The following is a 72,089-nucleotide window of genomic DNA, read 5'->3' on the forward strand; positions in this document are numbered from 1 at the left end:
TATGAAATTTCGATTTATGGTGTTGCTTTTAATGTTTTATGCTTCATTAAATTTGTGTTGATATTTCTAGAGCATGTGAATGATTATCAGATTGACACGATCAAACTAATAATTTATTTCAATTATTACTTCATTTAATATTCCTCTGGTATACATTATTTAAAGTCTTAAGTAGATATTTTTGAATGATTTGTTGCAAGTCAGGATCATGTTAATAATGAATGAACTATCTAATGGCATAACACTAAGATCAAAGGAAAAAAATTTGGATTCCAATGGCACGGTTGTAACTGAATTATATTCTTTATAAGTGGCCTAGTGGAGATGTGAGAAACTTAAGTGTCTGAAGGTAGATCAGTTGATGGCAAAGATGATGCATGGCTACACGATATTTTATGGTTTTGTTGTACTTATTATTTGGAATTATAAAATATATTGGTGATATATGTTTTTATCTTCTGGTTTATGTTTCTTTATTCTCTCTTTAGTTTATATTTTGTTAAAATCATTATGTATTATCTTTATTAGTTGTTTGAGACACTTATCATCTTGATTGTATATGTGACTTTACAATTTAAGTCATTAATGACTTTTTTTATATGAGTTTCACATGTTTTAAAGACTAATCATTTATTGTTTCCAAACCCCCTTATTATAATATGGCAAATATTTAATAGTTGTCATAGAAAATGTTTTAAATCTTACAAGGAATATGCCTTAAGGTTCAGGAAGGCTAGTCCTTCAACCTAAAGCAAGAGAATCATTCATCCTCATTGAATACCTTTCAGATTGTTTATGTCGCCTAAACATTCTAGGATAAAACATAAGTAAATCATGTATAGTACTTATCTATCAACATCCAACCATGTAACTTCACAATCTTATCAAACATAATCCATGTCACCATAACCTATAATTTCATCACCTTTTTGTTTTCTCCATTTAGAGTCAGCAACACTTGATATATCTACATACTCCAATTCATATGTGTTACTATTTCTCAATCCCTTTGGGGGGCATGTGACAACTACATACCAATCATTCTCTACAAGATCTTGTACATAGAATACTTGTTTCACTTGTGATGCTAGAATAAATGGATCATCTTGCACTCTCTTCTTACTTAAGAATCTCTTTAGATTTACCATTATGAAACCAATTTCATCAACTTTCATTCCATTATTCTTGTGTACATCTACCCAATCACATTTGAACAAGAGATACTTCACAAAATGGTAGTCAAACATGATTATTTCTTGGATCACTCCATAATATGTTGTCATTTGACATATAGGTTTTTTGTCTTTTGCACTTGATCTCATTAGTGCTTCTACATATATGCACACACCATTATTTTGCATGGCCATAATATTATCTAAGCTTTTAATGTGAAATCTACACCCATTTATTTGGTAACCCACATACTTAGTTGCATATTCCCTTGGGCCTTGTGCTAACTATTTAAAGTTATCAGAGATATTTTCTTTTCCTTCCACCTGTAAATTATGAAATGTCATTAGAAAACAATGAATTTTCAAACTATATAAAAGGAAGCTTAGTTCCATACATCATAATAATCTTTCTCAATGAATTTGAAGTAATTATAATATAATCTTTAAAAAACATATAATTACCTGCTTCCTTAACCAATCAATAAATTGTTGATTATGGAGCTTTTGTAACAAGGCTTCATCTTTTTGGGCTTGGATGTTTCCATTAGCAATTTCACTCAAGTGCATCCTAATTTCCAATAATGTCAACAAACTTATTTTTCAAGATATTTAAATAGATTTTAAAAAATGGTTTTTTAAGGACATGTTTATTACTTTCTCTATCCATGGTTGAACTTCATTTATATTATGCAAGATCCACTTGTGGGCTTGTAATAAATTGGTATTATCCATTTCAATAGAAGTCTCACTAGATAAGGCCTCCCCATAGTTACCAACATCTTCCTCTTCATCATCCCAAGCTTCACTTCTACTAGTCATGCTTCTAATATATTCCATGTTGTGGACATACCCGTCACAAAATTTGATGGATTCCTCCACAATGTAGTTTTCATCTATGCACACTTCAGGCCTATTCTTGTTGTTCACATAACTTTTGAAAACTAAATCATGTTCCTTGAAATAAACACAAAAGTTGCTTTTAAAATTAGAAGTATGAATAAATATTTGTTAGTGATATAGTAGATGCAGAAAATATGTTGGAATTTATGAACACATTAAAATTTCACTAACCATTCAAAAGGGTGCATCCATTGGTATGCGACTAGGCCACAAAAATGTAGCTCTCGTACCAAGTGTATAGTCAAATGTATCATTATATAAAAGAATTATGGGGGGGAATATTTTTCAAGTAAGCACAACGTCTCCATGACATCATTTTCTAAGTTTTCAAGATTTTTTAGATCCAGCATTTTTGCACAAATTTGCCTATAAATGAAGCAAATCCTATAAATGATGTTCCCCACAGCTTTTGGTAACACATGGGCCACCGCTACTAAAAGGAGTCTGGCATGAGAACATGGAAATTATGTGCTTTCATACTATGAAGCTTAAGCTCTTCCATATATATATGGTTTATATGATTTGAGTTGTTACCATCAAGGATGCTTAATGTGAACAAAACAACACAAAGTGTCTCCTTTTCCTTTTTTGAAACAATGTGTGGTGCAGGTGGAAGAAATATTTTTTTCCTTGAACTTGTGGCCATAGTGACCTCCTTATACCCAAATGTTGCAAGTCATCACGAGAATTTTTCCCATCCTTTGATTTTCCTTTTATATCTAAAAGGGTTCTAAAAGTACTTTCACATACATTTTTTTCCTATGTGCATTACATCTAAAATGTGACATACTAGAAGTTTTTGCATCCGACCATATGTGAATGAATTCGTCAAAATATGGAAGAAAAATTAAAGAATGGGATTCAAATAAGACATATAAAGATATTGAAATCCTTCAACCATCACATATTTGATAATTAACTAGATTTAATGTTTGTACATGCCTCATGTTGTAACCCACAAATCATTTTGTCTTTTTCCTGTTATATATAACAATTTTGGCTTGAAAACTAATAGAGGAAAGAAAAAACAAAAATCAAAACTTGAAGGTTTTGATAGCATTCTTCATAGTCTAATATGGTGGTTGGACACTTAGATATGAAAGATTCATTAACCGATTAATCAATTTCACTCATCACAACGCAGTTTAGCATTGACAGAGTTGGAAGTTCATGGAAAAATGGTCAAGTATAAATGAGGAACCAAAGGGCGCAAAGCTATTGTTTCCAAAACCAACTCAAAAATCAAAAAATAAGTCTTATTCGAGGTGAGCCTAATTCGGGTACGCGACCCCTTACAAAATTTGCAAGTCAATAATTTCCCCGAACCTTAAATTTCCATGTGTCTTTGAGCTTTAAGTGTGTTCGAGCATTCGCGCTTGATCAGACCCTCTCCCTTGTTCAGGCCTTGAACTCCCATGTAAATCAATGTATTACTTTGGATTTTGGACTTTATGTTTGGTTTGGAATGTGTGTGGCAAATATGGTGTTGTCGTTGCTCTATTAAGTCTCAGATTATATTTGAATCATATCACTTTAAGTTTCACCCTGGAATCTATAGACTTTCACCTTGATTAGATTATGAACTCTCTCTGCATCAAATCGATTTTAGAAGTAACTAACTTGCCTCGAGCATCCCATGGTATCGAATGCATTTGACTATATTACTATTTATCATTTTCTTTTTTAATAGGATTTAATGTAATGGATTTTTGTATTAATTAAGCTAAGCATTTTCATTTATTGATTACTTACGAGTTAGTTTAAAGCCAATTATTAAGACAATTTTTCTAAAAAATGTATAAAATAATGTGGAACCAACAAGAAAGGGTCCGGAAGTTTTGCTTGTCAACATTACTTTTGTATCAACAAATCTATAAATTTTGTAAGACATTTTCATTAATAAAAAAAGATTTTATTTCTTGATATATTTAGTCTATTTCTCTCTTATGTGGTTTATGTTTCTTTGCATCACTTTGTTCGCTCTTAATAGTACTGAGAACTTGAGTGAGTTTTGTGCCCAAAAAAACAAATAAAGTTGTCTTTAGATAGAGTTTCATTTGTGTTAGTTAGATTTGTGCAATCTGTTGTAGCATCCATTGTCATTTTAATTTTATTTTCATTTTTATCGAAAAAATTTAAAAATTCAAATATTATGTTATAATGGAAATAAAAGAAAATGCGGAAATCTGAAAGAAATGAGTTTTTTTATATTATTGACGGCTTTTGAACGCGAGAAACCCGCGAGAAGATATGAGTCGTCCGCTCGACAGGCAACAGATCTAACAGTAGTCGCGTGGTTAACAAGGGCGAGGTTTAATTCAGAAAATGAACACGATGGTTTATGGAATGTAATTTAACCCATTGAAGTCTGGATCAATCACAGTTGCTCATCAAGAAGGAACGAGATCCGATGGATATCGCGTCGAAAAGTGCTCGGGTTTTATTATAAATTTCGGACCCGAGAAGTCTTTTAACTGCAGTTTTGTTTCCTATCGGGTCCGTGGGGAAGGCAAAGGTCTATGGAAAAGGCGGACACGATAAGATTATGAACCAGAGTCTAAATTCTTTTCAGTTCCGTGGTAAGCCATATTCCGCGTAAATCAACCAATTCTGTTGTTTTAGCAGAATAACTAGAATTAGAGGCGGATGACCGAAACTCCAAAGGAACGGTGATTGGTCGAGGTTTCCTTATGTTTCCGCAAATCAAAGCACTTCCGATATATATGTGGGCCATAAGGGTTTCTTTGTGTTTCCGCCAATTAGATCATTTCTGATACATACGTGGGCCCATAACCCACAACCATGCACGGAATCTTGTAAAGATGCAGTTTCACTGTGTTAAAACAGTGTAGCTATTATCAGAACATTTACAGAGAAACTTCATTAGCAGTCAAGCCATAGATCTAAACATCGAGCAACCATCATCAGTTATATTCTAATTTTTGTTACTTCCTATTATTTTGTTTTCTTGAGAATGAGGTGTTTTTTACCCCCCAATGTAATTTTCTGTAATGACTTTTACTTTAGACAGTTAGGAGATAGTTAAGAAGTTCCACAGTTTTGGTGATTATCAATTGTCACATGATGTATAAAAAGAGGAAAAATTATAGAAAAAGGGTTCGAATTTTGAAGAACCTGGAGACTAGGCTACTATATTTTTGATAAATTGTTGATTAATGAAAGAATCATAAGTTTTCCACACATTTTTGGGTATGATTTTGTGACTTCTCTGTTATGTGTCATCCTATGTCTTATTTCTTTAAGTATAGTAATGAAGTTGCAGGTATTTGTTTACTTATGTGAATGAAGTTAAAATTCATTGAAAGAGCGCTCCTATACTTAAAACCCTTACTTCTACATTTATTCTAAGTTACAGATAATAGTTTCTATGTAAAGCAGCATATTGTCCCTAACTTCTCAAAGCATTCTCCACTCAGCATTAATATTCAGCAATCAAATGGCATTCTAAGACTTTCATATCACCTAAGTATTAAGGGTTAAGAACCAGGTCTTTCAGGTCCTTCACTTGAAGATACATCATACAAATAAGTGACAATAATAATAAACATTAATGTCTTAAGCACAACTTCTACACAGCCAAGAAATTGGTTTCTTAAGGGACAATACAATCAATCACACATGTTTCCTTGTACGAATAAACTCATTACATTCATGGTTTTTATCATAAGTATTATTACATCCCTTTAAGCATAATTGTTTAAAGCATTTATGCTCAAGTTCTAACTTCTTGAATTTAGAAATGCTCAAGAAGTTAGTTCTCCCTATACTTTCATCTATCACTCTCTAAGTTTTGACTCTGTAGATATTCAAGGCATAACCTACTAGTTATAGAAAATAATTCTTGACTTCAAGATTCATTAAATAAAAAGCCTACTTCCTAACAAATTCTATTAAAAGAAAACTTATATTCCCGGGCACTAATCTCCTCAACCAAGATTTTCCTTCATGAGCTATAACACCTCCCAATATGGAAAATCTAATAAAATTGACCTTTTCTTTACCACATGTTGGGCATTTTTCTTTACTTTCATATTTTCCTCAACATAAAATGCAATCATTTTGGCATGCATGTATCATTTCATAGTCCAAACCAAACAATGTAATCAACTTTTTTGCATCATATGTAGAATCTAGAAGTGTATTTTCTTTAGGAAGCATGTATTTATGCAACTTCAACAATCGGGTGAAACTTGTGTCAGACCATCCATTTTTCGCTTTAAGGTTGTACAATTTCACAGTGGCCAATAACTTAGTGAAGCTAGTGAAACTTGGGTACAATGGTGTCTTGGAATCTTAAATTAACTTCTGATATTGATTAATATCATTCATTTCTTCCATTGATGTTTCTTGGTCATTTTTATAATTCACATTTGTATTTTCATTAAAACATTGGTAAACATCATTTACCATTTCAACCATATGATCATCAAGCATGGTTGCATCATCATCATTGTCATTCTTAGGAACTTCAATGTCATTCATAAGCAATGATGTAGAGTCGTGAACATGATTATCATATTGATGTTTGACTATGTGTTCATCACCCCGTCATTTGGAAATCGAAAAATACAATGTAAAAAAAAAATGGAAACATCAATATTGTCCATATAGAACATCCTTAGAAAAAAATGGATATTTATTTATATAATTGACTCTCAGACAACATTGTATACATAAGATTTTATCTATATAGTTATTTTATGTAAATTGAAATTTATAAGTAACATTATCTACATGGAAATGATATAATATCCTATGACTGTACTTGATTAGGAACTCTCTCTCCATGGAAAAACCAAACTTTATACGAACTCATTATACCATGGATCATCAAGTGGTCTTGTACTTCCTCCAATGTTAGTACTGTAACATTGGGCCACATTTTCTACAAGGACATCTCGTGATCTTCTTATCCTCTGAATGCCTTGTAGCAAACTCTATGAATTCTTCAACCCCATCTTGATATTCCTTTTACATTATAAATACAACCAATTTGCATATCACATAAAGATAAATCACCAAAATTTACAATAATGACATATTTTATATTATATCATAATGAAGAACCTAATATAGAAATTTTTGTCCAGTGCCTTGTTTTTCCATTCTAAAATAAAATCAACCAAAATGTTTCCAGTTGATCCTCAAGACTTTGGCTCTCAACTACTTAAAAATCTATGAGTACATGTAGAAATTGAATGTTAATGTTAATTTCATTTTAATGTTACATAGGATCCAACATGAAACAAGTGATCAAGAGGGTGTGGTGGGGTTTAGAGTGGAAAAATACACGCATGTAAGATGGCATAATGTACTTTTATTAATCTATTTTTTTATGCCCCCATGACCATTTTCATACGTTTACTTGAATGTATTTTTTATGCAAGTTGGAACTCGTGATCAAATGGAAACTGAGCATCACTTTGATTAACTATCTATTCCATTGGATTTTGGTATCATAATTACAGTACAGGTTCCCTTCCTCTATTTAATCGTACACTCTCACATGTGTCTTCTTGGATGAGTTCTATAGCTAGAGTTTTGTTAAGTGGGATTAATGAAAAAGGCTCATGTTGGAGGGTCAAATTTACAAATGAATGCCTTGAACATTCAATGGAGGGTTTGGTGGAGTCTAAAATCAAAAAAATAGTTGTGTGAGGTGAAGGAATGAATTTCTATTAATTTATTATGTTTATATGTCATAGACACGTTTCAATTGGTTGTAAATTACTAAGAGGTTAGCCCTTTTAAGCATGGGAATGACACTTGGCCATATCTAATATTAGCATATATATATACATGACACCATAAGTAATATCACCCTCCATTAGGTGTGTTAATTTGTTGAATTTATGAATTTGTTATGGTTACCTTGGGTCCTAATGACATTAGCATAAATCTGTCATAAGGTGCCAAATAGGGTTCAACCTTTTACTCGAATTATTCACTGTAACTTCACATTGTCAAGTGGACTTCCCAAACTGGTTTTCCATTTCACATGTTTTTATTAATGTAGAGGGTAGCCACCATAGTAAGATGTGAGGAATCAGACCATGTATTGAGGGTGTCTTAGAATGTTATGGTTGTTGATAGTAACCTTGCAAGATCGTTACCACAGTTCTGAGATGAGTTTGGTTTAGAAAAAACTCAAAATGGCCTTTTCATCTTTGTTGTAGGTTAATGTTATCAAGAAGAATTTCCCAGCAGAATAGCTCCAAAAGGTCCTAGTACCACAACATTATTTTTTTACTAGCGTAGGTGGTCACTTAGTATGAATAAGGTTACAGGAAATGCTTCAACTCCTCCCTCAAATGCTTGGTTTATGAACTGTTATCAATCAAAAAAAATTGTGTGCCATGGCTAAAAACTCAAACCCTTAAATCATTAGGATATTCATTTAGATCCACCACACCCACTACGTAATTTTTGTTCAATAAGGAAAAACAATATCATTCATCCCCAATTTACTCAAGGTTGTTGGCATTTGGTTGAAAGCTTTCAAATTTCACAAACCCTCGTGATCTTAGCAACCATAAGGCTCAACCAAGCAAGTTTGCCTTCATCACAATTTTTTGAAGTGTCACCATTTTTTGTGACAACACGTATTGTAGATGTCTTTGGGAAGATTTGGACAATAGTCCATCTTTTGGGACTGTGTTACAATTTTTTTAAGGAAAATGTGGACATATTTGTTTTTTGAGATTATAAAGAAAGAAATGATCCCTTGGCGGCCCCTAGCACCCAAATCAAAGTCAATCTATCATGATTTAAAGGTGTTTATCTTGTAAATATCCTAACAACATTTATGTGATACTTAAGGTGCCAATGGTTATGACTATTCATGAATTATGTTTCCTTCTTATTGGAAGTAAAAGAGGAAGCCTACAAAGAGCATTGAAAATTGAGTTATGGACATCAAATAAAAGAGGTTTTTATGGCACTATTTGGCACTCCATGAAACTTTGCATGTCTTCATTATTTTGCAGCCATGAGATTGCACTTAACAAGTATTTTAAATCATTTTCAAACTAAAGGATACCTTACCCCGAGCCTTGCTATGGTAGCCTCTTGGTGAGCCACGGTTATGATTAAGGAGTGATTAATAGATAATACCTAAAGTAATCCAAAACAATCAACAATTGATAACTAGTATCTTGTTTTGTATACACACTTGAATAGTTAGACTAGTGTAGCACTCTTGAGACACATCAATTTCTTGCAAAATGAAATATTAGCACTCTATCACTTAGCTCAGCCATATAATTTGTATTTGTAATGAGGTGATTATGTTTTCTTTTCAAAAGAGAGATTTAAATGAGTTTACCAGCATATCATTATTTGTTTGGGTTCATGAATAGGTATCCCTTTAAAACTATTATCTCTGTGACAAAATACAAGATGAGAATCCTTCTCTCTTTGGCATGAGGAGAGAAAATGGAGGTATGAAATTTTCTTGTAGAAATCTAGGCTTGATTATTGATGGAAGTTCTGTTGTCTCATTTCATGAAGAAATTTAGTCTGATATGATAACATATCTAGAAAAAAATGTGGTCCCTCCACAGTGATTATTTGAGCATGGTAAATCCGCAGTGAATTCTAAGCATATGATAGCAAAATTTGAGCTAGTTTGACTTTGGTAGCCTAAACAAGTTTTTTACCAAGGAAGGCATACTTTAAAGCAATCCTTGAAAGTTTAAAAGGAAATTGGGATGATATAATTGATGGCAGATTGTAATTCATGGTAGCTCTTATTTAAAAAGGGGGAATTTGTAATAGCCCAGCTTCCAAACTAATCTTGTAACAACCCTCAAATTGGAAACAGATGAAAAATTATGGTGAAGATCTAAAACAATGACCACTAAATGGATGCGGTATCATTTCAGGATTCTTCATAAACATCAATTTCTTGCAGAATAAAAGCTTATAACTCTATCACTTGAATGAGCCATATAATTTAGCACTCTATCACGCAAATCCTTTGGCATATTTTTTTCTCCATAAACCAGGTGAAGGGGGATTGTGTCATGTTGAGAAATTATTGCTAAATCCAACTTGGAGGAATAATAGGATTGGAGAGAGTATCATCTCAAAACGTATAGATAGCTTTCTAGTGTTAGAGAAATTACTAGACTCTATGGAGAACATTAGATCTTGGTTTGAAAATGTAAGTCCTAATCACGTTCCTTTTACAAGTGGGGGGCCTCTACCCATAGACCCCCCAATTCCTTTTAAATTAAAGTCATATTGGCTAGTACATACATCAAGGTTTCAGAGTGTTGGTCTTGAATGAGTAGAGAAGAGGACTTTGTTATTTTCAATTTAGTGAACACCTAAGAGAATTAAAATGTTAACAATAACCTAGCCCATGGAGAAGTGCAAAGACTCACAAGAGAAACTTCGCATTTAGAGGATACTGCAACATTTTCAATTCCAATATGAATGAAGTGTTTAATATAGAGGACATGTAAAATTTAAAGTTGAAGGAAGCAACAAAGAAGTATATTGTTGACTGACAAGGAGCAAAATGGAGACAGAAAAAGTAAAAGTGTGTTCACCTAAGGTGAGAGATAATTAGGTATAAATCTAGTAAATTGGTTTTCGTAATTTAATTTTTTCTTTCATTGAACTATTTAGCCATTGCCCAAGTACATCAATAGCCACATGAGCTATGCTAATGATTGTCGGTGTTGGCTAGTTCTACATTTCAGTTCCATATAGAGAAGGAACTATATGGGGAATCTAATGGAAGGGAGGAACAATGGTCCATGATTGTTCGCACTACCTGGAACCATAGGTTAGAGCATGCTGATTGAAACTTGTTTCCTCAGTATGTCATGGCACTTCATCTAGGGTGGCATTCAAGAATTCAATGATGTGATACTATCATTTCATTGGATCCCTCTAAGCTTTGTATGTCAAGTTGAGATCCTTTTTAAACTTATGGAGGACATGAGAAAACCAGGTTATACAAGTGCCTCAATACTTATAATAAACAATCATTTTCTAGTTAATATTGCCTTGTTGTACATAATGGTTGATATAAATATATTTTATGTCATCATCATCGGGCTAGCATTATAACATTTTTGGAATGCAATTTTCTTAAAGGAAAAATTCACAGAAAATCCAAGGGATGTTTAAAAGGCAATTGTGATGATATAATTGATGATTCTTTGTAAGTCATTGAAACTCTTATTTAAAAAATGGAAACTTGTGGCGACTCTTTCCAAGGTATGTCAAAATGTGTACCCATATTTCAAATTGATCTCCTAATAGCCCTCAAATTGAAACCATATGAAAAATTAAGGTGAAGATCTAAAATAGTGACCACTAGATGGATGTATCATTTTAGCATTCTTGAGACACATCAATTTCTTGCATAATAAAAGCCTAGAACTCTATCACTCATCTTAGCCATATAATTCAATACTCTATCACTCAGATCCTTTGGCATAGTTTTTTCTCCATAAACTAGATGAAGGGGGATTGTGTGATGTTAAGCAATTATTGCTAAATCCAACTTGAAGGAGTAATAAGATTGGGGAGAGTGTCATCCCAAAAAGGCTAGAAGTATTTCTAGTGTTAGAGAACCTATTAGACTCAATGGATAACATTAGATCTTGGTTTGGAGAAGGAAGTCCTAATCATGTCCCTTTTGCAAGTGGGATTGTCTACCCATTAACCCCCCAATTCCCTTTAAATTAAAGTCATACTGGCTAGTAGATCAAGATTTCAGAGTATTGGTGTTGAATGAGTGGAAGTGTTATGATAAGATAGAAGAGGACCCTGCTATGTTTCAATTTAGTGAACACCAAAGAGAATTAAAAGGTTAACAATAACCTAGTCTAGGGAGAAGTGTAAAGACTCACAAGAGAAACTTTGTATTTTAGAGGATATTGCAAACATTTTCAATTCCAATATGAATGAAGTGTTTAGTGCAAAGGACATGCAAAATTCAAAGTTTAAGGAAGCAACAAATAAGGAGATTGTTGACGAGAGGAAGAAAAATGGAGACAAAAAAGTAGAACCACTCAGATTACCAATAGGGATGAAAATAGTAGAATTTTCCATCATCATACAAAAACAAGACCAAATAGAAACACCATCTATAGCATCAATAATGAAAGTGGGAATTGAGTTCACAACTTCAAGCATGTGGCAGAATTGGGTATCAAACACTTTGGGAAATTTTTTAAGGAACCAGGAAGTGGAACACTATAGAGATAGTACAAATGTATTCTTACTGCCCCGTCCTAGTAGATTAGGAGAATAATAGAAATTCAAAGAAGGAAGTGTCTTTTGTGGAGCCAGAAGTAGTTATTGATTCATTTCATAAGGATGAGTCTTGATCCTGATGGTTCATTAATTGAGTTTCATGAGCATTTTTTCAACTTATTAGAAAATGACCTATTAGAGACTATGAAGGAATCTAGGAGAGGTGGAAGGTACTAATGGCTTTAAACTCTTATTTTATTGTGTTATATGCAAATAAATATTCCCTTGAGACATTTGAAGGCTTCAGCCTCATTTATTTATGTAATGAAGTATAAAATATCATCTATAAAATCATTGCAAGGACAATAAAATTCATCATCTCTCCAACCATCAGTGGTGGACAAATTTGGACCTTAGATGACAGGCATATCCATGAGGCTATTGGCACAACCTAGGAAGTACTCCATTATATAAAAGTAAAAATGAAATCTACCTTCATTATAAAACTTGATTATCAAAGGGATATGGCAATATGAGTTGGCCACATCTCATATTAATGATGTTTCATATTGGGTTCTCTTATAAATATTGTAAAGTGGATAGGGGGATGTTACTCTTCAATATCTTTCTCAATTATAGTCAATGGTTTTGTATCTCATTTTTCTATCCTAATTTAGGTTTAAGGCATGGTTGTCCCTTGTGCTAAATACTTATTATTATTGTTGCAAAGGGTATTAGTATGTGTCTAATACATGAAAAATTAATTGGAAGACTTCAAAGGATTAGTCTAGGAATTCACATATATGTTGCTCACCTTCTATTTGATGATTATATCTAGATTTTTGTGGATGCTTCTTTGAGAGATTCTTCTACTTTGCATCATGCCCTTGATATTTACCGCACAACCATAGGTATGGAAGTTAATCAATAAAAGTCTTGCATATTGTTTCATATTTTTATGGAAGGGAAACAAAAAGAAATAAAAGAAATTATTCTCTTATGGGAAGATGCTTCTCAAGAAATTCTCTAGTATCTTGGCTTTCCTTTAAATCCTAATGAATAAGGGTACAAGGACTGGCTATGGTTATATAGTATAATTGAATCCATAATTATTTCATGGTATGCAAGGTGGCCATCCCTAGGTGGAAGAATAACTCTGGTTAAAGCAATATATGAGGTCATACCCTATCTATTGGTAGTATTTTGTGTACATATATAAAGGGATTCTTAACAAGATAAGAAAAAGGATTTTCAAATTATTATGATTAGGAAACACAAGAAAAATAAGATGGTGATGGTGGAATAGGATATTCTTACCAAGTTGAAGAAGGAAGAGGCTTCAAGCATTAAGAAATAATGCCACTTCTACAAAATATTTGTAGCCAAAATATTGTGAAACCGGAGATCAAGCTCAAGTCTTTAAGGAGATATAATAATCCAAAGGTATTTCCCCTATTAGTGTTAGAATGGATTCATTGTCCCAATAAAAAGAATACAACTTTGTTGATTGTCTCCTAATACAGTAAAAACAATAGTTAATTAAGTTTAATTAACTTAATTAGTTTAGGAATTTCGAGTTGGAAGTCTTTTTGTAGTCATGTATATGTTCTCCCTAAATTTTAGGGGTCCAGTATGAGTTTAAATTGAGTTGGAAATTAGATCACTCAGTTTACTGAGTTAAATTCAGTTAAATTAGTTCCAAACTATTTGTGGAACTAATAGAGGACTAATAGTCAGTTTGTGCACTAGTGCTACTCCGGTTAACTCAAGATTCCCTCATGACAAACTCATGCATGTCAGTTTGGAGAAAGACTTAGTTGAGACTAGAGTGCAAGGACAGTGTACTATCAGTGGTATTATTTACTGGAGTGTAAATATCATGCATGCATCAGAGATTGATCCTATGTTTGGATTGTGCAGTTTTGGAAGCATGAATTCCCTTTAAATATGGGTTATTCATCCTAGGAATTACGCAAGATATTAGGGCTTGGAGAGCTGCAGAATTGGCTAAGTGTTGGCCAAGAGCTAGCTTGTGCGCTGAGAGAGTTAAGCATACTTGTGCGGAATTGTTCTAGTGAGAACAAGCTTTGTATCTTCACTCATATTTCTTATATAAGCAATACAAATAGCGAGGTTTTGAGCAATGTCTTTCCCCATATACATCTTGTGTTATGTTCCATTGATTTATCTTCTTCTTGTTCATATCGTTTTCATCGATCTATTGGCTTTTGTTGGTTGAAAGTAGAAGTAGATTCTTGTCATGTGCTTTAGTACATTGCATAAGCTTGTGAATCTATAGGATTTTATGTATGGTACCAAAGCTAAAGACAGTATACTAGAGGGGATTTCGAATTTTTGAGTTTTGGGTTACAGGTGAAATTCGAATTTTGTTAATTTTAGGTATGTTCTATGCTAAAGCAATTTATTTAAATTTTCATAGTTAGCAATCACATTAGCATTAAGATAAACTGCAGATAGAACATAAATATAAATCGCATAAGACAAGCCAAGACAAGAGGACACAAGATGTGGCGCTAGCCAGGGACAAACCCCACAATGTGTGGGGAAACCCTTTGATCAAATCTTCTTTTATCTTCAAAGTTCAGCAAAGAAAGAGAGAGAGAGTACATTTACAACAGAAGTCAACACTTTGACTTATCTAGATCTAGCATAGATCATTTCGTATAACGATGAGATCAGTTGAAGGCATTCTGCTTCAACTGATTCTCAAGGTGACTCCTTCACCTATCATCGTGTTGCATCTGGTCCTCTTGCTGCACCACTGCATACTGCACCATGCTGCACTAATCATGATTATCATCATGCTGCCCATGTCCATGATCTTATCCATCATGCTGCCCATTCATCATGTAGCTCCTTGCTAATGTGCATCATCATCATTATGTTGCCCCTGCTAATGTGCATGATTATCATGTTGCCCTTGCCATCATCATGATTATCATGCTGCCCTTGTCATAATACACTGAGTTCTATATCTCAGGATGTTGTGTGTAACATAGTCCCTTCATCCAAGATTTTCATCTTCAAATCACTATTGTATTACATTGTCCAATATGCTTAGAAAGATTGCTTCTTTCATAGACAGCCTTGGATTTACCACGCTGTCACCTACAGCTTTGTATTACTGCGGCTTCACTTCCATGTTGTTTATGACCTGCGTATTAGGCTACAGGTCAGCGTATATATGTTTCATTTACCTGTGCATATATATGTGTATCTTGCTGCGTAAGCTATCTCAATGACCAACGTATATATATTTCATTGCTGCGTTCATTGCCTGTGTATATATAGCTATTGCCATTGCCTTCATGACTGCGTGATATTCATGACAGCGTATCTATGTTTTATTGAATACACAGGGTATCATTGTTTCATTGACCAGCGTATAGTATCTATGTCCCATTGACCTGCGTATGGGTGCTTCATGAAGATCGTAGCTAGGTCCTTAGATAACTGTTGTTGTGGTTATGACTGCGGCTAGGTCTTCAACGAGCAGCGTAGTTCCATATACTTTGACTGCGGCTAGGTCTTCAATGAGCAGTGTAGTTCCATATATTTTGACTGCGGCTAGGTCTTCAATGAGCAGCGTAGTTCCATATATTTTGACTGCGGATAGGTCTTCAACAAGTAGCGTAGTTCCATGCTATGCATATTACATCGTATGGAATCCTGTGTGAACAATTCTCCTTTTGGCTACGTTTTACATGCCTTCCCTGATCTGCGTATATGTCTCTTTCATGATTGTATTGGATAGTGTCTTTATGATAGCGTGCAAGGTGTCCATGTTGTGCGTATTACATCGTATGAAATTCTTCCCTTACTGTGGCTTGGTGTTTCCATTACAGTGTATAGTCTAGGGCATCACCTGCGTGCAAACTAGGGCATCATCTTTAGGCTAACATATTACTCTTGGTGTCTCACTCCTTCTCCAAAAACCCAAGACGTGGAGAGGAGGAGATACCTCAAGAATGTGTGATCCAAATGACATCAAATCCTCATATATTTATACCAAAAACATATAGGTTGAATAGACATGACGTTTGTGCTTCTAGAGCCTACATAAGAGCTGGTCGGCTTGATAATAATTACATAATCAAAATAAATTCATATCTCCATAAATATTTATCGGAATCGGATGATCTTTAGATCAATCCTGCACCTCTCGATGAGAGGGATCCAATAAAAATGTCAGCTGCCATAAATAAGCTGACCCGCATGGAGTTTGGACCTAGATCCCAATTTAACACTCCCTCTCAACTAGGGAGAACTCCATCTGTTGATCCATAAGTCCGACTGTACTATCTCTGCCATCAGTGCCCTGCACTGCTCTGCCCAGCTCTACTGAGCTCTGCTGGCTCTGTTCTGCTTTGCTCTACGCATATCTGCTATGTTGAACTATGAAGAAGAAGAATTGATCGAGAATGTCTCATACCATTCTCCATTAACCCAAAGTCAGTCTCAGAGTGCGTACCACTGGTCCCAGACCAGTCTCAACCGACCCAAAGTCAACATCATAGTGGGTACCACTCCTACCACTGGTCCCAGACCAGTATCGTAGTCTCAGAGAGTGTACCACTAGTCCCAGACTAGTATCGTAGTCTCAAAGAGTGTACCAATGGTCCTAGACCAATCTCAGCCGACTCGAAGTCAGCGTCATAGTATGTACCACTCTCACTGGTCCCAGACTAGTACTGCACTGAAACGAAATCAGTCTCAGAGTATGTACCACTGGTCCTAGACTAGTCTCAACCGACCCGAAGTCAGCGTCATGGTATCGTACAACTCCTACCACGGGTCCCAGACCAGTGTCGCAGTCTCAGAGTGTGTACCACTGGTCCCAGACCAGTCTCAGCCGACCCGAAGTTAGTGTCATAGTATGTACCACTCTCACTGGTCCCAGACCAGTACTGCACTAACACGAAGTTAGTCTCAGAGTATGTACCACTAGTCCTAGACCAGTCTCAACTGACCCGAAGTCAGCATCATAGTATGGTACAACTCCTACCACTGGTCACAGACCAGTATCATTGATCCCAGATCAATGGAGGTCATTCTAGCATAGGGAGTACGGTAGATACAACGATGTGTCCATTGGTACTATTATGGTCCCTAGCTTCATTTCCCTGCTCATTGATCAGATGAGAGGTACTACCCATGAGTCCCAAACTGCATGGGTAGGATGCCTCGACAGGAGAACTTAATCAATCCCATCCTCACAGGAGAATGCATCAATCCTACTACAATCGCCATGGAGAACACATCAATTCAGGTCTTACAGGAGAACACATCAATCCTGCTATGATTGCCATGGAGAACACATCAATCCAGGCCTCACAGGAGAACACACCAATCCTACTACAATCGCCATGGAGAACACATCAATCTAGGCCTCACAAGAGAACACATCAATCCTGCTACAATCGCCATGGAGAACACATCAATCTAGGCCTCACAGGAGAACTAATCATCTTGCTACACAGGAGAGCGAATCATCATGTTCCACAAGAGAGCGAATCATCTTGTCTCACAAGAGAGCGAATCATCTTGTTCCAGTGCGCACCACTAGGGGAGGGTGAGTCACCCTGTGGTCGTATGTTGCTCCAGTAAGAATCGCAAGCCCCCCAGAGCTCCCAGAGCTCAATGTATGCAATATGCAAGACCCTTTTACAAGGGTCTCTCCACGACTCCAAGTCATACGGGAAAATCACAGATTTGATCTTTCCCTGGGGCTTTGTCAAAATGTCAGCGACCTGTACATCAGTCTTAATGCGATGGAGCCTCCTTGCTCATCTTCTTACCATATCCCAGATAAGGCAGTATCTGATGTCTATCTGCTGGAGTAATCGTTGAATACAGATTCCTCAATAATCGAATCCCACCTCTGGTTGTCACAGAGAATCACAGTGGAATTCATCATGTGTACAAATAGCTCACTGAAGAGCTTCCCCAACCAGGCAGCTTCATACGAGATCATACTCGTAGATATGTATCCGATCTCAGCGGTGCTTATAACGACCGACATCTACTTCCTGCTTAGAAGCAGAATCCAAAGAGGAACAGCACTAAGAAGTGCTCCAGTGATCCTCCACATTGCCTGCCCAATCAACATTCGAGTAATCATGCAGTTTCATATTTCCGGCAGTGTATCTCACTCCATGAGAGATTGTGCCCTTAAGACATCTCAAAGATTCTTGGCACCAATCCAGTGAGGCTCAACCAAATATAAGCTCCCCGTGCTAACTGCGAAACGTATGTCCGGATGGAAGTTCACCAAGAACTTACCCAAGTTTGGTCCGACGTCACTATCGTATAACTTCCTTGAGGTAGTCATAGGCTTACAGTTTATTGTTTCACATCCGGAATCCAACTCCCTCTTACTTCTGCAAGAGAGAGGGTCTGCATAGGCCGTCCTCATAAGGTGCTGGTATGAGAGGTCTATCATCCACAACCTTCGGATGGTTTGGATCAGTTTCACTCCTTAATGAATCTTAGCTTCATCCAACAACTATCGGTCCTCTCCTACTATGCCCGAGGTGTTTTGCTTCAAGCCATAGAGGGCTTTCTTCCACCTGTATATATGAGATTCCCATTTATGAATCTCAAGCTCCATGGGTTGTTTCAAACCTGTGGACTAACTACATGAGGGGAATGGTCCCCTTTTAAGATTTTTCTTTCGGTACATCTCAGACATGTACTTTCATGCTCCTTTTGAATTCAGGCTTCCCTGTCACCATCTGACTCACAGACCTCCGGTGCTATGTGTCAATGGACATGATCTCCAGTGGACTTCCTGTAACTTAATACAACCCTGAACTCAAAAGCATCTTTGAAAATTCTATTTTCAAACATGTACCTTTCCATCGACAAATGCCACCTTAAAACCTTCGAATTCCATCCCTGGGGTTCCTTGCTTTCATGAAGGGTCGGCCGTGTCCTTGATGACCTACATCTCTGCCATTCGGACACTCCTTCGCATAAGGGCTGAATTTATAACCAAGGCATCTGCCTTTCCTTCCACCCTTAGATCCGAACTTCCCAATGAAGTGATCTTTAGGTAGGCCATCAGAAATTCCGCTACGCCATTCTGATAATATTATCTGCTTCGACTTCTCCCTTAGTGAATTAGAAGAGGGACGAGGAACCCATTGATCCTTTTGTCTTGTCCCAACTGTCTTTGGTGATTGCTCTTTCACTCTTGCTTGGGCATTGTCTTCACCTCAACTCCGATCCCATGTTAATTTTAGGTATGTTCTATTCTAAAGCAATTTATTTAAATTTTCACAATTAGCAATCGCATCATCATTAAGATAAACTGCAGATAGAACATAAATATAAATCGCAGAAGACAAGCCAAGACCCCACAAGATGTGGCACGAGCTAGGGAAAAACCCCACAATGTGTGGGGAAACCCTTTGATCAAATCTTCTTTTATCTTCAAAGTTCAGCAGAGAAATAGAGAGAGTACATTTACAACAGAAGTCAACACTTTGACTTATCTAGATCTAGCATAGATCATTTCGTATAACGATGAGATCAGTTGAAGACATTCTGCTTCAATTGATTCTCAAGGTGACTCCTTCACCTATAATCGTGTTACATCTGGTCCTCTTGTTGCACCATTGCATACTGCACCATGCTGCACTAATCATGATTATCATCATGTTGCCCATGTCCATGATCTTATCCATCATGTTGCCCATTCATCATGTAGCTCCTTGCTAATGTGCATCATCATCATTATGTTGCCCCTACTAATGTGCATGATTATCATGTTACCCTTGCCATCATCTTGATTATCATGCTGCCCTTGTCATAATACACTGAGTTCTATATCTCAGGATGTTGTGTGTAACATAGTCCCTTCGTCCAAGATTTTCATCTTCAGATCACTATTGTATTACACTATCCAATATGCTTAGAAAGACTGCTTCTTTCATAGACAGCGTTGGATTTACCACGCTGTCACCTACAGCTTTGTATTATTGCGGCTTCACTTCCATGCTATTTATGACCTGCGTATTAGGCTATAGGTCAGCGTATATATGTTTCATTTACCTGTGCATATATATGTGTATCTCGCTGCATAAGCTATCTCAATGACCAACGTATATATATTTCATTGTTGTGGTCATTGCCTATGTATATATAGCTATTGTTGTTGCCTTCATGGCTGCGTGATATTCATGACAGCGTATCTATGTTTTATTGAATACACAGGGTATCATTGTTTCATTGACCAGTGTAAGTATCTAAGTCCCATTGACCTGCGTATGGATGCTTCATGAAGATTGTAGCTAGGTCCTTAGATAATTGTTGTTGTGGTTATGACTGCGGCTAGGTCTTCAACAAGCAGCGTAGTTCCATATACTTTCACTGCAGTTAGGTCTTCAATGAGCAGTGTAGTTCCATATTTTTTGACTGCGGCTAGGTCTTCAATGAGCAGCGTAGTTCCATATATTTTGACTGCGGCTAGGTCTTCAACGAGTAGCATAGTTCCATGCTATGCATATTACATCGTATGGAATCCTGCGTGAACAATTCTCCTTTTGGTTGTGTTTTACATGCCTTCCCTGATCTGCGTATATGTCTCTTTCATGATTGCGTTGGATAGTGTCTTTATGACAGCGTGCAAGGTGTCCATGTTGTGCATATTACATCATATGGAATTCTTCCCTTACTGTGGCTTGGTGTTTCCATTACAGCGTATAGTCTAGGGCATCATCTGCGTGCAAACTAGGGCATCATCTTTAAGCTAGCGTATTACTCTTGGTGTCTCACTCCTTCTCCAAAAACCCAAGACGTGGAGAGGAGGAGATCACCTCAAGAATGTGTGATCCAAATGACATCAAATCCTCATCTATTTATACCAAAAACGTATAGGTTGAATAGACATGACGTTTGGGCTTCTAGAGCCTACATAAGAGCTGGTCGGCTTGATAATAATTACATAATCAAAATAAATTCATATCTCCATAAACACTTATCGGAATCGGATGATCTTTAGATCAATCCTGCACCTCTCGATGAGAGGGATCCAATAAAAATATCAACTGTCATAAATAAGCTGACCCACCTGGAGTTTGGCCCTAGTTTCCAATTGAACAAATTTGCAATACATACTTCAATATTGGAAGATGGCATTCTATAGTTTGCGGCTCGAGTATGCCTTGGAAGGTAGCTCAAAATTTATAGCCTAGAGGGACAAAATGGAGGTTGTGCTAGAGGATAATGGCTTGATGGAATTCGTTGATAAAAAAACTCCTAAGCCAACAGAAACAAATGCACAGAATTTGGTCGAATGGAAGAAGTGTGTGGCAAAGGAGAGACGGATAATCCTTGAAGGAGTTCGAGACCATGTTGTCTCGAGTCTCCATGGCAAGAAAACTTCGTATGCTATGTGGAAAACATTGACAGAATTGTATTAGTACAACTTCGAAAAATCAAAATGGAGAAAGGCGAGACGATTCCAAAATACTTGACCAAGTTCACTTAGTGTCGTGATGAACTTGGAAGTGTTGGAATCACAATTGTTGAGGATGATATGGTGATTCTTGCTCTTCTAGGACTCCCAAAGAGTTGGCATAGTTATCAGGACTCTATCAATGGTCGGGAGAAGCTGCTGGATTGGGAACAACTGTGGTTGGATTTGATGCAGGAGGAACACCAGGGGTGACTCTTCATCAAAGACTGATGATGAAGAGAATTGTTCCTTAGCGATTAAGGCGAAGAAGGGGAAAGGGAAATCTTCCCATTCCAAATCGGATTCTTATCATGGAGGTAATAATAAAGACATGATGAAAGTTAAGTGTTTTCATTGTCATGAGTTGGGCCATTTTGCTACAAATTTTCCACTCAAGAAGTCCTTAGGAAGAGCGGCAAGTGAGGCTTTGGCCTCTCAATTAGAATTGGACTTTTCCCTCATTGCATGCATGGTGTCATCAATGATGGGAAGTGTATGGTACTTAGACAGTGGAGCTTCATTCAACATGATTGGCAACAAAGAGTTATTTAGTGACCTGGAGGAGAAACGTCTCCAGATGCATATCGAGATGGGTGACGATGGGAAGTATAATGTCACCAGATTGGGAAAGATTACTTTTTCAGAGGGAGCATGGGGCTCCACTCACCTTGAAGAATGTTATGTATGTGCCCGGGTTGAAGAAGAACTTGGTATCTGTTACCATGCTTGAGGATAGAGGTTATGATGTGATCTTCTCAAAAGGAAAGGCGCTCATTCAACACATAGCCACGGGTCAAGTAAAGAAGATAGGGATTCTGGTGAAGAATATCTATAAGCTGGAGGTAGAGGAGTGTGCTACTTTGAGCACAAAAGCAGAAAGGGTGCAAAGTCGAGACGTTGGAGAGTTGTGGCACAGGTGATTGGGCCACTTGCATCATGGGGCTTTGAAGATATTACAGTAGATCTGTATCGGTCTTCCCAAAGGTACGCTTGAACAAGTTGATACATGTAAGGAGTGTGCTTTGGGGAAATACACCACGTCTTCCTTCCATGAGAGAGACAGTCGAGCAGAGGATATTCTAGAGCGAGTCCATTCATATGTGTGTGGAAGATTCTCGACAACATCCACGGCCAAACACAAGTATTATGTTATATTTTTTAATGACTATTCTCATAAATGTTGAAAATTTTTCATGTAGAAAAAAAGATCAAACCTTCACAAAGTTTTGTGAGTTTAAAACATTGGTGGAGAAAGATTCAGGCAAGAAGGTTAAATCTCTACGGAGTGATAATGGTGGTGAGTATGTCTCAAACAAGTTTAAGAAATTTTGTGCAGTGGAATGGATAAACGGGAGTTGACGGCACCCCATAACCCTCAGGAGAATGGGGTGGCCAAGAGGAAGAACTGAAGCATGGTAGGGGAAGCGAGGGCAATGTTGCATGATTAGGTTCTCCCACTACACTTGTGGGCTGAGGCATGCAACACAATGGTTTATGTTCATCAGAACCATAGCCCACATCAGATACTTGAGATGAAGACACTAGAGGAAGCTTATTTTGATAAGAGGTCAGATGTTGGTCACTTCAGGATTTTTTGGTCATCAATATATTTCCATGTGACCAAAGATGCACGAAAGAATCTTCAGTCGACAGCAGAGTTGGGGATATTTGTGGGGTACACTGATACACCTCACAACTATTGGGTGTACTTGTCGACCAGCAAGATGACAGTGGTTCGCAGGGATGTCAGATTTGATGAGGAGAAGGCCATGCGAGGTTCCCTTGAGAGGGAGCTTGAGCTACATTCGAATGAGGAGCTTTTATCTCCTAAGACTCAGATTGAGGTGGAGAAGCCACATGTAGAGGATCCGGGAGTGGAGATATCCACTCAAGTAGATTCTTCCAAAGAGGGAAGAAAGCACACCAGAGAGGTTGATAAATTGTTGGATGATGCACGAGGGAATGTGGGAGAACCCATTTCTCAGCGCAGGTAGAGGAGGTCACCTAAGAGGTACACTAGATACATGGCTCTTTTGGGCGAATGTGTTGTGACAGAGCCATCTTCCTTTAAGGAAGCAATGCAGCAACCAGTTTGGGTTGATGCCATGGTGGAGGAGTATGACTCCATAGTTCGTAACAGTGTTTTGGATTTGGTCCCGAGACCAAAAGACAAGTCCGTGGTGAGCTCCCATTGGCTTTACAAGGTAAAGCAAGATGCAGATGGTAGTGTAGAGAAGCATAAGGCTAGATTTGTGGCCCGTGGATTTTCACAGGTAGAGGGGATTGACTATGATGAGACCTTTGCTCATCTTGCAAGGTACTCATCAATCATAACGATATTGGAACTATCGGCACAGATGGGTTGGAAGATACATCAGATGGATGTGAAGACAACCTTCCTTAATGACATGATTGAGGAAGAGGTGTACATAGAGTAACCTGAAGGTTTTGAGACCTTTGACCATGATTTGCATATGTGTCGTCTCAAGAGAGCGTTGTTTGGGTTGAAGAAAGAACCCCGTGCTTGGTACATCAATATAGATAGATACTTCACCGGGTTGGGGCCTCACGAAGAGTGAAGCAGACGCAAACCTGTACCACATAGTGGTGGAAGGTAAATTGTTGATCATTGTACTTTATGTTGATGATCTCATACTAATATGTGATGATCAACTGATCAAGTCTTGCAAGGAGGACCTTACAAGAGAGTTTGAGATGAATGACATGGGGCTTATGCATTACTTTCTTAGCTTGGAGGTATGGCAGGGATATGGGGAGTTTTTTGTGTCTCAGGGCAAGTATGCCAACGAGATACTAAGGAGATTCTGCATGGAGAGCAGCAAACCCATGGAGACTCCTCTAGCAAGTAACTGGAGGAAGGAAGATGCTACTTCAGAAGAAGTAGTGGAAGCTATTGCTTACAGGAAGCTTGTGGGTTCACTCATGTACTTGGTGAACACACGACCAGATATGTGTTATGCAGTTAACCAACATAGTCAAGCGATGGTTAGGCCTACCAAGTTGTATTGGAAGGCGGCAAAGAATATGTTGAGATACCTCAGGAGCACTTCTCAGTATGGATTATGGTACAGACGGACAGAGGGAGTGAAGCTTCAAGACTTCACCGATGCAGAATGGGCAAGGAGTCCATCCGACAGGAAGAGCACATTAGGAGGGATCTTTAGTATCGGGTCAGCGACAGTTTCTTGGTACAGCAGGAAACAGAGATCAATCGCACTCAGTTCAGCAAACACAAGTACATCATTGCGATTCAGGCAGCATGTGAGGCCATCTAGATGAGGAAGATCCTAGTTGATTTGTTTGGTCAGCAGATGGATCCAATTGTGCTTTACTACGATAATCATATTTGTATCAATCTTTCTGAAAATCCATTTTTTCATGATCGGTCCAAGCATATTGATATATGATATCATCATCTCATATATTTTGTATTGAGGCGGATTATGTTGTTAGAGTACATTCCCCCGGAGGAGCAAGATGCTGACATTTTGACAAAGGCATTGTCAAGATGTAAATTCGAGTTTCATAGAGACAGGATCAGGGTAGTTGATAATCCCTTTCTTGTTGAGAGGGAGTGTTGAGAAATGGCAACAATAAATTCCAATATAATTTGTCCTTGAATTAAGATGTGAATTAAAATCGAATTGTATTCTCATAACAACTTGTAAATAGTTAATTAAGTATAATTAACTTAATTAGCTTAGGAATTTCGAGTTGGAAGTCTTTCTGTAGTCATGTATATGTTCTCCCTAAAGTTTAGGGGTCCAGTATGAGTTTAAATTGATTTGGAAATTAGATCACTCAGTTCACTGAGTTAAGTTCAGTGAAATTAGTTCCAAACTGTTTGTGGAACCAATAGAGGACTAAGTTGGTGCACTAGTGCATCCACTAGTGCTACTTCAGTTAACTGAAGATTCCCTCATGAGAAACTCATGCATGTCAGTTTAGAGAAAGACCCAGTTGAGACTAAAATGTAGGGACAGTGTACTACCAGTGGTATTATTTACTGGAGTGTAAATATCATGCATGCATCAAAGATTGGTCCTATTTTTGGATTGCGTAGTTTTGGAGGCATGAATTCCTTTTAAATATGAGCTATTCATCCTAGGAAATACACAAGAGATTAGGGGCTTGGAGAGCTGCAAAATTGGCTAAGTGTTGGCCAAGAGCTAGCTTGTGAGCTGAGAGAGTTGAGCATACTTGTGCGGAATTGTTCTAGTGAGATCATGTTTTGTATCTTCACTCATATTTCTAATATATGCAATATAGATAGTGGGGTTTTGAGCAGTGGTTTTCCCAAGATACATCTTGTGTTATGTGCCATTGATTTATCTTCTTCTTGTTCATATTGCTTTCATCGATGTATTGGCTTCCGTTGGTTGAAAGTAGAAGTAGATTTTTGTCCTGTGCTTTAGTACATTGCGTGAGCTTGTGAATTTACAGGATTTTCTATGCAAAATTGGCGGTTTTCCCAACTTTATTTCTCTATGTGACTTTATTTATCTCCTTGGTTTGTGGCGCAAGAATTTTTTTATTTTTTATATATTAATTAAAGCATATTTTATGGCAGCCCAAGACCGTACCATAAGTCTCTTGTTGTCGCAATTATGAACCGCCCCTGTTGCAATCCATGGCATTCAAAATGTATACATTATCCTATAGCATTCAAAATTGTATAAATCCTACCATAAATGATGGTTTCACTGGTTGGTAGTGGAAAATTACTTGGGATAGCCTTAAACAATTCAACTTGTTAATATGCATAACCTCTTGAGCAATACTCTGAAGCATTTCCTTTGATTATTTTATTGGTTCCTCACCCTTTGCAAAAATGTGGGCATCAATGTATTGTATCTTGGAGTAAGGGATCAGGAGTTGTCTCTTGGAGGTCACACAAATAATTAGTTCCAACAAATTCCACAACAGAAGTAGAATATGTGGTAGTTGCAGAAACAACAAAGGAGATTGTGTGGCTCAAAAAAATTATTGAAGACTTACAAAAGAAACAAGTGAACTCTACCTCGCTTTTAATTGGCAATACTTTTGTAATCAAGTTGGTCAAGAATCCAAAATTCCATGATCAAACCAAACATAAACATAAAGTATAATTTGATTTGACATCATGTAGAGGTTGAGACTATTCATCTAGGACTTTGTTCCACAAATGAGAAAATTGTATACATCTTCATCAAAGCACTTTGAAATTTTATAAAAGTTTGAAATTTTCAAAATAATGCCTGGGCTCACTAACACCCAATCCTTAGGAATTTGGTGAATATCTTGTAAATATGTAAATAGGGGAAATATGAACAATATAGAAATTGACTGTAGAAAATGAAGAGTTGTTTTTGTAATACTATATAAGTCTATTCACATCAATACAAATCAATCCAAGTTGAGATTTACACAACCTAGCTTGATAACAACCACCCCTTCACTAGTGATAGATCACCATCTTTATTACCTCCAACAACTCATTCTCTCCATGAAGGTTAAGAGCCCCCCCATGAATTTATTGACCATATCTTTACATCCTTATCTATCAATTTTATCCACAATGGTCATTGTATCTCCCAAATATAGAACCTTACAACTCTTCTCCTTTGTGGTTATCATCATCCATGTGGATTCCATGTAGCATTATTTGATTCATAGGTCATCCATATTGATTGTAGGGTACACATGTCGCCACTCGATGTGGTTGCATTCTTTGCCAAGTAGGCCAAGGTCTTCGATCTTGGGCTCTTCCACATACATAACAAAAGGCCAAAGGAAAATAGGATCACTTCCTTTCTTTCCTTGGTTTTCCCACAAACTGCAAAGAACAAAGTGAGACTTTCCCCTCCTTCCTCCACCGCCTTGTCGCCCTCCCTGGCCCACTTTATCCTTTCCTCCACACTGCTTTGAACTTCACAAACCTTTTCCTTTCGAAAGTGCAAATTAGGCTCTACTGTGTTTAATCACAAACCTTTATGGGCCCAACTATGCACAACCATTTTCCTTAGCTAGCCTACTAACCTAGTCTACGTGTTTAGAGTGACATTGATAAGCTCCTTGTGATTGTTCACAACTTTGCATAACCAAAACCTCCACATGACTTTTGCTTTGGTATTTTTCCTCCTTTGCTTCCATATGTTGTGTTATAGTATGTGAATTGTGGGGCTCAGGGCTAGGGCCCACTCCACATTGCCCAGATCTCTACATGCATAAAACTTTCCAAGGCATGAACACAAGGCTTTAGCAAAGGTTTTAAAACCATTAACTGTACAACGTGAGTACTAAACCTAAAACACAACTATTAGAACCATTTTTGTCAATGATCCATTCCAAATCAATGTCTACTCAAACAAATAACAATAATAAACATTATTACCACCAATGTGGATCCATCTTAACCACATCTATCATGCACCAAAAGAGATCAAACCCCTTGAGATGCGAACATTTCCTCAAGTTTTACACTTTTAAAAAGGATTTGCACCTCAAGGTATTTTATTCCTCTTGACAAATGATAGATCCTTCGTTAAGATATATGTACACTGGTTATTAACACACATACCACATGTCAACTCCATATTGAGCATGAAAGAAATACACATCTCCATTAAAGTAATCACCACACTATTAAAACATTATATACATACATATATATATATATATATATAATGTTATGTCTTATCTCCATATTAAGTATTTAAAGAATTATACCTCCCTAATACTTCAACTATAAAAAGCACTTATCAATACAATTGATTTTGTTATGTCTTGTCTCCATATTAAGTATTTAAAGAATTATACCTCCCCAATACTTCAACGGTAGAAAGCACCTATCAATACAATTGATTTTTTTTATTTGCAATATATATATATATATAGATAAACATTTCTTTTATATTTTTATTGGCTATATATATATAGATATGCACATTTCTTTTATAACAAATACGGAAATATTATTTTATTATTAATTTTTTGTTTTAAATGTTTTGTGCCAACAAAAATAGGTATGTTTTTATGAAAAACAAAATATACCATATAGGGTAAATGCCTTCAAGAACCACAAACCACTCGCCCAACTAGATCAAAGATCATAACTCAAGTATTGGTTAAATCTTCTAAGAGGAAACATCCATGGCCCAAGCAAACATGGCTACTTTAAGCAATTTTTTGAGCGGAGAGGCTCATTCTACAACCCCATGTGAAGGGGATGTGTAAGTATGTCCATCCTTCTTAAAATAAAAATACAATATTCTCTAAATATAAAAGCAATGTCAACTATAATACAAAAAAAATGACATCCATATTTAATTAATTATCCATATGACATAATATAATCTCATGTAAAGTAATTAAAAGTAAAAAATAAATAAAAATATGTGAGTAAAGATACTTTTCAAAAATATTTTAACACGTGATATCAACTTCATATATATTTATAAAAATAAAATAACAAATGTTAAAAAATATATATATTTTTAATGTTGTATAGAATAAAATGTCCAATGTAGATTATGAATAAAATATTTTAATATGAATTAGTATTGACAAACATATATATATATATAACAAAAAAACAATTAATGTGTGCTAATAAAATGGCTAATAATCATGTTATGTAATCTCTATAATATTCAAAAATACAATTTAAACAATAAAAAATTATATATCGTTTTTTTGCACTCTAAAATAAGTTTGATCCCTTAACCCATGTTAAATTCATGGTTAAAATGGATCTATATTGGTATTAATGCACTTAATGTATACTAAAAAAACACATTTTTCCTTAATAAACTCATTAAATCAAATAGAAATTACTAAACTTCTAAAAATCCAAATGTCCTAACAATACCTACCAAAATATTTAACTCTAATTAAACATTAAATGAACATTAAAATAACAATGCCCTCTAAAATATTTTAGTTTAATTAAACACTAAATAAATATTAAAATATTTTATCTATATATAACATTGTATTTTTTATTATTATTAATCTTCGTATCAAAACTTATAAATATTCATTTTTCACATGTGGAAAAAAAAAATCATTTTCCAAATATTCATTTTCCACCTGTGAAAAAAAAAAAAAATCATTTTCCACGCAAAGAATATAAAAAAAAAAATCATTTTCCACATTAAAAAAATATTTTCTTTTACTTTTAACTACTTTATTTTTTACATTTCTTTTTCTTTTGAAAATATGAATTGCAGAATATCCTTTTTACTTTCAATTATTTCAATTATTTTATTCGTTTATGTATTTTACTTATTTATATAAAAACTTTCAATTATTTTATTCATTTATATATTTTATTTATTTATATATAAAATTCAATTATTTTATTCATTTATATATTTTATTTATTTATATATAACTTTCAATTATTTTATTCATTTATATATTTTATTTATTATCCTTTTTACTTTCAATTATTTTATTCATTTATATATTTTATTTATTTATATATAAAGTTGAATTATTTTATTTTTGGATAATGAAGTATATTTATTTGAGATTAAAATTGAAATGTTTTTCTTTGACAGATGATTTTCAACTCCAGCGCGCGAGTTTGTGCTGATCCTTAAACTCAATTTTAGTAAACAAAATATCAAATGCTGCCAGTGTAGTTTGGAATCATTCTTATTAATCACTTAACTTTGGAAAGCAACATCATGGCATGATTAGGAAGAAAGAATAAGACAGGCATTTAAGACTTGAAATTTCTATTTCCAAGAAACATAAATACACGCAATTTCCTTCATTTGGAAAATAACAGCATGCACCCCAAATTATAGATCTAAAATCTGAAGCCTTTATAGTTGTACAAAAATGGCAAAAACAGTGCATAAAAACGTACAAGTGGAATTATTCATCACAGGATGAACTTGCACTTTCCTCTGTTAGAGGAATATCTTCTAGTATACTAATTGGACGCTCATCATCACTAACAGGATCTAAATAAACTTCGTCACACTCTGAATTTTCTGTACACTGCTGCGAATGTTCCTCATCTGACTGCGAAAAAAAATCTGAGAAAGATTCATCAGGAGATTCAGATGAGGAATTTGAAACACCTGCATTGGAACGATATTCCACAAACTTATCAAGTGCTAAACGCATCCAGTCAAGTTTACACTGCTCCCTTGCCTCTTTCACTGGGACCTGTAGAAAAAGGTACGAGTTTAGTCCATATTTTATGTACAGACCTCTGAAACAAAGTATTGAAACGAAAGCTGTTCAGAGTTTTCTAATGATCACACTTAGCATAACTGCAATGACATAACGCATGAGCATCAACTCTCACTAATATAAATCATATCAATGTTCTCAAATACGGATGCTGTAAAAATTACCTACATACATGAAGAACTATATTCTTTCCAAATTCCTTTTATATTATACTTTGTGATGAAAAAAATTTGTGTTAGATCTAAGACTTTTGTGATCCATAATGTAGATATAAATCTTCCAGATTAATCACATTGTTAGGATTGTGTTGTGGAAGTTTCCATCCGGACTATACATGAGTACAAGCTCTTCACTTTAAATGTGACATTATATTGATGAATATCACCCAAAAAAAGGCATATTATTGTGTTAGATCTAAGACTTTTGTGATCCATAATGTAGATATAAATCTTCCAGATTAATCACATTGTTAGGATTGTGTTGTGGAAGTTTCCATCCGGACTATACATGAGTACAAGCTCTTCACTTTAAATGTGACATTATATTGATGAATATCACCCAAAAAAAAGGCATATTCCACATAATGTAAGCAACATTAGAGGAATGGAATTGCATTTCATATATATATATATATATATATATAAGCAATCCAAAAGATAATAATGAACTAAACATGGCATTGGTAAAATGGCTTCCTTGGTTTAAAAGAACCAAAATATCTTTTGACAGCTCCAACTCTACCAATTTTAGGCAACCAACACAAATAACTACGATCAGGCATCCTTGAACATAACTTTTAGACCTAATATCCAAAATTTATTGATCACAACCACCATACATACGCTGCTCTTGTTTGCTAATATTTTAGCTGCCTTTATTCACAATATGGCTGAGCTCATGTTCCCTATACCTGGTCCATCTCAATTCAAAGGTTCTCTACTCAATCATTTAAGTGTATGGAACCAACACTTCTTCAAGGCATATTTAGGTGGTCCATCTCAAAGATCATTTCAACTGGCTGATTTTGACCATTTCCATGTCCTTCTACAGTTCTATTTATAATTCACTGAAATTTCTATTTATAATTCACTGATATTTGTCAATTTGTTTATATGGGGTTTACCCAAGTCCATAACCACTATTTGGCTTTTCTATCAATAAGCATAGCTAACAAGTCCATAACTCCTATCTCGTTTGTCCATCAATAACCATAGCTAAGAGTACATTTCGCCAGAAGCCAGCAGCACAGTATGCGGAGGCATGTATAAACATTGTATCTTGGATAGATGTATGCTGGCAATTTGGCTAACTATTAGCACAGTAATCAACCTACATAGTAAACAGTCCAATCAACTAGTTTAGAGAGGAGAATGGCCTTATGCTGCCACCATCAAATCGCTATAAAGTGTTCTTTATCTCATTTTTGTATATAATATGTCCTTGTATCATTGAACTTGGAGCAGTTCAATGATTATTCAGCTTATGTACCTTCTCCCTCTCCCTCTCCCTCTCCAATAGAGTTATCCTCTTATCTAGATGTCTTATTCTTTCTTCTTTGCCATGAATCTCATCAAACTTGGCAGCTTATGTACCTGCTCTCTCTCCCTCTCCCTCTCCAATAGAGTTATCCTCTTATCTAGATGTCTTATTCTTTCTTCTTTGCCATGAATCTCATCAAACTTGCCAGCTGGCTCATATATTTGGGAACATTTAACTGCTACATACTATTAGTTTTGCACCGTATTAAAAATTCCCCAAAACCAAGAAACTTGTACAAATACAACATCACTCATTTTTTCTCTTTAAATGAAAGTTCTATCATTTCCTGTGGCACCAGTGGATGCAGATACAACCTAGTTTTTGACTCTTGCTGCTCGACAGATTTTCGAAGTGCACAAGGACAAACCTTGAAACATGCATCCAGCACTTAGAACCCCTGCGCTGTACCACATGTTCATGTCCAGTACAACTTCATTCTTGAAGCCTATGATTGTTGTGCAATAACATCATGCACCATCTTAATCAAAGTTGGATATTTTAAGTATTAGCCTCTGACCAAACCCCTCCCCCTCATCACCTTTGTCTTGCTTCTCAAAAGTATTTGCCAGGCACCATGTCTTCTCATTCTTTTATCCCTTTCAACTCTGCTTTGAGTGAAAGTTCTGATAGAATTGGTCTAACCTGTACAATTCATGCACTTATTAGGGTGCCTAACATAATGTTTTAATTGCTCACACAAACAGAGAACGTGCAAAACATGTGCATAAGAGAAAGATGAAATCTAAGCCCCAAGGGTTAACTCAATCAGTTGAACCATCTGACCAAGGCATGTTGCCAAGGAGGACGCTAAAGGTCATTCAAATCTGGTCGACATCAAGGTTACTTGCCGCTATTATAGCTGGTAGTTGAGCCACCCTCCATCTAGATATTCCAAGCAAGAGAGGGGATCCTGTGAGGTTTTCTTTGGAAAAAGAATTCTTAGAAGCATCCATTACATTCATTCAATTTTATAATAAAAATGGACTTTATCGTCCTTAATATATATGACTATGATTTGGCTTGACACAAGCAACAGCTCTATCATCAATTTTCAATCTGCACCATTACATAAATAAGAATTTATAATGTACTAGTCTTACAATGAAAGATGAAGATCTTCAAGGGAAAAGTTGGCAATCCCTGTTATAAACTATGTATAATTTCTGTTCAAATTTGAGAAATATTCCCCATTAAAAATCAATTGTGCCACAATGGACACTCATGCACCAACATTTTTCATATGACCCAGACCTACACACAATGAAAACTTTAACAGCAAACAAAACTTGCTCACATTTCAGCATAAACAATATGGCACCAAAGCAGGAGTATTGTTTTAGTTGAACAAATTGGTTAAGGTCCTGAAAGGTCTTCCCACCCTGTAAGGGTTGGTCCCAACCGAAAGGTCTTACCTGAGCATAGCTCACTTCAGCTTCTAACATGGAACAGGGACATGATCTTAACTTAGGTAGAAAATTATCGCAGCCCTTCCAAATTCCATGGAAGCCAATCAAATTCATATACAAAAATTAATTTCAAGAAAGTAACTCTGCTCAGTATAGTCTCAAGATTTGCAGCCTTTGGCAAGTTAGACCTGTGCGTTCAGTGCATCTACCAATCACATAAGAGAAATCACAAGGAGTTTTGAGAAAACCACCACAAGAGAGGAGTCTATAGGATGAGAACTCGTTTAACCATATGGTTGCACAGCCAACCAATTGGGCGATCAAAGTTAATGACACCAATGAGGGAAATGCAACTAATTAGTTCTAACTTCTGATCAAAGTTAATGACACCAATGAGGGAAATGCAACTAATTAGTTCTGCCAGAGTGAACACACTCTCAAGTGTCCTGATTTCCAGAGATGAGACAATGATCATCCAATTTGCACAAAGGTAACCATTCAGGACCACCTCCATTGATATTTGATGATTCATTCTTGTATAAATATGTATATTTGTACTTGTAGATCATCTTCAGCATCATCGAGAGATCAGATTGTTGTCTTGTGGGATCTAGCTGCACAATTGTTTCCTTCAAATGACTCAAGCCATATTGCTCCCTACAGCATTAATAATCTCTACTCAAATTTGTATTAGATATTGTGCCAGAAATACACTGTACAATTGAGCAATCCTTTATCTCGTTGGTGTGATCTCGCGATGAATGCTCAATCACTGTTTTATTGCTAAGTTTGGATACACAGTTAAGTTGGTCTTATTGTCTTGCTTAATTGTCTAAGCAACTCGATATCAGCACACTCTGTTTCACGATGTTTACTCTGCAATTGTAAAATACACTCCTCACCTCGATAACAATAAGCTTTTGCTGTCCACTAATAAACCTTGCTTCAGCTAATACATTCCTTATTCAGTTCACAACAGTTCCCTAGTCGAACTAATCCACCAGCTTGATGCTTTGCTTTAGCACAACCTAATTCACATTGGCTAACAAGTCTCCTCACAAGCTTAAGGTTGGTACACATCTAGGTGTTCACTCACATCCAAATCATGATCACTATGTGGAATTATCTTCGATATGATGGCAGTTATTTGCAATAGATTTGTAACAATAATCTCTTAAAATAACTCAATTTTATAAATGCAGAATACAACCTCATCTTAGTTGATTCGATAACTCAACTCAATCATGCCACAAACCATATTGAGTAAGCAAAGCAAAGTGCTTTGTAGCTTCATTTGGAAATTAGACAATGATTTCAAAACTGAATGAACCTTAAAAGAACTATATGTCCCATAAATTAATTAAAAAAATTTCTTCTTCAAGTACCTTCAAATTACACGAGATATTAAAGAAACATCAGATATATGCCCTTCAAGGAGATCTAATTCGTGCTTATATGAGTTATATCTCAATGCATGTTTTCAAATCCATGCCTTGCAAACACAAGATTGCCTTTTGGACAATGATGCACTTTGTGCAGAATTCCTTGAACTTCTCTACAAATTTCTTCATTCTCAACAGCAGAACATTCATGTTCATCTGATGTTATATTAAGATGTATCATGCAAGTCAATAGGGTGCACACTAATGTTGCACTACATCCTATACCCTCTAATTTTTCCACTACATTTTACCTCACATGAGTTGCCCATTTTTCTCATCTCCTCTTGGTGTCATCGTCTTTCTTTTTAAAATTTATAAATTCAAATCGCGCATTCACCAATCCCTTTTTGCTTGAATTGCGATCGATGATGGTTTAACAGAGCCTAAATTCAGAACACATACCACTTTAAGCAAAAGATATCTAACTTAGCTGTCAGGTGCATTTTTGTAAGACAAAAATGTCTCATCACATTAATTGTTCAAATTTAGACTACTCCTAGATACTAGCGCGTCATCTAATTCCTTCAAATTGTCATCAAGGTTATATCCTTCCAACAGCACTAGTTTTTACTACTCGTTCTAATGCCCTTTCATGCATTTGACATAATGTATACTGTTATGGTTGTATTCAGCATATTGAAAATACCTAACTCACTAGTTGATGATATATCCCTTTTATGCAATCAAGATACAACTTGCTTTTCACTTTTCTTCTATGGTTGGACTTAATCATTTCCTTGGTTCTCCTCCAAATTCTCATTACATTTTTTCTAATTACCTTAGTTTGTGCTACCCCCTCCCTCCATCCCTCAAATAATATTAATTAACATTGAAATACATATCCAAAAAAGAAAACCCCCAGGGTTAACTCAATCAGTTGAACCATCTGCCCAAAACATCTATGAGGTTTTCATTGAAAAAAAAAGATTATTCCGTGGAAAGATACAAGGACACTATAAATATGCCTTCTCATACAATCTCATTAATCCCTTTATTCATATATTGACTTTGGACTATTCTTGAGATATTTCTCATCTCTAACTAGCGATTGTCACATGATTTCCAAGACATAAGATCATGGCCAAAGCTCTAGTTATGTGGCTTAAGCATATTCTTCCTAAGCCCATTCATAATGAGGAAACTAGCTTGTTTCGCAACTGATACATCTTGGATAATGCTATCATTGTCTAGGAGGGTATGGAATTGACTCAAACTTTTGGCCTACATATATTATTCAACAAAATTGACTTCACAAAAGCATGTGACAAAGTTGAGTGATTCTTCGTTCTAAGCTCCAACCATGCTTAAGACCCTAGGTTTGGTCCCTCTTTTATCAACCTTGTTAAAACCCTCTACAATTACCCTAGCAGCTCTCTATATCAATCATTACAAGTAGAGTGAAATTGGCCTCTTTTAATCCATTAGCCAAGATTACCCACCAAGTCCAGCCCTCTTGCCAATCGAACCAATGGCCTATTTTCTCAACTCCATAGTCACTTTCGAGCACAGTCAAATTAATCTCCTTCCTAAGCTTGAGGTTGGCCAACCAATGTTACCAAACCATTAGCACCAGTTGCTAAGTTTCATATCTGTACAAATCCATCAGCATCCATGAATGTATATTGCTCTTCTTATTGAGTGTCATCCATGGCAACATACAAGCAGCTATAAAAAATCCTATGCACATTCCTGTGGAACAAACCTAGCAAGTAGCATGGATTCCATAGAGCTGGTTAGGCACTTTGTTATATCACCTAGGAAGAAGGAGGATTCAGGACATTGAAACAAAACAAGCACCAAGTAGGTGGTGAAGAAGGTGGTAGAAGCTGAAGAGGCCTAGAAAGTGCTCCCTAGACACCACATTAAGCAGGGACAGCCTCTAGGTAAAAAGGCTTAGCAAGGAATTTCTTTTCAACCTATCCTACCAAGTGCTAATCACTTCAAAAGAAAATATTTCAAGCACCTTCAATGTACAACGTATTTGCAAGGCCTAGGATGCACTCAAACCCTTCCTTGCCTAGAAAAAGTTCTCTTGTGACTAGATTATCACTTAATGATCACCACCTTAAGTGGCCATCATTGATCCTTTTTAAGGAAAAAACCTTCGACCAAATCTTCCTAGTTGTCACCCTTGAAGCTCTTTCATTGTGACATCCAATCCCCCAATGATCTCTTTGACAGCTCTACTAGGGCTTTGCTTTGATGGGTTGACATGAAGCAAAAGCACGAACTAGGTAGTGTTGACATGCTTATTATGGACCCAATCCATAGGATCATTCCAAACCATCTACAACTTAAGCATTGTTATCATCAACTTACACATAGTGGTGAAACTAGAAATGGGGCAATGCCATATCTTTTACGTAAAAATTGGTCGTGGGCTACAAGTGATTGTGTTCCAATCCATAACTAGAAGGCCAACTTAACAAGATTTGGCACTTGTAGTCAAAACAAAAAACCTAGTTATTTCACCTTCTCAATGTATGGAAAGTTGGAAACCTATTCTTGAACATAAAAGGACCTTTTATTCCCAAAGCTTGATTATAGAGATGTTATTGATAAATGGTGACCACATCTAACAATCCATGCCCATGATATTCTCACTTGGGTGAGCTGAAACCCTAGAGCATATATCTATTCACTTGCTAGGAAGGTCTAAGCATGGGACAAGTCTATGTGCCAACTTTTGCCTACTTCCCCGCAGAGTTTCAATGCACTTGGATGCTTATCACAATTGAAGTGCTCTTTTGGAGCTAGAAATTGTTAGCACTAGGTTTGTACCTTCACAAAGGGTCCAAATGTTTTGAGAATCAATTGACAACTTCATTTAGAAAGAGTGAAGGGTTAAGTATTGGGCTATGTAAAAAAAAAAATTATGAAAGGGTAGCATAAAGCTTAGAAACATTTCAAAAGAGTTTATTTATGTTATACCTAAGTTTTCCCTAAGTTTTGCAACAAATCGACGTCAATCAAATGCAAACAGGTAGCACTACGGAATATTTTTGTAGTGTCTACAGCTATCGCTACGAAAATATTCGCAGCACCTACAAGCCCTGCTACGAAATATTTTCATAGCGCCTACAGGAATTGTAAAAATAAAAACTTTTTAACCGCCCTTTGGATTATTTTAAGCGCCCAAACCGTTTTTCAAGAATCCTAACTCTTGTTATGAGTTGATGTGATGTTTGGAGGAGTTTCCAAGCATTAGAGGATGGTTTTAGAGCAGAGAGCTAAAAATTGTAGTTATTTATAAAAGAGTCATTTCCAACGTTTCCAAGTAACCAGTTTGCAGTGAACAGAGGATTTTTAAGCAGTGTTTACAACAAGTGACTAGGTTGAGTGTAACTGCAGTTGAGAAATGGGAAAGTCTGACCAAATAAAGCAGTATGAGCTAGATGGCATAGAATGGTTCCAGGCCTATGAAGAACTCATACCAGTTTTCACCAACGCAGGATGGGAGCCGATTTTTCATCGTTTTAATGGATACAATGTGAGCTGGTGTCACGATTTCATTCATTCCTTTGATGGAAGCACAGCAAGGGTAAGAGATTTAGAGTTTGCAGTCACTGAGGAGTCAATTACAAAAGCTAAAGGGTTATCTACTGAAGGAGAGAAGTGGTTCCAAAAGCAAATGGTACAGAATGTAGATTTGAATTTCTTCTTGAAGTAAAATGTTCAAAACCCTAATTGGAGCATTGGTATCCCTCAAAGTGTGTTGAAGCCCGAATGGACTAGTGTTCTAAGGATTGTGCAGATGTTCTTTATGTGTGAAGGCATACTCATAGATTTATTTATATCACATGAGATTTTTATGTCACTTAGTTGGTTTTAGTAAGATGAGCCTGCCCTATTTTTTACACCAAAGTTTGCTCAAAATGACCACCAAGGCCAAAACCAAAACTGAGTTATTCTCTCATGATATACGCCATCATGGTTTTATTAAAATGTTATACACCCATGAATTCAGTAAGCATGTCAAGCATTTGAGACGGAGGACAAGGAGAAACCTGCACCCAAAAAGCAAAAGCAGAGTAAAACTAAAACACCTATTGAAACCCTAAATCCATAAGCAGAGCTAAATCTAGTCATCAAATTCCTATTCAAGGGCTTGCAGAAAACTCTACGAGTGAACCAGAAATTAGGGTTTATGAAAGAAAAACCAAAAGGCAACAAAAACAAGTACAAGAAGACAAGAAATCAAAGCATATAGCAATAGAAGACAAAAGGGGAAAACATTCAAACAAGAAGACGAAGGATACCAGCAAAGAGACAAAGCATAGGGTTCATTACTTTAGAAAACCTCATACTCAGCCTACCAATAAGCTTAGGTTAGACTTCAAAGCTAACTTCAACCCTAGACTAAAGGAACCAATAATTATTAATGAAGAAGAGAATGTAAAATCTTCCAAAGGTAAAAAGAAATTTGCAAGGAAGAAGGGGAAAGGAAACCCTAGCAGCTAGCAAAGGCATTCAAGAGAGCGACAAAAGAGTTACAAGATCAATGGCAGATCAGGACAAGTTGAGCATGCTTGCTCAAGTTGCTGAAGCCATGGAAGAATGAGCAGGTCTACTTTTTGACAAAGTAGTATATTGATCCAAAAAACAGGGGAATTTAATGTTTGTTGTAAAACCCTAATTTTGACTAAAATATTTCATCATGCTTCACTGAATCTTTTTGACAGTCGGGCTAGCATACTTCAAGTTGAATGAAGATATCATAAAAGCTTTTTGTGGATTGTAGGCATGCACATGAGGTTCATCATATATACCCTTCTTAAGGTCATAAGAGGCTAGAATAATCAATTTAATAATACATTATGCAAAAAGTTTCATCAGAAACTCTTATCTCATCAGCTTATAAAGTATGGATGTATCATACACATTAATGTATGTTGTACAACTTCACCAATTTGATTTCTGAATTGAATAACTAGATGTATAATCAATCATGATTAATTGATAGTAAATTATCGTTTTATATTAATATATTCTATATCTTTTAAATTCATCCAAACATGTTTCCTTCTATCCTATAAAATAATGTACCATATCATACCCTAAAATTTGGGGTGTCTCTACATTCTTCCAAGATACTTGTCCCTCCATCTTCCCATCCCCTAACAACTATGAAATGTAGGTTAATAACCTCCATTCTGACATAATTTCTGAAATGTAGGTTAATAATCTCCATTCTCACATAATTTCCTAAACTTACCGTTCAACCCATTATACATGTCTTTACAAAAATGCATGCATGATGTTATAGGAATCTATATGGATGCATACATAACACAATAACATGAACATAAAATTTGGAGAGAATAATAAATGTATTTGTGTATTAATAGTGTATAATGAGAACCTGCTAATAATACGGAAGTAGGCTACCCTTATTACATACACCACTCTCTCAAATTAATCATAATTCATTATATTATTATATAACATCCTAGGATGATTATGGTGGTTTGATCACCTTATTAGTTATCACTAACCTTCACATCTAAATGTTATAAAATTTAACTAACACTAATGTCTAATAACTAGAGATCAAATGATATAAAAGATGCATTAATACTAAGTTGGAAGTTTGCTCTTCCAACACCCCCCTTCAAATGAGGTCTCCAAACACTCTCAACAACAATTAAATATTGCTGGTATCACAGAAGTTTCTATCTAAATTCCAAATCTACGGCTTCATCCCTGCTTCGGATGAGCATTGTTAATGTAAAAATTGAACCTTGATACCCTGCACTGAATACATTCTCCTATGTTTTCACTACTCCACAACACCAAGGTTATGGAAGCCTCTTTGGGTATTCTATTTGTACAACTTGAATAACACTTCCTAAACTAAGAAATCCCTCCAATTTATGGTCTGGCCCTTGTTTTGAACACTATGTATGGATTAGCTCCCATCCACCAAGTCACCTAGGTAACCAGCAAACCAGCTGCAATGCCCACCACCTTGGAGAGCGACCTAGGTACATGACAGATCTCTTATTTTTACTACTGCCAATCTCATCGGCTTATCATGCTTCTTTTACGATTTTGTTTACTACAGTACTCATTTCGAAGTAATTGAAGTCAGTACCACAGTAAGTGTATATATCTATATATATATATCTATATCTATATCTATATATATATATATATATATCACCTAGGTAACAGCAAACCAGCTGCAATGCCTACCATCTAGGAGAGCAACCTAGGTACATGACAGGTCTCTTCTTTTTACTACTGCCAATCTCATCGGCTTATCATGCTTCTTTTGCGACTTTGTTCACTGCAGTACTCATTTCAAAGTAATTGAAGTCAGTACCCCTGAAGATATATACATATATGTATATATCTTTGGGGGTACATTCATGCTATCTAGCTTCACCTATTACAAATATGATTTTTCAATTCCAGCCTGGACACCCAAACACGTTCGTCCTTAGGGGAACCAATGTTACAATTACATGAATCCATTTACCAAACTTTCAAACATTTCTTGTGACCAAAACATTTACCCTAAGATGGCACTTTCAAATTCCTCAATATGCCTTGTCGCCTCATTCTGGAAAGAGACAGGTGCACCTAGACAAATTCCCGAGACACCTAAAAAAAGACTTTTATTTCCCAGTTCTTAAAGAAATTAATAAGTCATTTCAAAGAAACAACTTTTGAAACTGTCCGCCATCATATATTCTCGCATCTCCTAGGATTTCATAGGCACATCCAAACTGCTGGGTGTCTTCTACCATGTAATCTTTAGGAGCTGTGCACTAATTCATCACTGCCGCAGATTTTTCTCAAAAACTATGACTGGGCGTAACTCAGCTGATTCAAATCAAGGGCTATCTATTTGGACAGAAAATTATGCAAACATGTGCCCTTCAACAAGATAAACCTTTCAACTAGAGAAAACATCTTAGATTCTCCGGAAAAAACATCGACCTCCAATTTTCAATAGAAAAACACATCAATCTTTATCGCCATGTCATAATCTTATAATATTATTATTAAACAAAACAAAAAAAACATATGTCGACTTCAAATGCTGCCACATTTTTTTATCAGCTGCTGTGCTTTCGTTGCCGTTCTAAAATTTCCATGCTTTGTTTCCTTCTGTTTAATTTCACGCTTCGTTTTTCCGGATCTGAAATTTTATCGACTGAAAGTTTGGGGGTTGTGGTCTGGTTACCCCCTCTAACTTTATCTGCATCCGTGTTTGTATGCCGTCGTCCTATTAAAGTTTCCCTGCTTTGACTCCCGTCATTTCGTTTCGTGCTTTGTTTTCTGTCGCTTCAGTCGAATCTGAAAATTTCAGCCTCTGTATTTTCTCTGTGGAAATTTTGGGGTTGTAGTCTGTGTGCCCTCTGACTATGTCAACCTTTGTGTTTGTATTCTGGCTGCGTTAGTTCTGCCCATCATCGTCAGATTGCAGTCAAGGTGGTCTGATCTGATTTATTTATCATCATCAAGGAATCTTCATGTTTGTGTCTATCGCCGAATGTCACTGTGTTAATGCGGCAGATGCGCATTATCAGGAGATAAAGGTAGGCTACCCAACTCACATGTGCCACTCTATAAAGATATAGTGTCCTAGATCAGTTAGGTTGTTACCATAACATTCATACAAAAGGTTTAGTCAAGATGGAGGCAAATGTGGAGATCGGTTTCTTTTGCCCACAAATAAAGGATATGATACACTAATTTGATATCATATACGAATAAGGCAAAATCTAATTAATCATCGATTTTGCTTTTTTGGGTGGAATCTAGCAATAGAATCCCACATAAATTGATTGAGGGATCCGAAAAACCTTGGGGCACTAGGATTATGTAGATTACAGAACTCAAAATTACCATTCCAAGAACCAACCTTGAAGGGCACTAGGATCATGCAGATTACAGATCTCAAACTTACCATTCCAAAAACTCCCTGCTGTATTTTGGACAAAATCATCTGGAAAATATGCAGTCAAATATTAATACATATACTAATTATTCTTATTATTATTATTAATAAAAAATATATTATTATCACATATCACTAAAATTCATATGTGTGCATGTTTATGCTTCCCTTAATTCTAATTGTTTATTCCAACTTCCAACAGTTTAATATAAATTTATATTAAACAGAGCACTACATCAAGAAATTCCCTTCTCATTCATTAGGAGATATCCCACTATCGATTTGGAATCCTCCTAAAGCCTTATTTTAAAGGTATACAAGAATATGCCACGGAATGCATAAATTTAATCTTGCACAGAACATTATCCTTAGGGACTCTAAAGCTGCGGTTGATGTCTGTGAGTTGTTCAATGCAGCTATTGTCTGTCTCAGACAGTGAACAACTTTTCACTGGATTCCACTTGAGTCCGAAAGTGGCCCCAAAGAGTCTACTCAATGCATCTAAGACCAATAAACATGGTGCCCAAAAAATTTAATTAGAATATCTAGGGCTAAGTAATTCAGCAAATGAGCTCTCAAGTTAAAAAAGTAACTAACCCATTTACGTTGGCGAGCATCTTTCTCAGGCCATGAATCGAGTTGCTCAGTAACCGCCAATACAAACATATATCCTTTTCGCCAACCTCCTACATTACGATCTTTTTGATGCCTTGTGCTTAAGAAATCCCATGAACCAAGAGAACCCTGCAAGCATAACCAAAATGTTCAGTCAATCAATGGATTCAAATTCAACTAACCCTCCATTTCTGCGGGTATTCTCAATTATAACATAAAGACATACTAGGAAAAGGCTAAAGTACAATCATGGTCAATGACATAAAAAGCTAATGTAATGCAAGCACAACCACCTTACGTTATATTATAGAATAATATACTGTCCTTTTGGGATATAGTAAAATAATACCCTGTCCTCTGATGCCTGATCATTGCTAATGCAAAATTTGTAGTCCTTGAAGGCTTAATCCATGATTTATGCAACACTGAGCCACAATTGTCCGTCTCCTAAAAAGTTAAGGGCCAAGGAGAGGATACTATTGAAGTGGTGACTTGAAAGGTTAATTGGACTATCAACTGTCTAAACAAAGTTTTAGTCATAGCAATAAGTATTAAGTGGTTTTAAGAATATAGTTGTTTTTGTGAAAATAAGGGGAGTACCAGATCAGTCAACTAGTATGAGGATAATGTTGAAGTGGTCATTTAAAAGTTAGACTATCAACTGTCTACACATAAAGTTTTAGTCATAGAAATGAGTATTAAGTGGTTTTAAAGGTATAATTGTTTTTTGAGAAAGGGGGAAGTACAAGATCAGTCAACTAATATAAGAATATCAACGGGCTAGGAAGTATCTCTCAACGCTGTGAGCCTATACTCAAGAACCAATAGCTATGGTAATAGACCATGGATCAAAACTAAGGCATCATTAACTTTGTCACTTTTATTACCAAGTTAACCTCATTTTCTAGGTATAAATATATTTTCATGTAAACCCATTTAGTCGAGAAATCCAGAACATGGCATAAATTCCTCCAACCAATATGTTACAAATTCAGTGTATTAGAAAATAAAACCAAATTTGAACAACTACATATCATCTAAACAGCAAATTATGTTGTTCACAACAATAGAAGAACATGTTTCGATAAGCTTCTCAAACATTACTAACAAGGACACAATCTTTCAATAAAGCAAACGTTGAATACAAAAACTTCTAGCAATGCTAGTGATGCTTTGCACACTTTTATCAATTCCATTCTCAAACAAAGTCTCGACCAAATGCAGGGAAACCAACTTAACAAGTCCATACAATTCCATATATGACAAGTATATATGCATATCCTTAAGTAAAAGCCCAACAATGCAGAACACAAATACATAACCTTATAATGAAAAATCACAAAAAACAACTAAAAGGGCTAATGCATCTTTAGCTTCATGACCCAACCAGAAATAAAGAATGGAGAGAGCGAGAGAGACCATTCATAGGCCACCATGCAGAGAGGAAGCAAATAATACTATGGTGTTGTAAATCAGTGCATGAAGAAAATGGTAAAACTTAAAAGCAATTAAACTAACCTCAATCGTTCCTTTCACACCAGCTTCTTCCAGAGCTTCTCGGCATGCTGCCTCTTCCTTCGTTTCATCATCTTCCCACCCTCCCTACATTAAGAAAACAAGAGTCAAGATAACATAACAAACCCCTATTATGTTGCTAAATTGTCAGTAGTGTAATAGATGCATCAAAAAGCCACTAACTTAAATGCACAACCTACCATGGTGTTCGAGATCCTGAACTGCACAAGAATTGAACTTGTGCTAGTTGAACGGTATAATTACTCTAGTAACAACTAGACCAATATTTATATTTGAAAACACAAAGATGAGCAACCTTAAATACAATGTAACATTTAATAAATTGCTTGAACTTGATTTAGTTAAATCAACTCCCTATACATAAGATGGCGCACCTCAAGGAAGAAGTAAGAAATTGATTGAACAGGAGATAGCCAATTCAACATCTAGACTTATACATAAGATGGCACCTCAACAAGGAAACAAGGTATATAGATGCAATTCCTTACCCAAGACTAATGCTATACATAATAGGATATGTATGTATACATACTAGCGCATCATAGGGCACAGATTAGCCATAATGATATCATATCATTGTTGGCCCATGGTATCATTGTTAGCCATAGTCAGTGTTGTAGGAACCAATGGACATATCAACTACCCAGACGCACACAACAACCACTATGATGAAGCTAGGGCACAATTGAAAAGTGTATTTGCAAGCCACAATAGGGTGCAATCATCTCCACTAGCAGCAACACACCATGACGACTGAAGTAAACAGTAACACTATTTTCTTCACATCTTCAACTTGAAGCTTCTTCAAAACGCTAAGGGAGAAAGATTTTTCCTAGGTAGGGGTAAAAGTAAATTGTAATTTTTAAGGCAAAGTGCACACAGAGATGTCCAACATAAAGCAAATATAGGTCTAGAAGTCGTTAACAAGGCAAGCTGCAAAAGTAAAGAGGTAAAGAATCGACTCACATTGGTTGGTCTCTAAATACATCCTACTCCCGAGGTTGGGACTCATGAAGGTGGGACTGAAGTTGTTTCCAGATCTGTGGGTTCCATATTAAAATGTGTCCTCAAACTAACAGTGGTGGATGTAACGTGCATGTTTTTTACACCTCAAACAAACCTATAACCTAGCCTATCTTAGAGAACATGGATTGGAGGAAAAACATGCATGAGAAACAACGAAATCTGTTGCCATTTGCTTGCATTATTGTTCCATTCTTTTGAATGTTGCTAAAGCCCCCAAACTAGCAGACCATAATAGATACTGTTGCCATTGTTGGCACAGGGTTTAAAACCCCTATGTTTAGGGCCAATGGAGCCTACTCAAGATAAGACTAAATTTCTTAAAGATAATTTCTAGAGATGGCGATAACTAACAAAGCTACTGAGCTACTTGTGTAATTATTAGATACGTCAGTCAAGATCAGAGCCTCTAGAACAGAAAATGGCAGAAAATAGTACATAGAGAAACCATTACACTCTCACAAAGATTTTAAAAACTGAAGCTATGTGACACAGTTTGTTTAGCATATGGAGATCAAAGTCTCAGAGCAGGGCAGAAACTGGTTTGCCCCAAAATTACGAACCACGCTGTAGCTGGCCAAAAATTATATAAAAACTAATCCAATCAAATAAAAAAAATATGTAATTATTCAAAAATTAATTTTAAAGATATATGTTCATGTACATGCATGTAAATCCCATTACACACATATGCAAAATTTATTCCATTATATTACATGAAAGGGAGCAAGTAGCAAAAGTCCATCTAAATAGAAATTTTGGAAGGGCATACATAAACATCAAAACTCTAAATGACCTCTAGAGTCCAATCATCATCATAATCGAAAAACGTACATAACTCATCTAAACTCTGGCTCATTAGACCAGTTTGAGCGAGGCTACTCGCATTTTATGTTTTGAATTAGTTGGCAACATTGAGCAGTACAAAGGTTCCAAGGCACCACTGCATATGCTGAAATGCTATAAAAAATAAGTATTCTCACGTGCTGAAAGCTTAAATCACCACAATTTTTATCTTTTTCATGTGAGGTTCGATGGGTCTGATTCCATCACAATTCATATCCTCAAATGGGGTCCCACCTTAACCTGTAGTGTTAAAATTTAAGTGGCTGAAGGTAAAATATAAGCAAAGGTATATATGTCAACATTAGCATAATACAATTTCAAAAGGGAGGTCGAAGGTAACTGGATGACAAATGGGATTAGGATTCTTTCATTACTTGACAACAAAGGATTTTTTTTTCTTTTCTTCAATGCCTAGTCTGGCTAGTTGCATTGGTTCTAACCTAGACCAGTCGGTTTGTGCATGAACAGGATCCTGTCAATTCAGGCACTGAAGTGGCTTACCTAGGCACAAAACTGTCCAAAACCAGATCAGACCAGTTTATGGGGGGAAGCAATCTGAACCAACCAACTCTGGTAACATTTATGGAGATGTGTTCCTCCATTTCTTGATGCATTAGGTTGTTGTGTGACCCCTATTTTCAAAGACATGCTCCACATATAAGTTTCGCATATTCAATATTTTGAGATATATTTTGTGTAACTTGGACTATTACACTATATAATAAGTTGTGTTCCCTTGCTTTGGGTCTCCTTTCAATATTACTCTAGAGGATGAAATTGCATTATCCCATTTTGGCCAACCTTAAGTCCACGGGCTATGAGTATGTGGGAATGGATATGGATACCACACTTCTCAAACCATGTGACCAGGCTAGTCGAAGGTACATATATCAACAAAAAAATAGATAAGTGGAAATAATGTAAATCAGCAGTAATTTGAATTCATTTTTAGATTTCAACTCATTCATTATTCAACATTGTATATTAATATCCCTTTCCTTTCCAAACATGGTGCAGAAATGACAAACATGGAAATTTGAAACTTGAATCTTGGTGAAACTGAAATGGGGGGACACAAGGAATCATTCATTATTCAACATTGTATATTAATATCCCTTTCCTTTCCAAACATGGTGCAGAAATGACAAACATGGAAATTTGAAACTTGAATCTTGGTGAAACTGAAATGGGGGGACACAAGGAGTGAAGAACATTGATAACGATGAACAATGTTTAAATTTTGAACTTCCTGTAATAAAAACAGGAAACAATGCCCTACTTCCTCTCTCCTTCGCTGTTGCCATGTTGGTCTCTTCCAAATTCACATAGCCAAACTGAGCCCACCTTATTGGGCCTTTTTAATTATATTAAAACTATTTTTATGCTAAAATTGGTGTCAACATAACAGAAATCAGGGTGCATCTACGAATTCATTTGGACTATAGTGGGGTATGTAAAAGTGTTGCTGCAAGGTAATGGCAAGATATGAGTACGAGTAAATCCTCAATACAGAGTTACGGGCTTGGGTACCAAGAATCCAACCTCAAGTACATGTACCCATGCTATTAGGGTCGACCTATGTGAAACCCCAAAGAGCCTTTGTTGCTTGGTAACCTTTACACAAAGGTTTGGCCACCAAAAGTTGAACTTGTAAAACAAAAGCTAAAGAACTTGAACTTCCCGTTTTAAAAAGAAGACTAGAAAATCCTCTGTACCCACTGCCAACACATCAGTAAAATCAGTTTTCTATTTTATACTATAGAAATCCTTTGTGCTACCACATCAGTAAACTCAGTCCTCTCTTTATACTATTGCTGTAGTGTGGTTATTTTCTTATGTTAATATAAGCAACCGTTCTCATGATATAACAGTAACCAAGTTAACCAATTAGGCCAAAAAACCAAGTAAAACAAATCAAGTCAATGTAACTCAACCAATTATGATAATAGTTGCATAGAATTAGCATGAGAAAAATATGTTCTTAGGAAGTATGCAGATGGGATCTAATATCCCATCCTTTCATTGAAGTGCACATAACTTTGTTGTTTGACAAAATGAATATTACAATAAGAGAACAAATATTCTTCGATAAAATATATCAATTATGAGAAAAGTTAAACATTTAAATGTATACTGTAAATCTATATCAATATAATTATATATGAAAAAGAGTGCTATGTATCCAAATGCATGCCTCAGCCCTTAAACCCAAATGTGTGCTTGCATATGACTATCAAAAGAGTTTATTAATAATTTAATATTAAAATTAGCTAATCATACTTGCATAATATGCAATCCTACCCACCTTTTCGAAATACATTTAAATAACACTTAAATAATACTAAAACAGTTAAATAGATATATATGAAGAAATTAAATTGATAATAGATAACTAATAAATACTTATTATTACTTTAATAATTTTGCATTATTTTGGACTATTAATGTGCATTACAGAATAGGCATCCAATTGTTCATGCATCAACCACTGCTAATACTAGCTAAAATGTTAAAATATAATTTAAATGTTCTCAAATGATAACAAAAAGAAAAACAAGTCTAGCCAATTGGGTTACTCGACAAAAAACTCAGGCTCCAATAGCGCTGCAAAAGCAAATTCAAATATATGCATAGGTATGGATGGGAAGTCGAGGGTTTTTATACAAGAAAGGTTCATGGCCTACTAATCTCTTACCTAAAATCTTTATTCTAACAGGACACATCAAAAACCTTGAAAGGAAACAAATACCATAAAAGCAACACATCCAACCTTAAAAAATAGAATAAACCATAAAGCAACCTAGAAAGCACTCTTTCAAATGACCTCCAAAAGTACTCTGTGAAGGATCAACTAAGCTCACCAAAACTGAAACAAAAAGAAGCAATTGAAAGTTTTAATTATTTGGCTTAAATTGTAGTTTTGTGTTCACTTAGATGAGGGAATTCAATTCTAATGCTTCTGACAGACACCCTCTGGAAACGAGATTTCTCTTTCCCACCCTCAAACCCTAATTTTTAATTCAACTTTAAATATTAAAATGATGATAAAGAATGTATCTTTGAATAGTAATGTTGTGTCCATAATTTTTCACAAGCCTTCCTGAATAAAAATTAGGTTCATTTCAAACTCTCTCCCCAAAGAACTATCCAGCAATGTTTCAGAATCTGACCATGCTGCAGGCTGCAGCACATTCCTCTCACAATCATTTTCCTTGTTGCAATCCACTCCATGTGTAAACCTGCTGGGACTGTGAAGATAAGCATTAATCATGTGGATACAAATGGGGACTAAATCTTGAAATGGCATTGGCTAGAACACTCATTATCGATAGCTTGAATAGCAAATCCATGATCCCAAATGGGAATATGCTCCAGTCTTCCATGATAACGTAAAAAACAAGAACAATGCAATTTTTACATATGCTCCTCATATGAAGTATCCCCCAAACTCCAAGTCAATATCATTATTAGCTGAACCATAGGGAGGCAATATTACGCAGTTGTATCTCAAAATGCATTCAAAACCTTGGTTATTCTTCCCACCGTAAATCTAAACCAGATAATGGTATTGATTCAAGAACAGTCTCACATCAAATGCACCAAAAAATATTAAAAGTAAAAACACCAAGTGCCAATATAGTAGGTGGTGGGGAAACCTTTGGAAATAGAAGGCCCTGTCCTCTGTGTGGTGTGACCATAAGCACTTCTAGCGACTCCGTTGAATTGCCATTGCAACCATCAGCAGTTCTCTTAGACCTGTATGGGATACACCTGCCCCATTCACAAAGACATTCTTCAGGCATTTCCAATTGTAAGAAATAAATTATTAAAGCAGTGCAAACAAGCTAACAAAGTAAAAGAGTAGAAAATTCCTTCGTATTGGCATAAGTTAAAATAGAGAAATAATCCCATTCAGAATATGAACCAAACATGAACGATCCTACTAGACAAAATTGTTAACTCAGACCGAGTTAGCTCATCTGATTTTTCTATGCACAATTATTAGTAAAGTGAACATATAGATTTCCTTACCCAAAACTTTCTGCTGCAGTTACCAGCAAATACAAAAGCTACTACATCCCAAATGGAACCAGAACTTCTAGGTAATTACTAACTAGGTATGGATTCATAATCATAAAACACTACCATTCAATGTATTCATGCCATAAAAGATAGCAAGTATAGCATTTGCAAATGTGTTTACTAGGGAATATTTCGTGTACTTCAGTTTACATCATTTTGTAGCAGACAGTAGACTGTAAAGAGCAGACGCAATTAGACACTTTGTTAAATGTAGACAACCTTATGCAAAATCTAAGGGAAACACTGGTTCGATCATATAAAACTACAACGATAAAAGGTTGGTTTCTAAAGCACATTACCCAGCCTCCTCTCTGTTAACTTCCGTGCATTTTAAGACAATAAGTAACATCTGATGCTTAAGCCTGGCTGGCTGCAGATTTATCAGTGAGCACTCTCTCTTCAATAAGCAGAAGCATTACTCACCTACTAAAGTGCAGCCTGTACAAGAGGTAGAGAATCGGAGACTAGCCCAAACCCATCTAAACCGGATCTAATATGCACCTAAAGGCTGTGAAGATCAACGTTACATCTTGAGTTCCAAGACCCATTTAAACCGGATCTAATATGCACCCAAAGTTTGTGAAGCTCAAGGTAACATCTTGAGTTCCAATATTTGATACATCAACCATTTGTGTGAGCTCAGAATATACATCCTTGGTGCTCACGCTTTGCAAGCGCATCAAACCCGGGCTTGAAATGGGTCTGGGCCAGTGTCCATGTTCATACACCCAATACCCTGTCTAAAATTGAGTGCATCATTAGATGGGCAGACAAAGAATTGATGGATCATCCCCCAATTATACAGTTTGCCTAGGTCTAAGTCCATCAGTGAGCAGAGTCCCAACTTGTTAGAGAAAATGCCTACAACAGGATGTCCACCCACTGAAAGTTTGGATGATCCGTAATTCCATATGGGGTTGCAGAAAGGGACGATGATTCACTGGTGATGTTACATTGTTATGGAATATTAAACTGCCTCCGAAAATACCATCATGTCCACCATTATGGCTGTGGTCTGCACTACCCAAATGGCATAATTTTGAAAGCGATGGAGATTGGCTGCAAGTCATGGGTGATTTTGGTAGAATAGTCACCCCTAAGAGTTGGCACACCTAAGCCTAAGGAAGTCTACTCTATGTGCTGCAGTCTCTCTGGGAATTTTCATAGAAGCACAGTGCACTAAACTAGAAGAAAAACCCCTGTGGGTAATTTCCTTTTCACTTACCCATCATGCTTCATTGCGCGATTCCTAATGCATCTCAATACACTCTATGAACCCATAATACTTGCACTTGCACTAATGTATTGTTCACAAAGATAATGGTTTCTCAGTACACTCCATGAACCGATAATACTTCAACTTGCACTAATATATTGTTCACAAGGATAACTGGCTGACAAAAAACGCTTCCCAATAAAATTAATTTTAATTTAAAAATATATAAACATAAAAACATCCGAGAGCTAGAACAACGTTATCCACTCCTAAAGACAATTCATAGACCCCAGAGCCAGGCGAAATAAAGGATGGCCTAACAAGCAAAGAGAAAGGTTTAAGCCCTGAGATTCCCCAAGTCAAAAACAACAACAACAAAAAATGGTGGCTTGTAATTAAACTAAGGGCTGCTTTTACAGAGGCTGATTATGTGAGACTCCTGGGATGAAACAGAGCAAATTTTATTAAAAGGAACTTATTTAAATTTGCCATCAAATTTGGCATAATGGTTAATTGGTTACGGGATGATCAAGCTGGCTTGCTTGGCCATTCTCCCCTTGTCTGTTAGGCATGTTGTGTAGGTATACAGACATGTTGTCTAGGTGTGTGTAAGAAACTCATCTGTCAGAAGAGTCATGTGGGTGTGTAAGTGGGTGTGTGTGAAACTCCCTTAACAAACTTGTTAAGTGGGTTGTGTGAGAAACTCCTCTGCTGGACGTGTTATGTGAGTGTCTGCTAAACAATCATGAAATGCTCATGTATTATGGCTTCTTCTTGTGGAAAACGCGTCCTGTAGCTTAGCCTCTACTATTTACAAAATATCATCTCCTCTCCTACTCCAACCATAACATATTTCCACTCTGAACGGTCGGAACCGCAAAATCACAAAACACTTTCGAAAAGCCCAATGCATGAGTCGCAGGGCGCTCACCCGGCTACGAGGCGAGACCCCTCGTGATAACGCTGGCGATGTCGACCAGTTCTTGCAACCACCGTTACCATGCTGTAAGGTAACCCAAGCGTACCCCAGCTTCGGTTCGTCAAAACAGATAATGAAGTCGAATTCAATGTCGGTACCGTATAAATAAAGGCCCAAAAATAACAAGACAACTACTCTTCGTCTTCTTATTTTCCAGCCAAATTTGCAAGGGGAAGACGGTGAGGGTGAATTGCACGGGGAACTGAACCGACGACCAGCAGCAAAACATGCAGCGCCACTGCAGCTTCCGCTCCCATCAGAGCTCGAACGTGGAAGATGCCCCGACCTTAGATTAACATGAACTCGTTTCTGCTAAGTAGTTTAATCTAATCAAGGGAATCACCTGTCAGGAATCCAAAGTTCGAAACGCACAGAGACCAAATAGTATTTTTCCAGAATAAAACAAAAGGAAGAAGGAGACGAAGCCCGGCGGATGCCATTCAAAAAGTCTCAACTGTAAATCGGGATTCGGAACCACCATATATCTCTCTGCGCTGTTTATCTTCCATCAATTATTATTGATCTTTTCCCAATTATTATTTTATTGCCTGTAGATGCCAGAGATTTCCAGCGATAGGCTTCACATGCGTATCATTTATTGTCGCGACTCACACACCAGCGATACGCGCTGACTCGGTAGCCTCAGACGTGTAAGAAGCTGCGTGATGACTCATCCGCGTATGGTGCCCACGTCAGCAGGATAACGTTTTCCTCGCCCCGAATGATGCGTGAACGTTGCTGAGGTGTCGTTGTCTTTGGTTGACTCCGTTAACGCGCCAACCGACACGGACTACCAGTTGTCCACGTCCACCATTTTTGTTAAGGTTTTCTCGCCGACGATTGTGGTTATTCAAATATTAAATGGAAGCATGCTAACAACTACGATATGAATGCATATAATCGGTTAACTATAGTTAAGGTTGTTGGTATTAATTAATCATAGAAATTCATTTAAATATATCTCAGCAGAAGTATATTCTATAATTTTGTCTTTCCTCGTCACTTAAAATAATATCAGTTGTTAATTATTTTTAATATAAAATTTTATAATATAAGCCATTTTAAATAAATTAAATTATATAAATTTTTATGGAAATTTAAATGGTTTATCTAATATAAGAAAGGAATTCTTTTATGTTTAAAAACGTGAAAGAAGGTTCTCAAATCATTATAGTTTTACTCTTTTAGAAAGTTAAGAATGTTGATAGTGTCATAAATTAAATAGAATGTGAGTATAAGACAAAGAATCTACCAGAGTGTTTTTCATCATCAATTCTCCTAGCATTGCACTAGTGAGAGATTATTTCATCTTATGGCACGTTTTAGGAATTGAGAGAGGTGAAGTTCATGAGAATTTTGTCTTGTCTTAGCAATATCTATCTTCTTCTTAAAGCTAGTCAAAGCAGAGGATAATTTTGGTTGTGGAGATTGGGGTTCATCACCTCTTTATAGTATCTTAGTTTCCTTTTTCCTTATAATTATTTATTGCTCCACAAATTCTCCTTAAAGTTGGAAGTAACAATATCCAATAGACTAGCCAAGCCTAGGCATCCTTATGCTATCCTCACTTAAGCAGAAAGTAGGAATTTTCATTGGAATTAGAAGCAATTTTAGGAAATCTCTTGATTCCATGGTGTATAACTTCTTCTCAAACATAATATACCTAATCCAAAAAGAATAAAAATATTTAAAATTACTCAATTCAATTATAACACAAACCGACGTAAGGACGTAAGGAAACAAGTTAACGACCCAAGAACTAGAGGCATCTGGCAGGAGTGAAAGCCTCGGCCCAAGAACTAGAGGCATCTCGCAAGAGAGGCATCTGGTAGGAGTGAAAGCCTGCCCCCTTACAAATCATCATCGGCCCAAGAACTAGAGGCATCTCGCAAGAGAGGCATCTGGTAGGAGTGAAAGCGTGCCCCCTTACAAATCATCAACGGATTATTCTAGGTGTCGTAGTTTTCTTTGAATAATAGTGACTTTGTTTGAATAATAGTAGTTTTCTGGTTGTCCTCAGTGCTAATTTGACAACTAAATTATAACACATTAGATTTTCTCACCTAGAAAAAACGCAAAATAAATATTAGACATTAATCAAATTTTATTTTAACTATAACACAATATTAATATTAAACACTATTTTATCTTAACTATAAATTAATATTAATATTAAACACTATTTTATTTTAATTATAATACAATATTAATATTTTTTTAAATAAACATTTAATGAGTATTTGAACCAATAACCTTTACACACAAAACATAAAGTGTCTTGACAAAAACACTTATTCACAGATAACATAAAACTCATAATACAATATTACTAATCCAATTTTATTTTAACTTTATCACCATATTAATATTAAACACGAATCAAATTTTATTTTAACTTCTCTTTAATAGTTTTTATTTATATTTTAAAAACGGTCAACTAAATAAGAATTAAATACTAACAACCAACAAACATCAACTTTGGAGCGTTGGGAAAACGAATCGCACCTTCCTCACGCATTAATCATATCGGAGTATATTCATAAAATATTTTTAAATAATGTGTTATTTTAACACATCTAAGAACCCATTTTGAGATAAAATATTTCTAAATAATTTTTTAATATATCCAAGGACCCAGGTTGATTTTGGCCTATCTTAAATTCTTGTGCATGTGAAACTGCAAATTTCAACAATCTCAGCATCTATGATGTGTTGTTGCGCCAAACATTTTCATATTTGAAAATGGCTACGCTGTTCCCCATGTTCAACGACGTTTATAGCTCCACTGACACAAATAAAAACTCATTTATTGACCACTTCAAACTCAATTATAATGTGGAGCTTGCTATTTGAAATAGTCATACCACAAAGAGTCAAAGTTCTGGTTTCTTTGGCGTTTTCTTAACATATTTTAACTGGAATCTAGTAAATTATGTCTTCGCATTGTTAAAATGTTGAAATCGAAATTTTATATTCAATAATCAATATTTTGAAAGCAATGTTTACACTTTAAGTATAAGAGATATTTGCATTTTAATTTCATCAATTACATCATAGTTTGTTGTGTTATTTTTGGGTGGGAAAGTTCTAACCATTTTTCTCAACCATTTGAGATGTTGTTTTTGGAATTATGTGTGTAAATTTAATTAATCAGTTAATTATTTCATTAGAACATTTTTGTATGGGTTGAGGTGGGACATGAGAGGTGGAGGTCGTCAAGCTAGTTGTCCCACTCAGCAATAATGGGAGGGAACGTGCCAAGTTGCCCCCCCCTCCTCGTACCCCCCCTTCAAACTCTAATTAAGGCCACCACCCTTACCAACTTATTCATGTTCAACCATGACGAGATTTAGTCTTCATCGACTTGCACGAGCCCTTGTCATGCACTTGGAAATATGGATACTTTGATCCTACATGCAACAATGATGCACTTGAGTTTAATTTTTATTATGGAGCTCAACATTCCAATTTTTCTACAATGGGCAAATTCTGATTTCACAATGCACCTACGAGGACACTTATGTAGCTCTGCAACCTTATTGTTTTCATTCCTTCCTCTATACAAGTTGACTCCCTAGTCATTACCCTCTACTCTTCGTGTTCCTTAGTTTACTCCCTTCTCCCTATGGCCAAGTTTCTTTGTCACATCCCCTCTAAATGCAAGCTCATGTCTTTGTCTTCCATCCTTGCATCACTCTCAATGTTTCAAGGTCCATCCTAGAAGACTCCAGCATCTCAGTATATTCTTGGTTCATGGCTACAAAGATGTCATGCTAGTGTGCACACTATCATCGAGGACAACTTACTACGAGAATGGAAGGCGTGTCTGAGCTTGCTATGGTGTGGAATCCTTTCCCTAGCATTATCATGAATAGACTCAGCACGTCATTCAAGTGGAACTCAACAAAGCTAAAAGAGATATGATGGGTGAACATGGTTGTTTGTCAGACATGAATATTATGGTTGAGGTAGCCACCTAGATACCTGACATAAGTCATATTAGGGTTAGGAAAAACTAATATATGCACATAGTTTATTTATATTGACATATGAAGACACTATTAGGATGGAAATTGATGGACATGAATGAGGCTAAAGAGGATATTCTACTAATGTTGGATGAGCTTCAACTCTACTTAAAGAACTTAATTACTACATGCAGAGAATTGAGAACTATTTGGGTCTCCCACCAGGCCTAGGAAGCTTCATTAACATGGCAAAGAGCCAATTGAGATGCAACACTCAAGCTCATCTTAGTCCACATGCTATATTATTGTTGCTTCAGTTTATTTTTTTGGTTTTATGTTTATGAAATTGTTATGGTCACCTGGCTAGATAGCATCCATCTATGGATTAAAACTTTTGTAATTTCCAGCTTGTGTTTTGATTACAAAACTTAGATAGTAAAGAGTTTAAGGTTTTTCCACTTTTCTTGTTTCCCAAGTGACATACCTAGGAAAACCAAGACTATGAAGCTTGTACTTTTATGATCAATAAATAGAATCTTAACTTCACCAAAAAAAAAAAGTGATCCAAATGTTCTATGTTTTTACATTTTTCACTGAAATCCGATAATAGAATTCTAATGAGATTGCAAGTTTTCGTTATTAAAATAAGCTTGTCCACAGGAATTACTCACAACCAACTAATTTTTCATAAGTTTGATATCTAATATTTATTATAGTCAATTTTAATATGTTTTAAGCTGAATTTTTCCACAAAGAAAATATTGTCCTTTTGTATTAACAAAAAAGGAATACATAGCAAATATACAATGATTTGAAGTTGAATTTACTTCTTCATATTATAAGGATACATTATTATAAATAAATAAATAAATCTTTTGTTTTTTTTAAAGAAACATGTAAGGGTATTTTGTGTTAATAAAAGTTGGAGATGGACCCAAAACCCTTATATAGATTTTCATATACAAAATTCTTGTCTTCATCGAACCACACATAATGCTTACTACCTCTTGCGCTGAAAATCCATTTTAGATAGAAGAGGTGACCACTATAAACTCTGCAGAAAGACCCGATGAGATTACAAAAATTACAGACTATCATAATAACATAGGATATTTAACATAAATAGACTTTAGTTGACCAAAATTCAACCTCCAAGACAAGGCACAGGCCTCATCAAAGACCATGACTAACAACTTCAGACCCCCTAGAATGACGAGTTCTCTTTCCTTCCATGGTAGCACCTAAGCCATTTCCTCCAATCGCTTGCCTCTCAGTTGAATTGCTAGAGACTACCAGCGCAACCACTCAAGCACTGAGCAAACAGACCTCCTCCCACAACCCTTCTAGAGAATTCTCCATGTTTGTGTGGTGGTTTAACAACTTGGCCTCCATAAAAAGTTGGAAGGAACACCTTTGTCTCTCAACCATGTCCTCTAATTTATGGATGGAAGCTAACATTGCCTAAGAAGCTTCCAAAAGCCTATCAAGCACTATGCTTGCATTGAGGTTCTCCTGAGATCCTTAATTGCTTACCATCTTGAGACAAGGTCCTAAGTCCCAGCTATCAAACACTATGAAATCAACTCCTCTAACTTCTAAAACCAAGTGAAGAAATTGAGTAAAATGTGAAACCATGAGGTTCAATGTATAACTAAAACTAGGACCCTATTGACGACAGCCAACACTAATGACACCTACAAAACATTGCATGTTTAAATTAAAGCTCTCCTTAACATTGTTTGTCATATTTGACTATTGATTAAAGACCTAATAGGTGGGACCCCTCTTATAAGCAAAGTTTTGGCCACAAGGACACTACTGCCAAATCAAGTCTATCTCCATGGCATAATGATTCACTGGATGACTATTGACTATTTGTTCCTATTTAATTATTTGTATAAATTTCATATTGGCTTATACATAAAGGTTTGAAAATATATGTGTGTGTGTGTGTGTGTTGAAAACAGGTCCAAAATTGTGTTTTGGCCAAGGCTCACATTCATGTGGTTTGTTTGACATCATTCTTCATAAACCTTTGGTGTTGTTTGGTTGTGACATATGTGTGTGTGTGTGTTTTGGAAGGGTTTGAGCAGTTTTTGGTTGGAGCATATATATATGTGGTATACTTTATTGGGCCTGATGCTAATAATGCAATTTGAAAACTTTAATTTCTTAAAGTTTGGACTATGGCTACGAATGTCCACTCACCCAAAAGGTTTATGTGTTGATATTAACTATATTATGGTTTTTGTATGGAACTCATACTTGTGCAATATGGAATATAACTTTAGTCATCATATGGCATGTATGCATGATGATTATTGCACGAATATAGTTTCTTGGCAAATTGATTTAATACTCTTGGGTATTAATACAAGTGTTGATGATTATAGGCAATTTAATTTTACGACCTAGAATATATAGCTCAGGATCTCACTGGAAAATTCTATATGAATCTTGCAATTAATCAAATACGGTGATGTGATGGTCTTTTAAGAAACTTGCAAGGTTTGATATTCCATCTCGGAAGACATAACGTAAACGATATATGCACTACTGACTTGGCCTCTCCATTAATTATTTTGATTGGCTCCTCCCTTGTTTAATCACATTGACCCTTACTCAACATCATACATATGCTCTGCATGGATTATAGTTGTTCAGGAAATCCACACGTTTGATGGTAATTTTGGGAGGCATCGGTTTTTGAGCCTATCAACTCGCCAACTCCCTCATTACTCCCACATTCACAACCATCACCTCGAGCCTTGCACTTTCCTCTTGAGTTGCCTAAATCCTTTGAGGGTTTCATTTGGTTCTTTTTTGAAGTCAATATGTTCTGCATGCAATTTTGGTAGATGGTTTCTCTCTGTTTCCTTCGAGAGCCATTAACGAGAGTTTGTTGTGTTTCATAGCTTCAACACCCCTTGTAGCCTTCACTTACCAAGTACTTCTATGCCAAGCTATTCTATTGATAATATCAATAAATTCTTGAGTGTTTCCCATCTGTTACCCGCTTTTCCCTTTTGTTTTCTTGCTTAAGATGTTGATATTGTGCTTACAGTCAATGCAAAACCTAAGTTTTTTTTTCCTGTTAAAATTGGAAATTCCTTCTTGGTGACAAAATAGAGTTTGCCACCCTACGTACAAAGGGCATGGATTCCTTGAGGATTTATCCTCATGCTAATGATGTCGAACAGTGTGATTCCAATTTTCCATGGATAATCTTTGGCCTTCTCTCTTATTTAGTAAATTTGACCAATGGTGAATAAATAATTAAGTCTATTAATTAACAAACATTTTCCTTCATTAATCATTATGGTTGTATGTATGTGTTAACAAGATCGTTGGTTAATTAACTCTCTTGTAAAAAAAAATTGTTTTGTTGCACCATGTTGTCTTGAGAGCCCTCGAGGTCCTTAGACGATGGGCAAAAAAACCTCGGCTTCTCGTATGCAAGGCCTTTGTTGGTATTTTACTCAGTTGTGAAATAGGCCACTACCCCTCCTACTTAAACTTTGTAAAGAGTTTGCAAAATAAAATTTCGACACGTGTTGAAAGATTCTTTTATGGTCATACAATGTTGTAAACACATTTTCTGGGAATTTTGTTACCAAATAATTGTATGAATCAGTCGTTGGTTTGTTTTTTTTAACAAACCCTAATTTTCCTTATGGATTTATGATAGTTCAATGCCATTTTTTGGTAATTTTGAACCGAAATTTATTTAGCCTATACATAGATATATTATCTCTTGTTTTTCTCATCCAATGTTATAGTTGGCAACATGATTGTTAATTAAATGTCGACATATGTTCCTTTTCCTTGTTCTCATTTAATCCATGTTGTTGTTAAAATTCAAATTTACTTGGTATTTGTTAATGAATAGTCAATATTTTTATTACATGTAAGTAATTTGACGAATATGCATATTGCAGAATGAGATTTTTTAACAGAAATAAGGGAAGAGGTAGGGGCAGAGGAGGAACAAACAAAAAACAACATTTAGGAGTAACAAAGTGGACTATAGATACAAGGTTTCTATTTATGGAGCTTATGCCATGATGTCTTTACGTGATAATGTTGACTTATTTTATTAGTTGACTACATACGGACTTACGATTGTGGCACAATCCTGTTATGTTCTATAATGATTAACATTTATGAGATAAATAAAGTTAATGATTTCCAATTTATTTATGTTTTCAAAAGAGACAAAGAGGACTAATCGAATGGAAATGAGGGTTTGTAACAACCCTGGTCATAATTCCATGTAATAAAGTTAATAAAGGCAAAATAATAACCAAGGTCACAGGACACGTATTCCAAGCTAATTGTTGGGAAAAACATCCTAGTGTGGGTGTTCATTTGGTTTATTATGGCTAAGGAAATTGGCAAAGGCAAAGGCAAAGGCTTTGGAAAGGCATGAGGCATTAATTGGCATTTATTTATGAAAATAATGGAAATTAGGAGAAATGAAGTGAAAGGTCACAGGTTGCATGTGAGGAGGAAAATGAAGGAAAATAATGGAAAATTGAAGAAAATAGAGGCCTCGTTAATAAAAGCCTTATGAGGATCAGTTGGTACCTTTTGTTAGTTCAGCTTTGGAGCTCTCTCTCACTCTTTGACACTTAGAGTTTTCTTGGAGCACTCTAGCATTAGATCAAGGAAAGCAAAGGAATGACCAAGAAGGCAAAGATCAAGTAAGGAAGAGAATGATCAAGCAGCTACAGCGAGATTATTTACAGGTATTGATTTGCATGTGTGATTTCCTTACTAGATTTGGCATGCACGGTACATGCATGTGTGTATTTGGTTCTCATGATGTCATTGGCATGTGTTTTAATAGGTGTGACAGTGTTCTTCAGCCTTGCTTTTCCATTTCTAGATAATCATGGTGTGGTGGGTTCTCTTTTATTTGGTTAAGCTAGATTGTCGGATGGTTTCGAAACTGAGTGAGGTGGTCTTTGAAATAAATAACACAAGGCCTAGGAATCCCTGAACCGGACTCAGATTGCGGTAAATCCAGATTTTGTGTGCCTCGGTGTGCCTAGGAATCCTCGACCGGTGAATGAGTGCCCTCAATCAGGCCTAAGAATCCTTGACTGATGAATGGCGAGATACACGGTAAATCCTGGAGGGTGGAATCTTGATTAGGTCTAGGAATCCTCGACTATTGTATGGCAAGATATATGGTAAATCCTAGAGACTAGGAGATAGGAAAATTCCTCATGGTTTAGGGGGATAAATATGGTGGCATCCATGCTTGTTTAGGGCCTAGAGATCTGGTGGGGATTGTGGAAAGTCTAAGGAAACCTGGTTTGGTTTGGTTTTGAGTCCCACATTCATGATTGGAATATGACACAGGGGTGATTGACTAAAATAAATATTTGGTTCAACCAATCTATGGTTGGGTGGTTCATGGAAGTCCAAAACCTGGTTGGCTTTTGTATTCATTAATAAAAGCTCTTTCTCCTTGGTATTTCATGTGTAAATGTATTGGTTTATATGTGATTCTTATGGTTGTTATATCCTTGTTATTTATGTTGGTTATATGTTGGTTATGAGTATGTTTTATGATAGTCTTGATGTATGGCTTTCATCATGTTTTGATTAGCAAATGAATGTACAATGTATATATGTCCTAATTGACGATAATGTAGTTACCATGATAAGACAACAATGCTTCTTTACAAATCTCAGATAAGTATGAGACCCCTATGTTAAGATATATTGTTATGACCTCTAGTTTGCATATTTGTGACACGTTTGATGAAATGCCTATCATGGCTAGTAGGGGTCTAGTCAAGGAATTGGCCAAGTGTTTGCATTAGTACCTTTTTTTTAGTGTCAATTATCATTTCTAAAGGTTTCATGAAGTTTTGGGCAGTGGCCTGAGTCCTAGCCCTAAAAAAGTGGCATAGAATCTGAGGTCGTTGGCTCATAACTGTTTGGAAAATTCTACAGTCACTAGCATGCCCTTGCTATGGGAGTGATTGGAAGGCTTTGGTCGCATGCATGCCTTGTCATGGGAGCGACTGAGGCTCTAGGATAGTGAAAAGCTAAGTTGTCTCAGGGGTTAAGCACCTGGAGGGGTTGGTTACCTCCTGAAGAGTTTGTAACTCCTGGGAAAGGTCAGTTTGGTTTTGTTTGTCGGCTCCACTTCCTTAATTATACTTGGGGATTTAAATCACATCATAGTAGCCTCTCATTACATGTTTACCCTAGTGGACCGATTAGCTTGGGAAAATGTGGGAGGAGGGTGTTACAGGGTCCCACCTATTAATGTCTTACCTTTTGATTAAAATTTCTTAAATGAATTCCTTCCTCTTAACCCTAATCATGTTGATTAGGAATGAAACTAATATGATATTTTAAGCTTGGAAATTGTCAAAACCACTTGAGGCATATTTAAAAGAAGGAGAGATATAAGAAGGCAGGGGGGGAGAAAGTTGTGAAGAGAGGTATGCTACAACAAGACTAGGTTGTTCTTTATTCCTCTGATTTTATTTTTTGTAAATTACAGAGCTGATATTAATGGTGACAACATTTCTATCTCTAAAGGAGAGACCAATTAAGGTGGCTTCTGTCAATTATTCAAGGATTTCTGAAGGTATGTTGCATGACTTCTAATCATTTACTTGTTGTTCTGAAGGTCTGATTTCTATTTTTATCAGTGTTAACAATGATCTTTCTATAGAAAGCAAGCTTCCCACTCATGAAAATTGCTTGAAGGATCATTATGTTTCCATTTTCATTGGGTTTCTGTGGTTGGTGTATATGAGTCTATACATTGCAGTAGTTTGAGTCTTAGAATTGGTCAATGGTTTTCATAGAGACCTGTTGTTAAGATTTGACTATCATTTTAATAAAATTAGTATGTTCTTTTACACAATCTACATCTTTATATACCTCTTGCATTTGTAGAATTTATTCATTATTTTTTACAGCTTATGCTCTACAAGATTTCAAGGTTTAGACCTAAAATCCTGACTAGATTGTTGTTTATCTAAATCTGATTTTTCTTTTGCTTTTTAATTGTTGTTGATTGCCTATCATATTGTAAATATTTGTTTACAATTGTATATATCAGTTTTCTTTCTTTTCATTTAATGTTTCTGCAATATTAAAAAAAAAATCTCAGTATTTTCCTTCTACTTTGTACATGCTGAGTAACCTGTCTCATTATCTCGTTGTGATAACAAAATTCAAGGAGTTGACTAGTTTACTTAGTAAAAATTAAACAAAACTATCAACAAAACTTTCCATGAGCCAACCTGCAATGAATAAACCAAGATCATCAACATAACCTCGCAAGGACAAGAAATCGACGACGAAGGGATGTCATAGGACAATTGAAATAACTCCATTTCCTTGCACATAGCACTAGATGATGTTGCCTAGGAGATCAACCATAACTCGCACCGAGAACAGATTAAATAGATAATACTTCCAAGAGGGAAGACAATCGAGATGGAATGCCACTTGTTGATCATCTTTTGCCACCGAGGAAGGACCATGCAGTTCAAGGGCCGAAAAAGGAAGAGGATCAACTGGACCTCGATTTGGCTAGACTAGGCCCAGATTCCACTTTAAATTTGTTATGATTGTTTCTTGATAATCCAAGAGAGCTTTGAAGATCGAGAGAAGAATGAGTAGATATCTCCAAAATATTCAAATGAAATCTTGTTAAAACCAACATTACTAAGGAATTGGAGAGAAGCCCAGCTTGTGGTCCAAATCAATTACACCTTGACACATGGTGGTGCCTTTTTTGGCTAGCCCATCAGCCACTGGATTCAAATGTCTATACACATGGAAGAGTTCTAATTGTTCGAACTAAGAGGTAGAAGCAAGAATCCTTTAGCTTAATGGAAAGGACTCGAAACTAATCACCTTCTTTGCCTTGGTTAATTGACAGATGACTAACATATATTCTATGAAAATTTTTAGCCTAGAGATTTTAAGTTCGTTGGCTAGTTCCATCCCTTCCATAGTGCTAGATACTCTGCTTGATTATTTTTCGTTGATCCAAAGCCCCAAGCAAATTGGGAAATAATTTTTTCATCGAGGCCAAGAATGACCCCTATTGGTCCTACCTCCCCCAGATTTCCTCTTGAAGCCCCATTGAAGAAGAGGGAAAATTGATTATTTTCCATTCTCCATTTACTAAAATCCTGTTGGTTAAGCCTAATATAGGAAACCTTTTCATTTTTAGGACAAAGCATATATTTGATGGGGGTGGTAAGAACCATACCTTTCTTTGTCCAATATAGTTTCTATTGATTTAGATAATCTACCTATTTTGGATTAAGGCCACGGGCTGAAGTGATCTCAAGAGGCATGGATGAAGCGTTAGAGGAAACTTTCTTAGGAGTAGAGCTTTCATTTTTGAAAATGAATTTTTTTCAAGTAATCCAAATTTACTAACATAAGAACTTTGGGAGGCATTCCTGGCATTGAATCAGTAGCGAGGAAGCTTTCTTGTTCTAAGGATATTTGGTTCTCCAACTTTCAAACATTCCCCCCAAAGTACCTGGGATAGATGTGATGGGAGACACCGAACCGTAAGAAACCCGCTAAACCTCCAAGGCAAAAGGGAAAAGCCAAAATAAATGGGGAATGTTTTCCTCAATGTTATGACATAATGAACATCTTGTCAGGCCATAGAGATTTCTCTTTCTAATTCTCAACAGTGAGAATTTTCCCATGAACCAAGGACCAACAAAACATGTTTACCTTTAGTATGTCGTCTTTTCTCCATAATTTAGTCCATAACCCGCTCGAGAGGGGGGGGGATGAGGGAGACACTTTATGAGAAGAGAGTAACCCATCCCGATGGAGTATTTTTGAAGAGGACTTTTATTCCATATATATTGGTCCTTCAGGGAAACAGAGATAGGGGTCATGCCCTTCAACATATGAATCTCATAATCCTATTGGGTCTTTAACTGTGGAGGGAAATCAGGTCTGAGCCAACCTTTCCATCGACCCTAATCATCCCAAATTGAAATTTTTTTTAGTTTGCAAAACCCATTTTCTTTCATCCATATTGCCAAATATCTAAGGTCTTCGAGAGCTCCAAGAGGGCCGAAAGGAGTGAAGTTTTCATTCCAAATGTTAATATGGGTGCCATTCTTGGCACACCAACTAAGATGATCAATGATAAGAGGGGCTATTTCCTTACATAACGCCCATATTTTAGAACTAGGTGCAGTCCAAGAAACTGACTCCGTGCTTAACAAGTGGATTTTATTAAAATATTTTTAGAAAAATACCATTTTCCACTATTCTTTTGAATTTGTGATTAACCTCCATATGATTTTTGCACTGAGATCCAAGTTCATATATAGAGAATCTTTCACTGCCAAGCAACCATTTACCTTGGGGAGGCACACGATATTCCACTAAACCAAATGAATTTTATTTTCATTATTTTTGCCTCCTTTCCAAAGGAATTTGTGTATTAATACACTCATTTATGTAACCATAGACCTAGGAGCTAACAAACCAAAGCAAAGCTATATAGAGAGGGAGGATAGGATTGATTTTACTAGAATCACCTGACTAGCAGTAGAAAGCCATTGAGCTCCCCAGACTTGGAATTTCTTCTTAAATTTATTTAGGGTATCATTCCAAAAATCCATATTTTAGGCACCCAGAGATATTTGGATTCCAAGGCACTTGAAATACTACCACTTAGTCACCAGAGAAAATTCTAGGACCTTGACAATTTCTTGAAGAATGTGGGGAGAGAAATTCCATTAGAACAATTGGCTCTTCTTTTTGTTTATGAGACCCCTTAAAAGATCCAAAAATCTATTAAGTATCTATTTGAATCTTGCAACAATATGCTTTGAAGCACCTCCCATTAAGAGAGTGTCATTAGCAAATTGGGAGTGGTTAACATCTTTGGTATTTCTACCAATGCTTAATCCTTTCAACCTTCCTTCCCTCCAAGTTTATTTTGAGGCGTTTTGTGACAAGGATATATAGGAGGGGCAGGGAAGGGGACAATTATTCTCAGACCCATTGAGGTTGGGAAGAAATTGCAAGGGAGGCTATTAACAAGGGGGGCAATTGAATGTTTGTCAATATATGCCCTAATATAATTAACAAAATGCCCACTAAATCCAAGTTTTTCCATGGCAGAGAAGAGGAAGGAATGACAGACCTTGTCAAAGGCATTCGCCATATCAAGCTTTATAACCATGCCTGGTTCACCACTTTTTCCTGCTAGAATGAATGGCCTCTTAGACTAAAATGACATTATCCAGGATTTTCCTATGCTTCAAAATCCCCCCCTAGTTTTAAGAAATTATTGCAAGGATAAGTTCTATTAGTCTATTGGCAATAACATTGGTCAGGATCTTGTAGGATGAGTTGCACAAGTAAATGGGTCTAAATCAAGAAAAGGAGAGGGCTTTATTTCTTTTGGAATAAGGGCGAGGAAGGAGGAATTAGTATTCTCGCCCAACTTCCCTTTAGTTATAGAGGAGTTCAACATTCACAATAAATATTTTTTTATTAGAGCCCAACAAGATCGACAAAAACTAATAGGGAAGCCATCTCAACTGGGGGATAAATCTTTTATTAATAATTTAAATTAATTGTAATTTAAATTTTATTGTTTATATTAAAAATTATTATTATTATATTTCTCAATATGTGTATAAAATTATGTATAAAAAATATCTATAAACATTATCAAAATTCAAAATTAAGTTAGTGGTTTATCAAAATGTTAATAATCCTAAATCGCTAATATAAAAGATATATGTCTCTCGGGTGCAACTCAGTTGGTGATTATCGTGAGATGAAGTATTATGTAGACTAAGAGAATCAAGGTTCAAATCACCCAGAAGTAACCCGATCTACAGAGAGGAGGACAAGTTGTAGGCCTCAAAGGTATAATGATAGTGGTCATAATTGACTCTGTGTCATGCGAATACAAGCTTGACCCAATTGTCGATTCCTTATATATATATATATATATATATATATATATATATATATATATATATATATATATATATATATATATATATATATATATATATATATATATATATATATATATATAGTTTATGATACAAAGAACCTAATAACAAAGTGACATTAAATTATTTAAAAAATAAACTCAATATCAAGGAAAAGACCGTCCCAATTTAATTTTTGACTCCTCTATATATATGTATATATATAACAAAGAAAGTCTTTGAGAAAATGAAGATAAACAAAATGACATTAATTTATTTAAAGGAGAAGCTCAACATCAAGGAAAGGATGGTTGTGATTATTGAGGGTTGGCCCTTGACTCATCGGTCATTGTTGCTCCATGAGATTTAAATGGCACATAACCTAACTTAGCTTATTATGTTTTTTTGTTTTCCAGGTTAACAAGTGTGAAAGTCAGAAAATTATCCTCTTTCCATATGAGAAGATGAAATTAACTATGCATCTTTGGGCACTTATCTTCAATGAAGAAGGATATCGAGGCATGTCTAGACCGTCAAAAGTGGTCAAAATCTAGGTTAAAAAAATTCAAATTTTTTTGTAGTAGCAATGTTTAAATCATGTTTTTGATTGTGGAAATAGATTCAACACCATCAAAAATCTATGGGGCACCCAAAAATCTTGAAGTTTGACAACTGTAACTTGGATTTACAAAAATCTCTAACAGGTTTTATCAAAATCTTGCCAGAATTTCTAAAAATTTTCAGAGAAAAAACAATTTGTTTAAACTACGACATCCTCAATTATCATATAAAGCTTGATGACATGGTTGATTCTTAATTTTTTTGACTTATGAAAATGAGTTGAGGGGTTCTAAGCAAGAAACATCTCTTGAGGGGTTCTCGTTTTTTCCTAGAAGAAGATTTAACTGTAAAACAACAGGAGGAAAGAAGGGAGAAAATTTTAAAGGTTTGGGCAACAAGAGATGAAGGCAAGAGAGCATGGATTTATAAAGGCAAAGTTGTGATAGCGCGATTTGAACCTCCTTCCAAAACAGAGCAGCAAGATGGTAATAAAGAAGAGGAAACAAACTCTTCAACAGGAAATCAGAAAGCAAGGTCAGTATGGGAAAGCAGGGACAAAGACTCAAATGTGAGTCTTACATGTCAAAATAAATAGCAATCAAGTCATACCCAATTTTCCTTAAGATTAGTTTGTTGGAATTGCAGAGGTTACCCATGGAGACGAGGACTTGGGTTAGGGCCTATTGCGGAAGATAGAGACATAATTTGCCTCATAGAAACACATGAGCATGAAGGATGAAAGACACCTCTATTTGAAGGATACCAGAAGATAGCAGTGTGGAACAAGGCATCAGGGAATGGAAAAGGGCACAAGGGTATCATGGTTTTAGTAAGGGAGAAAGAAGGTTGTCTCATTCAGTTAGAAAAAGAAGACTCAAATAAGCAATTCATTTGGTTTAAAATATCAGAAAATGGAATCCACATCAGAATTGCAGCATGCTATTTTGCGCCATAGGTTTCAAAAATCTACAAAGGTAGAGAGCTTGACCACAAAGATCCATTTTTAGCCTTAAAAGCAGATATTGCAACATATTCGCAAATAGGTGAAGTCCTTACAGTGGGTGATTTCAATGCTAGGACTGCAAGTGAGAAAACCAGCATTCTTTGTTGTAAAGATGATTGTGACCCTATTTGGCTTACAGAAGAAAGTAATCATCAGTGGGAAATAATTTTAGAGGACAAGGGCTGCAATCTCTTTGGTGAATAATTGCTTACTCTATATGGGGCCTTTGATTTAGTCCTTTGTAATGGCTTGACTAGATGGGCAAAGTCCGGTAATTTCACTTGCAATACTTACAATGGGGCAAGTGTGGTAGATTATGTAATTTGCTCGCATGGTTTATGTGAGAAAATGGAGGAAGTTTTGATTGGAGATCAGCTGTGGGAATTGAAATCAGATCACAAGCCAATTTATTTATGTTTCTCTTGGATTATAAAGAAACAATTAGAGTAAAAAATTTAGCATGTCCAACAAAATCTCCCATAGGGAAGAATTCTTTTAACCCCAGAAAATTGTAATACCTTCAAAATAACGGTAGAGAGGCTCTTCGAGAAGGAGAAAATTACAATTCACAGCCTTCATAGTCATGAATTAACACATTTAATTCAATTTGCACTTGCAAAGTGCAAAAGAGAAAAAATTAAGAAGTTTGAAACAAATTTCTTTCCAGTTAATGCTTGGTTTGACGAGGAATGCAAAAAGGCAAGGAGAAGGTGGAAAGAGTCAAACAAGGATAACATAAAGCTCAAAGCTTACAAGCAATTATTAAGCAAGAAAAAGGTCAATTTCATGGTTTTAAGGAGGGATGAACTAATCTTCCTTTGGAAAAATAATCCCAAATTATTTTGGAAGGAGTTCCAACCGAAAAAGATACAAATTGGAAATAATATTACAGCTTCTAAATGGTTTGGCTATGCAAGAAAACTCTACGAGAAGGTTCCCAAAGTTGACCCTCCCCCATTGGTCAACACTAATACCGATCTCTTCACGGTACAAGAGGTAGAGATGGGTATCAAGAAGTTGGGTGTTGGGAAAGAAAAAGACTTAGCTGAACTCCAAGCATAATATCTAAAGTGGGGCTCAAAGATTCTTGCACCTCACATTACAAAAATCTTCAACAACATCATACAACAAGGGCTCCCCACAAATTGGATAACTAGTTTGGCAATACCTCTTTTCAAGAGCGGTGACGTCAATAATCCCTCCAATTATAGGACCATCATGATAGACCCTTTGTTTGCAAAGCTATTTGGAAGCATGCTGGAAAACAAAATTAGCAAGTGGGCAGAAGAAAGAGATAAGTGTGCTAAAGGGCAAGCAAGTTTTAGACCTAAACATTCCATAGTTGATCATTGTACAACTTTAAGGCACATCATTGAAAAAGTTTGGGAGAAAAAGGAAGTCTTTTGTTGCTTTGTTGACTTCAGAAAAGCGTTTGACTCGGTTCTTAGGGATAATCTTTGGCACAGAATGGAGGAACTTGGGGTTCCTAAGCATTTGAGAGCAACTGTGCATAGGCTGTATGAAGAGGTGAAAGTCAAAATTAGAACTTCAATAGGCATTTCTGAAAGTTTTAGAAGTGATATCGGGGTCAAGCAAGGTTTCCCACTGTCTCCTACCCTTTTTGGTTTATATATCGACAAGCTTAAGGAGTGGTTAAATTCGCAAGGGGGTGATGGTATCTATTTGGGCAAGTTTGTTATAAGGCTTCTTTTGTATGCAGATGACCTTATTCTGATTGCTAAATCGACTCTTGGTTTGCAAGAGCACTTACTATCCCTTAAGCATTTTTGTAGAAGTGTGGGGATGCAAATCAATATCAACAAAACAAAAGTAGCGGTATTCTCTAAGAAAAAAAAACATGACCAGCATAAGTTCTACTTTGAAGGCAACATTCTGGGGGAAGTTGCGGATTAGAAATACCTCGGAATTGACTTCAACAAAAATTTAAGTTGGAATGGTTGTAGAAAGAAAAGAACTTTAGGGGG

General features: G+C 36.0%; 1 protein-coding gene across 2 annotated transcripts; it reads right to left on the bottom strand.

The window, feature by feature from the left end:
• Positions 1–30,505: 30,505 nt before the first annotated feature.
• Positions 30,506–54,146, bottom strand: LOC149167386 (nudix hydrolase 18, mitochondrial-like). Of its 2 annotated transcripts, none has more exons than XM_089432965.1 (5): positions 53,546–54,146; positions 50,972–51,086; positions 45,429–45,512; positions 43,893–44,039; positions 30,506–30,972 (listed from the first exon to the last, which is right to left on the bottom strand). In XM_089432965.1, the coding sequence occupies exons 1-5, from the start codon at positions 53,614–53,616 to the stop codon at positions 30,676–30,678; spliced, it is 714 nt and encodes a 237-aa protein (XP_089289091.1). In that variant the 5' UTR covers positions 53,617–54,146; the 3' UTR covers positions 30,506–30,675. The 2 variants fall into 2 exon arrangements, with proteins under 2 accessions (XP_089289091.1, XP_089289093.1); XM_089432967.1 differs by lacking the exon at positions 53,546–54,146 and adding an exon at positions 52,624–52,754.
• Positions 54,147–72,089: the final 17,943 nt, after the last annotated feature.

Source organism: Pinus tabuliformis, chromosome 5_1 (genome assembly GCF_031772625.1).
Source record: "Pinus tabuliformis cultivar Carrire ecotype Pingquan chromosome 5_1, CPIR1, whole genome shotgun sequence".
In the NCBI taxonomy this organism is placed as follows: Eukaryota; Viridiplantae; Streptophyta; class Pinopsida; order Pinales; family Pinaceae; genus Pinus; species Pinus tabuliformis.

What these genes read in the sequence shown, in the direction of transcription:
- LOC149167386 (XM_089432965.1), bottom strand. Translation starts at nt 53,616, where the DNA reads ATGGTAACGGTGGTTGCAAGAACTGGTCGACATCGCCAGCGTTATCAC. An exon ending in AGGGCCTTCTATTTCCAAAG is followed by an intron (nt 45,513 to 50,971) that starts GTTTCCCCACCA and finishes TTCTTAATGTAG; the next exon opens with GGAGGGTGGGAAGATGATGA. An exon ending in GTGTGAAAGGAACGATTGAG is followed by an intron (nt 44,040 to 45,428) that starts GTTAGTTTAATT and finishes TTATGCTTGCAG; the next exon opens with GGTTCTCTTGGTTCATGGGA.